At 47.1% G+C, this 71,645-nt stretch overlaps 2 protein-coding genes and 1 pseudogene across 8 annotated transcripts; all 3 read right to left on the bottom strand.

Moving 5' to 3' along the window:
* Positions 1-12,596: 12,596 nt before the first annotated feature.
* Positions 12,597-29,610, bottom strand: LOC142578200 (uncharacterized). Of its 5 annotated transcripts, none has more exons than XM_075687605.1 (6): positions 29,085-29,610; positions 24,711-24,756; positions 17,506-20,847; positions 16,083-16,259; positions 14,654-14,694; positions 12,597-12,861 (listed from the first exon to the last, which is right to left on the bottom strand). In XM_075687605.1, the coding sequence occupies exon 3, from the start codon at positions 20,803-20,805 to the stop codon at positions 19,813-19,815; it is 993 nt and encodes a 330-aa protein (XP_075543720.1). In that variant the 5' UTR covers positions 20,806-20,847; positions 24,711-24,756; positions 29,085-29,610; the 3' UTR covers positions 12,597-12,861; positions 14,654-14,694; positions 16,083-16,259; positions 17,506-19,812. The 5 variants fall into 5 exon arrangements, 4 of the variants coding, with proteins under 4 accessions (XP_075543720.1, XP_075543733.1, XP_075543727.1 ...); XM_075687618.1 differs by having other exon boundaries at positions 29,085-29,219; XR_012827205.1 differs by lacking the exon at positions 17,506-20,847 and having other exon boundaries at positions 29,085-29,219.
* A 16,817-nt stretch (positions 29,611-46,427) lies between these two features.
* Positions 46,428-48,670, bottom strand: LOC142571299 (uncharacterized; annotated as a pseudogene).
* A 111-nt stretch (positions 48,671-48,781) lies between these two features.
* On the bottom strand, positions 48,782-65,403 carry LOC142578182 (uncharacterized). Of its 3 annotated transcripts, XR_012827204.1 has the most exons (5): positions 65,269-65,403; positions 60,895-60,940; positions 52,268-52,444; positions 50,839-50,879; positions 48,782-49,046 (listed from the first exon to the last, which is right to left on the bottom strand). XR_012827204.1 is itself a non-coding variant. In XM_075687586.1 (4 exons), exons 1-2 carry the CDS (start codon positions 54,065-54,067, stop codon positions 52,348-52,350), a joined length of 474 nt encoding a protein of 157 aa, XP_075543701.1. In that variant the 5' UTR covers positions 54,068-55,985; the 3' UTR covers positions 48,782-49,046; positions 50,839-50,879; positions 52,268-52,347. The 3 variants fall into 3 exon arrangements, 2 of the variants coding, with proteins under 2 accessions (XP_075543701.1, XP_075543706.1); XM_075687586.1 differs by lacking the exons at positions 60,895-60,940; positions 65,269-65,403 and adding an exon at positions 53,691-55,985; XM_075687591.1 differs by lacking the exons at positions 50,839-50,879; positions 60,895-60,940; positions 65,269-65,403 and adding an exon at positions 53,691-55,985.
* Positions 65,404-71,645: the final 6,242 nt, after the last annotated feature.

Here is a 71,645-nt window from a genome sequence, read left to right as displayed (position 1 = left end):
TGTCTTGCCATTGATCGTGGCCGATGCGAGGGTTTTGTTTAGGTTCGTCCTCGCCATCGCCGGCCGCAATATCTGAGTCGCTAAGTGATTGGCCACGTCTAAAGCGCAAGACACATGGTGCGATTTTCCGTGCGATCTGGCGTACGGCGCATCGTGTGCGATTTGCCGCATGCGGCGAGTAGCTCCGCTCAGAACCGGCGCCCCTACGTGGAAGTTCGGAATGTTGCGTAACTTCGAACAGAAAGTGAAAGGAACCGTATTTGCACAGCTATCTTGTTTGAAACAAACGATAACCATATAAACACGTATATGCGAGCACTGTAGACGTGTTTCCGCAAGGCCGCGTTAGCAGTATCGGATCCGTTGACAGCCGCCGATGGCCAGGAGCCGGCAGGCATAGCTCGCAGGGCCATCGAATCCGACACCGGTTGCGCTTGTGACACGATCGCTTGCAGCTCGTATAACGAAGCGCCTATGTTAATCGGTACAACGTGTACACAGTTATGTCACGCTTAAATTGCAGCACATTTGATTTCATTGGCGCCGACAGAAGCGAACGAGCATGCCAGGCGAGCTTGTGATCGCTGGGAGACGATGTAGGCCTAGCGTAAGCCTAACTCGCCGGCCGTCTATCCGGGGCCGAGGGTCCTTGCGATGCGTCCGCAGCTCGTAAAAAATCGCCTAAATTCATCAGCACAATCAATGCCTGAGCATTTATGTTTCTCTTAAGTGAAAATACGGTTAGTTTTCCTGGTGCCGTTAGTAGCGATGAGTAAACACGCCAGTCAGGCGAGCCGCTTCGTGTACAGACGATTGCTGGCACGTCTGCGCTTACCGCGCCCGAGTAGAAATCACGCCAACGATTTACAATTTCGCACGACGTTTTATAACTCGCACTCTTTCGAGGTCACTTTATTCTAGAAGTTATTTCGTTTCAGAAACAAATTGTAGCCGATTTATGTGCAGCCGTCAGCGGCGAAAGAGGCCCGCGTTTCGACCAGGGAGAGAAAAAACAAGACATGATCAGAGCGGCGAGGCGCCCGCTCGCCGGCCCGCCCCGCCGGGTGTACCACGTGGCGATGACGTTCACGCTACCGGCGTTGTCATTGGCTGCGGTCGTCCGACCGATGCGGCAGTCGCAGGACAATATTCAGCAAGTTGGTCGCGCACGCTGGCTGCGCGTCAGAGCATACGTCATGGCTTTTTGCTAACACGTAACCACATTGTTTACATTCCCGTTTCTCCCGTCTCGTTGCTCTCTGGAACCGAAACTTCGACTCGTCACTACAAAAAAGACTGCAAATAATTACCTGTCGCGCTCTGAAGTAAATGAGGTTTCGTGCCGTGATTACTCGGTCATTAGCAACTTATTAAAGCAGAAAAAAAACACGTGAATTTTTTTTTTTTTTGTGTCCGTACTCCTTTAATCATAGCTCAGCGTACGTTTCCAGGCACATCTATTCTAGGGACAGGCAATCAGCCTTTAAAATGTGCACCCGAAGGATTGTGCCGACCGCGGTTTCACCGCGGTACCGACCACGTAAACACCCTGCGTTGAGTCACGAGCCGTTGGCACCACATGTCACCCATGATTATAGTGTCGGTGGCGAACGCCACCACTCGATGCTTGTTCACAATTGAGGGCAGGACCATATTGCTCTGAGAGCTCGAGCCATGCCGCAGGAATCTAGTAAAGGAGGCAATATGGTAGATCTCATTCAAGCCAATGCCAAGTGTTGATGAATTTATGCTTCTGTTTTTAGTGCTTTCTCAATCTGTCAAATATTGTAAACTTAATTTTATGTGACTAATTCTTTTCCACTTTCCTAGTTTTGACACGAGTCAGTTTAGTGTGATTACTGGTATTAAAGATTTGTACAGTCATTTCTGCGGTCCTCTGTTGCTTGCGAGAGCTTGCCCGTTCCATGACTTGGTGCCTTACCCCTAACTTCAACAGATGCCTCTGAAATTATTTTCGTTAGGGTCTTATATTCTTTATCTCTACGTTAACATCCTCCTGTTCTGAAGACTCATATTTGGTTAGCACTGGCCTGAATTTTCTTGTTTTATTAGCTCCTACCTGGTCGGCCTGTTTTCATATTGTTCCCTTCTTTCTACCAATCGAGGACAACCCTACACCTAACTACGATCACTGCCCTTTACGCAATCCAACACCTTTACATCCTGCGCAATGTTTCAGTTCAGTAATAAAGATACAGTGTATTTCTTGTTTCCTCATTCTATCCGTTTTATCATGTGAATGCACATCCCTCCTGAATGTTTGTTCTGAATTCAATTCACTGCAAATTATTACACAGCCAAACTGATGTACTTTGTGAAAAGCTACCGTGCTTGACCTTGTATTGACCGCCTGCGCTGGATTCACTAATATTCCTAAACTTGCTCCCACATATAAACCTGCTTACAAATAATTAGTCCGCCTGATACTGGAATACACTTCAACTGTTTGGTTCCGGCCCTCACTGCGCATGTGACATTAACCTTTTGGAATCAGTTCAGAAAAAAGAAATCAGATTCACCTACGGTCGCTTTGATCGCAGATTTTCACCTTCATCACATGCTCAAATCTTATCATTGCAGACTTTGAAACAAAGGCGCACACGGGAACAAATCATCATTCTTTACAGATCATTCACACGTCATCGGCATTCAGGTACCCTTTCTTTTATATCTCCTAGAGCATGTGCAACACCACAAAGCCATGCACTAAACATTGTTCCTTTCAGGAAACGTATAGATTGTTTTAAATTTTCTTTTTTTTTTTTAGAGCTCAGCTTTTTTGGCGCCCGTTCCTGCGTTTCGTGTGGCCTTCGCCATTGTGCCTCACTGTTGTCCCTCGCCGTAACCAGCTCTGTAGCTGGGACCAGCGCACTGCTCCAGCTGCGCGCGCTCCTGACGCCATCTCTCGCGCACGGCGCGAGCCTTGCTCTCTTCGCTCCTCCTCCAATGTCAGCCCTGTGACGAGACGTTCATTTGAGGGATCGCCAGTCGTTTGTGCGCAGGCGCGAGTAAGAGCGGGCGCGAGAGAGAAAATCTGGGGGCTTCTGCACCTTGAATACATGACTCTGCCTAGGTACTACGGAGGAGGTTTCTTAGCGCGTATTGCAGGCGTTCGTCCCTAGGAGTTCCGGCATTGCGGAGTGGGGTTGAGTTTGTTTACGCAACGACGCTGGCTGCCGGCGCGGTAAAATGGTGAAGCAGTAGGCACTGACGCCCGATATGGCGACCGCTTTGTCGGGAACACTGTCTCGCCCCTGCTGCACTCGTGCTAGGTCAACCGTGGCGGATCATTGCTTTCTCGCGCCTTACGGCGATGTACCTTGCAAATAACATCACAGATGTTTCTGTGGGAGCAGTAGCGACCGTAGTAGAGCCGGGCCGCATAGATTGAAAATCTAGAAGGCCTTAGCAATCACGGTTGAACGCAAGTAGCTTAACGGTCGCCGGTAACGATCAGTGACTCAGCACCAGCGCCGCAGGCGCGAGAAAGTCTGTCTGACGTACCTTCTGACTGGTGTTGCAGAAGTCGCGTGGCGCGATACTGCTGAACTTAGCGTCACAAGTTGGCGGCTGCAGACGTAATTATATTTATTCAATCGTATTTTTTAAATTGTGACAACGTGTCATTATTTCGCATTATTGGTGGCGCCTCCAGGACACCAAAGCGGTAACGGGGACACCAAAGCTGGAAATTAGGCAGGGCGGCCCTTGGGTTGGGGCCGCGGAGGCCGAACCGTGCCAGGGGGTGTTCGCATAAAAAATTGGCTGTCCGCGATAGCGGGCAGCCGATCTTATACATCCCTGGCATGCGCAGGCCTCGGCGAGCGCCAACCCCGGACCAGTTCGGGTTGGCCTCCCGCTACCCCTTGGGTGCCCTGGAGATCCTGCGCCGCCTGCCTTACTATAATAGGTGCCCTCCTGAGGCCTCCGTTTCCCGGTTACGTGCCCTCCTGGAGCAGTGATTGTAAAAAATCAAAAAAAAAAAACTAAAAAAAAAAACTAAACTAAAATAGTCGCAATGACCTTTCGTAACAAAAAGCCACCGCCACATTTTTACAGTGCTAATGGTAGTTACCTGTCCCACGTTAATGACTTCAAATACCTGGGTGTTATTTTTTTTCACATAACTTAAAACGACATGCATGTAATAGGCAAGATACAATGGCACTTGTATTGACATTAAACCAATCTCTTTCTTTTTCTTAGGTTTAGGCAGCCAGCACACTTTGAACAGCCACCTTGACTGCAGATGTGTCACACAAGTCGCCAAGGAAGCATTTGAGGGAAAGCCACAGGGAATGAAAACAGTCACTTCTCCATGTAAATGATGCTCTCTCTCAGATGACTCCTACACCTCACCACGCCAGCGCACCTGCACAAACTCCACCAACAAAGATGCCACAGAGGAATGTGCAGGTCAGAGGCAAGAAGCAATGGCACTGGTGTTGACATTCACGCAACTTCTTTTCCTTAGGCTTAGGCAGCCAGCACACCTCGAACATCCACCTTGACTGCGGGTGTGTCGGCAGATTCCTGGTTGTACATATGCTGATAATAAACTTCAATAAACTTGAACTTGATAATAAACGTGAAGGCAAATAGGACATTAATGCATTGCTTTCTTTGAATATTTAGTGTACACATACAATGTTACTTTGCACCACTACAGAGCGTATTTTGAAGCTTCCCTCTATGTTTTTCACCTTTATGTACGTGTTCTGTGGCCCTCAATGCCACAGTTCATGTCATAGCAGCTGCCTTGTCTGTGTAGTGCACACTGGATTAAGCTTGCGATATCCACATGTGCAAGAGGCCTATGCTTCTCTGACAAATACAAAATGAGGTTTTACGCACAGTTCTCAGTCTTACTATAACAAATAACACTAAACAATCTCATTGTGGCATTGTTTATTACAGTAATGCATATGACTTATTTTTTATTGACAAGTTGACAACTTCAACTGGTTAATCCGTCATGGGAAGGGATTATATGTACACATATAGAAAAGAAAAAAGAAGGGTGGGTGCGCGCGTGGGGGAGGGGGGATAGGAGTAGATGCGGCAGGAACAAACGTACCAAATGCATGCAATATTAACTTCCTCTAGACCCATTCCTTTAGGGTACCGTAACAAAGCATATTAGGCATACGGTTCATACAACAAACTCTGGTATTATTACATACCTCTGGCAACGCGAGCTATATATGCCATCAATCGCATTCACGACTGCCCCGGATGCCCTCCATATTCTTCTGGTTAATCATGCTCACTGCACCGAGACAAAAGAAAGATCAGGGGCACAGGTACCTTTAATGTATCTCCACCTTGCGAGACACTGCTGTGCATGCCTAGGGAGCTGCCCGTGCAAACATTCCCTGGCACGCACCGGCCTTGGCGACCCCAACCTACGGACTACCATGCTTGGACTTTGATCCACCCACTGTCCCTTTGGTGCCCTGGAGATCCTGCGCAGCCTGCTTTATTATAATCTCAGTTGCCCTCCTGATACTTCCGTTTGTCGGTTACACGTGGTCTCCAGCTAGATCAGTACTTGTAAAGAAACCAACCTACAGTCATGAGAACAAAAGCACCCTGCAACAAAACAACCACCCCGCGGGTTCTGCAACATACCGCACCCGTGCGAGGAGAATTATGGAATGCCCAACGAGGGATCTGCCGACCACAACTTCCAACTCCAACGAAGAATCAGCCGAGCAGAGCTCCGGGCTCCTCACACATAACCTCGTTGAGCGACACTTGCAACAGCTGACAGTGCGTGACCGTTGAAAACCACACCGCCGGAAACTTTAACAGGATCATCCTCTGAATGCATAACTGCCACCCGCACAGCCAACACCCGCACCATAGAATAAAGCCCACACACCCCACACACACAGCTGCACGCACACCACATTGCACCATTACAAGCAAGATGCTATCAGTTGCCAGATTAAATCTGACTACTGTGTTTATCGTCACTCTCAGCCCTTGTCCTTCATGCTGTACGTCGTTTTTACCTTGAATTAGCAAGCAACCACCCTTGTTGATTACTGTCAAGTCTAGCAATTGTCTCGGGAGCTGGCAACGACAACGTAGCAACATGGCGGCGCTCTTGCGCTTCCAGATTTCTATGCATGAACCCACGGAGGAATGAAACAAAATAGGAGAGGCCCTGAAGTAGAGTTTTTGAAGTCGGAAATGCAGCCATGTTAGTGTGCCATCTCGCTTTGTGCCTCCAATCAGCTCGCCGGGAGCAGATAGGCACGAGTTTTGAATTTGCATTGCTACGAGCCGCCGGAAGGGTGTGCTGCCGACGCACGTCAGAAAGCCTACGAAACTTCTGTAAGAGCTTTAGTGAAGCAGACTCGTTCCTGTGTTTTTCCGTGGCATGTTGAAGACTGCGTACACTCGTGCCGTGATTGCTTGAGTGTCTCTGTTGCCGGTTCACATTCACACACACAGACCCAAAACAAAACTGTCTATGTCCAAATGTCCAATGCTCCAAAGTCAGCTTGTATTGCGAACATGATGTGCTGAGAGAAAGGCATGGGAAGAAAGAACTTAGCTCCCTTTTCAGAGGCCTAGAGCAGCAGCAAGAGCTTCAGGAGCATGGTGGCTATGGCAACACTGACATTTGGAGTAAGCAGTCTGTGGTATTTTCGAAGGTTGAAGTCAGGCTGCAGCCGTCCCGATGTAAAAAGCCGTTTTTTCAACATATACAATCATATATATAACGAGGAACAGAAGCCCCTCGTGGCAAATAAAGAAATGAAATGAATAACGAAACTGAATACAACATACTCCCCCCCCTTATCTTTAGTGATTAGTTTTTAGTAAGTATTAGTAAGGAAACCCCAAGGCATGCACACTGTACTTATTTACACATACCGTATTTACTCGATTCTAAGCAACCCCTTTTTTTTACGATCGCGATGCCCAAAGTGAGTGCTTAGATTCGAAAAATCTATAATGACCCCCCCTCCCTCTTTTCGCTGCGATATCACGAGGAGATGGGTGCGAGAAACAACATTTTAATTTGCAAACATTAAAAAAAAAAAATCGGTGCAGACAGTAAACCCACCACATGTGTAGGATGCTCAGTCACTATCACTGCCACTCGAGTTCGTAGCACCGCTTGAACCGCTGCTCTCAGTATCCCACAGTAGGTCGTCTTCCGATCCATCGAAGTTGTTTGTGATCGAGCACTTCTTAAATGATTTGACCACAACGTCCACTTGGACCCTCTTCCACGCGTCCGAGATCCACTTTGCGATGGTTGATAGGGACGCTTTCTGCAGCTTTCCCGTCGGCGTCTTCTTCCAGTCAGGGTTTCGCACCCACTCTTCGTACTCCTGTCGGAGATTGGCTTTGAAGGCCTTGTTGACTGAAACGTCGAGGGGTTGCAGCACTGGCGTCATGCCACACGGAATCCCAACCACGTCGCTATTGATGTTCCGAAGCTTTGTCTTTACCTCCGGGGTCAGATGGCCGCGAAACGCGTCCAACAGAAGCATCGACCACGTGCCTGCAGGTCCGCCCAGCACTGATTCCAGAGTGAGCAAGCGCGTTTGGCGGCCTTGGCTACGCGCTCTTCCTAACAAATAGGGGGGTGCTTAGATTCGCATGCAAACTTTTTTCCTAACTTTTTCGCGAAAATAGAGGGGGGGTGCTTAGAATCGGGAAAATACGGTATTTACAGAGTATGTATACAACTTCAGACGGCCAACTAGTTGGTCTGGTAGTCTTGGAGCCAGGCCAGTGGCCGGCGCTCTTGGGTCGGCCGCTTTCGACGTCGCCCTGGCGACGATGGCGACGGGCTCGTAGAATGCTGCTGCAGTATGCCAGGAGGCCGTACCTGCATCCTGGGGGAACGCGGCTGTAGCACAGCAGGCTGCAGCACATCAGGGGACCGAGGCTGTGGCGTGGCGAGCTGCAGCGCATCAGGAGATCGCGGCTGTAGATTGGCAGGCTGGCCTGGTTCCCAGGTGCCCCTCTCCGGAACCCTGGAAAGCTTGGACGCATTACATGTACGGCCATCTCCAAGTCGGAAAGAGGCTGCTCCCCTCCTCTTGATCACCTTAGTAGGTCAAGAAAAGGTGCAGTCTCCCTTGAAACGAACAGAAGGTTTTTTGATACGGACAAAGTCACCTACGGCTATCTTCGTCTTCTTGGCGGCTCTCCTTGTGTCCGTGTAGTGCTTGCTGCTCTGCTGTTGACGCCGAACCCTTTGACGAAGTCGCGCCAACTCCTTGGCTGGGTCTTCCGCAAATGCTGGAGCTGAGAAACCCACGGCATCCAGCCTGGTTCGGGGCATTCTACCATGCAGCAGAACTGCTGAGGCGACCCCGGTGGTGGCGTGCAGAGTACAGCGGTAAATGGCAAGGTATTCTGTGGCAGCTTGCTGGAGTAGTCGTCTTTCGAGGAGTGCGACTTGAATGAAGTTTTTCAATGTGCGATTGAAACATTCTATTTGCCCATTGACTTGGGTGTAGTAGACCGAAGAATGTGAAAGACTGATGCTTCCGTTTTGCAGGAAAGTGATGAAATCACGCGAAGTGAACTGAGGTCCATTGTCACAAACGTCTCTTATGGGTAGCCTTCACGGGCAAAAACACTTGTTGAAACGTCTTTCACGGTGCTTGTGGACACTTCGCTGCAAAAATATACCTTCGGCCATTTAGAACGGTAGTCAACAAGTGTTACAGCAAATCTGCTGTTGTAAGCTGCATGCTCCAAAGGCCCAACAATGTCTAGGCCAAGCTTATGCCACGGTCGCTCAGGGCATTCAACAGGTTGCAACGGTGCTGGTGATGTGTTGGCTGACTTATCTGCCTCCAGGCAAATGTGGCAGTTTTTTACTGCCGTTTCCACTTGCTTATCCATTCGTGGCCACCAGAACCGCTCACGCAGTCGCGCCTTCGTGCACGTGATACCCGGATATGCCTCGTGCGTGATGCCAATGATCTGAGCCGTGAGGGAGGACGGAAGGACGAGGCGCTCTGCATGCAGCAGCACGTTATGGACAACAGAAAGTTCTTCCCGAATGGGGTAGAATAGTTTCACCTCTTCTGGTATGGACTTCTTTGGCGGCCAGGACCTCAGCACGAATGACTTGATGGTTTCCAGGCAACTGACGTCTAGGGCAGCCTGCCTGAACTTCTCCTTTGTCACGTAGGCTGGCTGAATGAACGAGAATTTCTTCCTCCTCAACAATCTCTGCCTCCGAGGTAGGTGCTGGCAGCCGAGAAAGTGCATCTACTACAGTGTTTGTGGATCCCCTTGCGGTATTCAACGGTGAAATTGTAGCAAAGCAGTCGTGCACTGCAGCGTGCGATTTGCAGTGGGCGTCTTTCATGTCCTTGTGACGACAGCAAGGACACCAGTGCCTGGTGGTCTGTTCGAATTGTGAAATGGCGACCCCAAAGGTCGTGTGCCATCGCTCACATGCCCAAATACATGCAAGAGCTTCTTGTACACCGACTGAGTATTTTCTCTCCGCAGGCGACAGTGTACGATATGCGAAAGTGACTGTGCAGAGCTCGTGGCCACTTTGTTGCTGCAGGACTGCTCCCAGCCCACAGTCGGACGCGTCGGTCGACACAATAACTGGAAGTGACGGATCAAACATATGGAGGACTGTACTCGACGAACGCATTTCCTTGACCTTCCTGAAACTGCTGTGTGCTTCGACTGACCAGATGAACGGCTCATTTTTGCAAAGTAAGACTATCATAGGCTCGACCACTTGTGTCAAGTGTGGAACAAACTTGGAGTAATATTCTACGAGACCCAGGAATGAACGAAGTGTGCCAGCATCAGTTGGCACTGGTGTGTTAACTATAGAGTCTACCTTCTATGGATGTGGCGAAATACCATGTGCGGTGACCTTGTGCCCTAGAAACGCAAGTTCTGGAACATTGAAGAGGCATTTGTGGTTCAGTTTCAGAACTGCGTTCTTGATATTTTGCAGCACGGTCTTCCAAGTTTGAAAGGTGTTCTTCTGCAGTCTTGCCAAAAATGATGACATCATCAATGTAGAACCCGCCAGGGCAGCGGTCAAGGATCGTCACCATCTTCTGAAATGCCCCTGGGGCGGAAACCAACCCAAAGCAAACTTTTCCGTTTTAAAAAACGGAAAAGGCCGTCACAAGTGATGAAAGCTGTCAGATTCCTGCTGTCAGGGTGCAAGAGAACCTGATTTTAAGAGGAAGCCAAGTCAAGTTTTGAGAAGTGTGTAGCGCCTACCAAAGCGTGAAGCAGTTCCTCTGTGTGGGGCCACGGGGAACTGTCTGGAACAATAGCTTAGTTCGGCTCTCGAATATCTACACATATCCTGATGCTACCATCTTTCTTGTCAACAACAACAATGGGGGACACCCATTCAGAAGCATCGATGCATTCAATGATGTCAAGGCTCAGCAACCTCTGAATCTCATTTGATACTGGTGACCGGAAAGAATATGGCAGACGGCGAAGCTTCAAAGTTACAGGCTACCCACCTTGCTGCGTCTTGATGCGATGCGTGAACCCCTTAGCAAGACTCAACTTGGGACTGAAAAGTGAACTGAATTCATGTGCCAAGGCAGGTGGAAGATCTTTGCCACGGGGCTGCGCGCTTGACGGTGTGGAAATGGAACAGGATAGCGGGTCAACGATAGTCGGCAGCGGAGCAACGTACGTGTACAAGCACTTGAGAGCAGAACCCTCAATGCGAAGATTCAAGCCTTTAATGCCGTCAACACCGATCAGACAAGTTCCTCGGTGAACATAAAAACGTAGTGACGCTGTGCAGCCTTTGAACCCAATGTCTGCCTGGAAACAACCTAGCATGGAAATCGGCCGTTGAGATTAGTCAAACAGAGTAACATGCGGAGCATGCAGGAGCGGAACGCTCTGAAAATATTGACTCAACTCTTGCTCCGACATGATTGAAACAGACGACCCTGAATCGACAAGGAATGTCACAGTGAAATTCGCTACTTGCATTTGAATATGAATTCCATTAAGCGCGGAACGTTGCACAGTCAAACCTTGCTCAGCACTGCTAGATGACGAAACATCTTCATGAAATTAAACCTCACGAACCCGGCCTTGCATTTGAGTTCGTTTGCGCTTCCATACCCTTTGAAAGTGGCCCTTGCGACCACAAAACGAACAAGTCTTGCCATGCGCTGGGCACTGCGGCGCTGACGCGATGTGGTTTCGCAAGCTGCATCGGAAACAATGTGGTGAACTGCAGCAGCTACTCTGTTCTCGGTTCCATTCAGGAGGTGGTTCCGATGCGGCGCATGTGAGCCGCCCGCACTCCTCGTTAACTTCTGCTGAAAGGTGACTGCCGGCTGTGAATTTCTTTTTTGCGAAGAATGCGAAGATGATTTATGACGCTGCCGCAATGAAATTGCCTCGACCGAAGCGGGAAGTTCCTTTAGCTCTTCAACCGCCTGCTCAAACTGAAGTGCAATTCGAACGGAATTCCGGAATGAAAGTGGAACCCTCGAGCAGTAACCGCTCACGTACGCGAGTGGAAGCTACGCCGGCAACGAATTGATCCCGCAGAGTATCATCTTGCGAGGCAAACGAACAATGTGACGCTAGCTCTCGCAGAGCAGCAAGAAAGTCATGAACGGACTCGCCTGTGTTTTGGCTGCGGCGGTGAAAGCGATGACGCTCGATGATAACGTTGCACGACGTCGAAAATTGGTGCCGCAATGCAGCGAGTGCAGAGTCGTATTGCTCAGGAGGGGCCAGGACAGACTTGTCATCGGCGAGTGCTGCGGCACTTGGCGTTGCCGGTGCTGCGGCGCTGGTCCCTGCATGCAGCGTCTGATAAATATGCTGGCCCTCCGCCCCCAAACAATGCAAAAAAATAGCCTTGCGTTGCCCCCACTTGAGTGTGGCGGCTCCGGATAGCAGCAAGTACACGTTGAACATCTGCTCCCACTGCTCCCATGTCAATGACGAGCGTCCGGGTGTCGGAAGGAAAAACGGTGGCGGAGCAAGCCCGGTGAAACTCAAAGTGGGCGGATCCGGATGGCGCAGTGGGGCTGGGGGTATGTTCACGACATCCTCGTCGCCAATGTGGTACTTTCGAAGGTCAAAGTCAGGCTCCAGCCGTCCCGATGTAAAAAGCCGTTTATTCAACATATACAACCATATATATAAAATGAAGAACAGAAGCGCTCCCTGGGGAATAAAGAACTCAAACGAATAACAAAATTGAATACAAAACAGTCCCAGTGTTCCTTTGCGAGAAACAGAAGGTCACTTGGGATGTAGAGGTTGCAGTGGAAGTAGCGGCCAAACGAAGACGCTGCCGAGGTTGATCCCGCAAGCGTTCATTTTGCCGCGCTCCCAACTTTACTGAGGCTGTAGAAGCTTAATTTGGCCCTTCTGCGCCGCTACTACGGCACAATAGAAGGCATCGGCCTATTGCTTGTGAATCATTTAGACTATGTTGACGACATCACGGTTAAGCATGTGGCTGCCAATAAGCAGCAGGCTACACTGCTGCAGTACTTACAGCCAAAGAAATAGATACTTGTACGAAGTTCATTGATTTGTACAAGCCCTTTACGTGTTTTTTACATGATTTTATTTATCGAATTTGACTACATCGAACTATTTCGCAGGATTCCGGGTTGAGTTCGCTCAAGACCGTCCTGCCATCCCTGTAGAAGCTGTCCAAAGTGACCGTCACCTCCCAGATAGTCTGCCCCTCCCTGGCTTCCACCATGGTGGAAGAGTCAAGGACTTGCATTACTCCTTTCTGCCCGAGAAGATGCAGACTGTAGGCTCCAGAGGGGGGTGGCCAGCTGCAGTGGATTTCCAGTTTATGGTAGCCTGCAAAACATGCGTTTCTATTTTGGCACACATGGAACAGGAACCATGAAATAAGACTAACCGTGAAGAAAAACAATCAGTTTTAAATGGCAGCTTTATATGCCTCTTTCTTCCACACTGCAGATGCTTTTTTGCCAAGTAGAACTCTTCGGTTACTGGATATGTGCCATGGGGTGTGTTGCCCATTCTTCGCGAATCCCCCAGAATGGACATGTGCCACAGTGACGCAAGGGGCGTAGAAGCCTTAAATGCATTTACACATCTGTCACATTCCTCCGTGCGTCCAACCCTCATCAATGTATGCTTTGACGCAAAGAGCCAACAGCTACAGGCATTGAGGCTGTGCATGTGTCATTCACTACCACTGCTACTTTGCCAACTTGAACAAGCTTTGCGACATTTAGGTTCACACACGCGATTGGATGTGCAAATTTTCTTTGAAGACAGATGTGTATGTTCACCTTTTCTCTACGACGCTCCTTTCCGTGGTGCCACCAGTCCAGCTCACCTCTGCTATGCTGGCATGCTGTACTACTGAGGTTCACTGTTCTGCCGAACCACTTGCATAGCTGGATGTGACATTTGTAACAACGTACTACGGTTTTGTACCTACGTACTGCATATCGATCTGGACTAGGTACCAGTCGTGACTTAAGGTACTGACCAATGAGAGTCTAAACACGCTTTAATAACCCTTCCTCCCCTCCCAAAAATAGTCGTAGCACGATCCAAACATGGTTCTCACTGTTACGATATGAAATATGCGAAACAGTATGAAAATATCACAGATCAGGCAATATTGCTCTTATCAATATTGCTCATGTCAATATTGTCTCATTGTTTAGCATCTATTACACCATAGCAAAGTATGAGCATAGTGGCAAGTGGTCATACATGGCTCTCAGCCTCCCCCTTCAGAAAGCAGATACAAAGGGAACATGTGTCTTTCATGCATGGCTTACACCATAGCTTCCCAACACAATTTGAACATGCAAATCTTGCTGTGCAGTTGAAATCACCGTACCTAAGACTTGGGAAGAATGAGATTCGATCAAAATAGGAGCAATGTTCCGAAACAAGGTTCAAAAGTCTATTAGTACCAATGACTTTTCTCGTGTTTTAAAGTGCACATACATGCTTAAAAATCAGCTACAGCTCTATGCAGTGATGCATAACACACATAGTGATCGGGGTTTTCCCATTTCAATTTGTGCTGATAGCAAGAAAATTAAATTCTACTTTCTTTTTCATTAATAATAACCAATTGTGAAATAACAGCTCCATCATAAAAGCCTTGCAGTAAATCAATCGGTAGTAATCACTCTTAACCATTAGACTCTTTTTAGTGCCAAAACAAACATTTTTAAACATTCATTATTGACTCACGCCATGTAAACTTTCTGTGATACTTGAAACTAGGCTAGTTGGTGAGGTTCCATGAATCTCACGCAAGCGTAAGAACAGCAACACAAACACAAAGAAACAAGACTGAACACTTATTTTTGTTCCTCCTTATTCCAAATAATTTTTTTTCATCAGTATGCACTACAACATAAATTCATGTTTTTTCGTGTCCATGTCCTTGTTATCACATGTTACTTCACGAATCATGCACGCTGCCAATGTGTCTTTCTAGCATCGCAATCTCTGACATATAAAAATTCCAGTGTACACTCTTATTCCATTTTGGTGTACTGACTGTCCTCCCCTGCCTGTTTTACAAACCATCTGTATGTTGTAAAATAACATAGTGTGACCAGAAGTCACAAGTGACCTGTCTTATATCACTTACATTGCTGGTGGCAGGACCCAAGGGTAGTGACGGGACGGTTACTAAAACGTAAAAAAATATTAGTGACTGCATGAGGACAGGCAAAGAGGTACGTTCCTTTGCCATGGACACCATAACTTCCTCAGATCAAAAGACAACTAAGCTGTTTAATTGCTTTACAAGTTCAGTTCTCATTACTGACTTGCTATGTTACCAACATGAAAAACCCATTTTTTTGTTTAGTTGAATTACCACACTTAGACGCTGAGCGCATCAGTTCATTTCATTTTTATTCCTTAAAGACCCTGTGACGGAGTACTACATAGGGGGTTCCATCTCCATGCACATGGTGAAAGAAACTGTCAATTCATGTTCTTGTCGTAAAAGCTGCTTTTCTCTGCTTAAACACAGATTTAACATCATGGCTTCTCTCGTCAACTTGCGGTAACCGAAACTTTCTTCACGGGCGCTTTTTATCATCTGTACCCACGCAATGGTCTAGGTAAAGTTAGTCCCAATTCTCAGGAAAACTGATGGCACAAATGACTTAAACCACTTTCACACAGCTCCAGAAGCATCAGACTTTATATCCTGGATGAATATTCCACATAACCTCTTCCGAGCTAATTTTGATTCGAGGTAATGTGCATTAGAAACTACAAGGGGGCTCATGAGGATATCCAAAATCAAGCCGTTCATATTATTCACAATCAATCCTACACTGTCTGTTTCTATACACATCACTGTCTATATGTTACCGTAGTACCTTGTAATTTTATAACGAATTCAACAATAATTCCAATTCTGCAAAAAATGTGGAACAGTGCATGCACTCTCGAAGTTAGCGCTCTTTGGGGCTTATCTTCTCCCAAACCAATAAACACCACCTACCTTGCTTGGCTATTCTTGATGTGTGCCCTTTACTTTCAGATCACAAACGTCAAGCGCCTATTAACAAGCGATAGCATTCTTGAAAGGATAGTAAGCACAGTGTTTAAAGAGCGGAAATCCATGTAAGATGGGTGAGGATTATTGCTTGGGGACAAGATAAGTGCCAGAGAATAGTGAATGGAATAATTGGTATCGATTTATAGTTACTAAAGTGTAAAATACGAACGTAAAGGGAAGACACGAAGCAACATGACTATGCACTGATTATCAACTGATGTTTCTTTATTGGAAAGCGCATTTTATATTGATCGAGGCATGTTTGTTTGACAGTGGCATGATAGCGTGTTATTATGGTGAGCATGTGTGAGAAGAAGCTTGGCATCTCTATAAAATGCTTCTTCCACTAAAGAATCAGCCGAGAGTCAGCGCAAAGTCCTGTCGCTTCTTTTCTTCCCTTCATCTTCGTATTTTGCGCTGTAATAATTATGAAGCCCCAGATGGCATAAATATTTTTGATGTACCACCACGGCATCCAAGTCAGAACATATGCCAAGCTCACCATCTTGCTTGACAGCCAGTATCTTTCAAAGCGAATCTGCTGACGGCCATTTGGAGCAACCGGGTTCTGGAGGCAGACTGCTAGTTCTCGATTTCTGGACGTCGGGAAAGTTGCAGCTTGGAGCACTGCTTGGCCCTCCTTGTCAACTGCCGTGAGACTGTTGTTGACCGTGCAGAGCTATGGCCCAAATAAAAAAATATGCGTTGGAGATAGCTGCTTGTGGTTGTGCAGACAGATATGTATGTAAAGGTGCAACTTTATTGATTTCATTTGATTAATTCTACACCTGTGGGCCTGCTGTGCTGATCGATTGCAGATGTTAATAAAAGGAGGGAAAGGGGGATCTGCAAAAAGGTGACACCACACAAGCAAAGCCTCTATCCATGTTTCAAAAATCAATGTGACGATACCTCGAGGCTGATTCGGCTTTAGAGAAAGAAGCCGAATTGTCATCACAACATTAGGACTCTCATTTTCAAACTTGGATTGAGATATTTCTGTCTTGCCAAGTGTCTCACTCAAATGGGTCCTGTCTCTCAGATTCACAGCTCATTTAAGAAACAGCAAACATATTCACCGACAGATTCAGATTTCCCAGACAGATTTCGGTCAAGGATGTTTACATATATTAAACAAGGACACCAAAACGTTAGGCCTGTATTAAGGTGCCCACACCAGAGGACCTGCCTCACAGGCCATATTATCCAACACAGCTAAAGCTCTCTGATGACTGCAGTTCATCCAGTCATGTAACCTGTCTATACATGGTGTGAAGGGCCAAGGTACAACATGTGGAGACTACTCTAGGCATTTTCATGTCAGATGCTAATGATAGAAAGGAAATGTTAATGTTCACTATGCTGTGTTCACAGTGAGCAGGCAACGCCGAGGTTGCCATGCAAGTAGTCCAGCTATGGGAATTTCACTCAGCTTTAAAAGTTACCTTTTACTTTGCAATGCTTTCTATGGAACAACCTACTCCACATCACAACTGCAACATGTGGCCATAAGGTTATCAGTGCACCCTTGTGCTTCCAGCATGCATCATACGTCTTGTTGCAAGCTTAAGCAAAAACTCTGGGCTGCGGCCACTGGTCTCAGAAACGTGCCACTTCATTAGTACGGTGCTAAAGAGGTTCCGATCTACGATGCCTCCCATGTTGCATGAGGCCTAATGTTACATTCAATTAATAGATACCGTACCTTTTCTTCTATATGTGACACACTATTTTTTAGTCGCAAATAGAGCAGTGAGACAACTCGCTCTAGCCTTCATAGCATTCACCTGCTATGTGTGAAATGTGCTGTGTTGTGCAAAGAATTCAGTCGTGGTGTGTGCAAGTAGACTAGGTTCACTCTGTAAAACTTAAAATGGCAACAGAAACGTAGTTTGAACCAAACATTAAACCTTTCCAAAACTTACGCTAGTGTGCCGAGCTTGCCAGGCACTGCAGGGATGTCTTGCTGTGCTGCCCTGGCCTTCAGCAGCAGGCAGAACTCTGAGGGACTCATTTGGTGCGCATTTGAAGGCCTTTCCTCGTGCCGCACAAGGCGGCTGCACACCTCTATCCTCCCTCCAACCATTCCGACCATGTAGTCAATCCGAATGATGTCATTTTCTCTGAGAATGGGAAGTGCAGGGACGTGCTCGGGACATTCACCATTCCACATGAGCGTCGCTAACCATATGTCGTGTTCTGCTTCGATGCCGTCTATAAAGGCATCTAAATCTTCTAGGACAGCACTGTCTTTCAACAGTTTGCTGAATGTCCTGATATTCCTTCTGTTGCAATACGTCATAGGACCATGACGTTGGGTTCAACAGTGGATACATGACCCCTAATCTTGGAGTTGGGGAAGAATGAGCCTTTGATGCCGGACAGTTTCCTTCGTGCAGAGAACTCCTTTGGGTCAAGCAGAAGCTCAGCGATGTCGTTGTCAGACAGAAAGAGCGAGAGAGAGAATGAACATTTTTAATGGGTGAATGCAGCTTTGGAGAGGCGTCCTCATTGCAGAATGCCTTGAGCTCGGGCCGCGTCATAGGCCCTCGCAATCAGCCGTTGCTCATCCTCGAGGTTGGAGCTGGCCAAGGCTCTCTCTTAAAGCTTGTCAGTGGGGTAAGGGTTCGGAGGATTTAATGGTGCCGGTCTGAAACCCCCTACTATGTGCCTGAGGGACCTGGGTTCTGTGCAGAAGCGGCATTGCGGAGAGAATTGTGTAGGGGCTATGAGGCGATTTCTGGTTGGGTGGGCGATAGAAAAGCTTCGTCTCCGCTGGAAGTGCTCGGGACGTTCACCATTCCACATGAGCGTCGCTAACCATATGTTGTGTTTTGCTTCGATGGCATCTATAAAGGCATCTAAATCTTCTAGGACAGCACTGCCTTTCAACAGCTCGCTGAATGTCCTGATCTTCCTTCTGTTGCAATATGTCACTGTGTCTGGAACTGGGACCATGGCGTTGGGTTACACAGTGGATACAAGACCCCTAATCTTGGAGTTTGGGAAGAATGAGCCTTTGATGCCGGACAGTTTCCTTCGTGCAGAGAACTCCTTTGGGTCAAGCAGAAGCTCAGCGATATCGTTGTCGGATAGAAAAGCTTCGTCTCCGCTGTCGTTGGCCTGGGAAAGTTAGGCACGTTGCGTTTTGTTGACATTGGTGGCTCACCACTTGGCGTAGCTAGTCGGCTTTGGATTTGGTTGGGCATCAAAGAGAACCTTGTCCCGGACGCTAAATGTCATTCAAACTCTTTTCCGGCTGAAGCAGGGACTTTCAATAGAAAAGTAGGAACACTCTATTGTCTTCACCGAATAATATAAATGCGTGGCTTGGATTGACAGTTTCCTTCGTGCAGAGAACTCCTTTGGGTCATGCAAAATCTCAGCGATATCGTTGTCGGATAGAAAAGCTTAGTCTCCGCTGTCGTTGGCCTGCGAAAGTTAAGCACGTTGCGTTTTGTTGACATTGGTGGCTCACCACTTGGTGTAGCTAGTCGGCTTTGGATTTGGTTGGGCATCAAAGAGAACCTTGTCCCGGACGCTAAATGTCATTCAAACTCTTTTCCGGCTGAAGCAGGGACTTTCAATAGAAAAGTAGGAACACTCTATTGTCTTCACCGAATAATATAAATGCGTGGCTTGGATTGACAGTTTCCTTCGTGCAGAGAACTCCTTTGGGTCATGCAAAATCTCAGCGATATTGTTGTCGGATAGAAAAGCTTCGTCTCCGCTGTCGTTGGCCTGGGAAAGTTAAGCACGTTGCGTTTTGTTGACATTGGTGGCCCACCACTTGGCGTAGCTAGTCGGCTTTGGATTTGGTTGGGCATCAAAGAGAACCTTGTCCCGGACGCTAAATGTCATTCAAACTCTTTTCCGGCTGAAGCAGGGACTTTCAATAGAAAAGTAGGAACACTCTATTGTCTTCACCGAATAATATAAATGCGTGGCTTGGATTGACAGTTTCCTTCGTGCAGAGAACTCCTTTGAGTCATGCAGAAGCTCAGCAATATCGTTGTCGGATAGAAAAGCTTCGTCTGCGCTGTCGTTGGCCTGGGAAAGTTGAGCACTTTGCGATTTGATGACATTGGTGGCCCACCACTTGGCGTAGCTAGTCGGCTTTGGATTTGGTTGGGCATCAAAGAGAACCTTGTCCCGGACGCTAAATGTCATTCAAACTCTTTTCCGGCTGAAGCAGGGACTTTCAACAGAAAAGTAGGAACACTCTATTGTCTTCACCGAATAATATAAATGCGTGGCTTGGATTGACAGTTTCCTTCGTGCAGAGAACTCCTTTGAGTCATGCAGAAGCTCAGCAATATCGTTGTCGGATAGAAAAGCTTGTCTCTGCTGTCGTTGGCCTGGGAAAGTTGAGCACTTTGCGATTTGATGACATTGGTGGCCCACCACTTGGCGTAGCTAGTCGACTTTGGATTCGGTTGGGCATCAAAGAGAACCTTGTCCCCGAGGCTAAATATGTTATTCAAACTCTTTTCTGGCTGAAGCAGGGACTTGCCAATGTTATCAATAGAAAAGTAGGCACACACTATATTGTCTTCACCGAATAATATAAATGCGTGGCTTGGATTGACGGCTTGGATTGAGCCAGGAAGTCCACTTCCGATGCCATCACTACCTGGTTGGTACGCTGCCTGCTTTGTTGCGGGGCTGCTCGTATGTGCAATTTTTCTTAGAAGTTCTATATGAGTGGCCTGATACGTAGCTCTGTGGCTTGGTGGACCTTTTACTGCATCTAATATGACTACATTGCCTAGCTTGAACCACAACTTTGTTAGGTCATGGTGCCTACTTTTCTTGAAGAATCTCTTGTCAAAAGAAACACTAGCCCGAAGTGGATGTACCAAATTGACAAAACCATAAAGCATTAACAACTTTGAGATGGTGCCTGTGACATTACAGAGCTGAATGGGTCCGTAAGTCACGTCGAGATGTTTCTTGTCAGCCGGACTGTGGCTCTTTGCTTCACTGTTTCTGGTAGATGCGAGAGGTAGTGTGGATGTGTAAACTCTGTTGTCCGAACCGACAACAATCTTGCTGGGAAAATGTCTCGCCACCAACCGTATGGTTTCAGTTTTTGCACCGAACCGGCCTCGGATTGATGGTGGAAGTTGTGATAGGATGCCTTGGAGCCTGGAGAGAGGCACGCCTTTGTCGGCTGTCATGGCATCGTTAAGGTGCTCCAACGTATTGCCCAGCAGTGTCATCATCCTGCGTGGACTTAGCAGCTGGCAGGAGGTTTCAGGTGTGCACTGCAGCAGGAAGAATTGTTTACAATCATGCAACCAATGCCAACAAAAAAGAACATGCATCGAGAAGATCAACTAGGCAGTATATTCCTTAAAAGTTTCATTACCTTCAGCTGTAGCTATCACAGTCAGAATAATTTATTCGTGGTCGCTGAGCCTTAAAGGGAAGCTGAAAGGTTTTCCAGAAAAAATGAGTGAACATCTGTACATAATGGTTTTCAACCCTCCGTATACGAATATCGTATCGAAATTGAGCGAAAGAAAGCGCAAATATATTTTATTTCGACGAAAAGTGCAGCAGCGGACACGCCCAGCTCGCGCATCTCGTTTCCGCCCGTGATTGGTCGGGCGCCTCGTGACGTCAACACTAGTGTTCGTCCGAACCGACCGCTGCCGCTACACATGAAGCGCGACGCCAGGTAGTTTGGTGCTGTTTTTCTGAGACGGTAACGGAAAATTTAGAGAGACTGCGTTTTTCTGAGGAGTTCGGCGTTACTCCCTACACGTACGAGCCGATTGCGAAGAGCCGGCCTCTCGAAGAAGCAAACGATGCTGGTGCGAGCAGTGCTTTCGACGCGAACGAAAGCAAAGTCTTGGGATCTCCTCGTGTTGGAAATGCTCTTTGGTGAGTATGTTTTTTGCAAAGCGATCTAGTGATCTCGCCGATCTTTCGCCGATCTAGTGAGCTCGTTTCCGGTCAAACAACTGTAGTGTCGTGTTCCTGCATGCCTCATTGTGGAACGTAATCGGGGATGCGATCGTCGGCATTTGTGCGCTGTCCAAAGCTGTCAGCAATCTACAAAGACTGTTTAAACGCGTGAAAAGCTTCCCGGTTCATGCAGTACGTGTAGTGACCATCTGTGCGCCATCCGCACAATACTCGTAACCGAAGTCGTAAAGGCAGCAAATTCCGTCGGCTACGTGAGACGGTCGGTTTCTCGCTGTGCGCCGGCTTTCCAGCACATGCAAACTCTACATTTGCACTGCGTTATGGTAGCTGCATGCAGGCTGTTTTACAACACACGTGCAAATAGCAAATTCGCGGCGCTTTGCGACGAAACCTGCGTCAAGGGCGGAAGATAAACATGCACCTTCCGTTCAGCATGCTGACACGAAGGAGCTCGCAGTACATCAAAATCCAGGTTTGGGCGAGTTCGTGTATTCATAAGGCCTTCCAACACCAGTTATCATCAGTCAGTCCACACTCGTGCCGTCTTTGTTTTCGTTGCTCCGATCTTTTCGCGCTGCGTTTAGAAAGCCTGCTAGTGGCAAGTAGTCCTCTCTCATTCTGTGGCCATATACAGCAACTGCGCAGGCCGAATTGCAGGGCTGGCCGTATACTACCACTCTACATACACGCAGACGCACCAACAAAGGAATGCGGGGTCGATCGAAGCAGATTACGATGGCACGCACGCAGAAACAAGCACGGTCAGGCACGGACGTGGAGGCTGCGAAGGAATGGAACACTAGTGTTGACGTCACAACAGCGCGGTTTCCGGTCTCCGCTCGCATCGTCAGCATCAGCAGCAGCGCGCGGCATTCGACGGGGGGCGGAGCTACAGCACAATTTTAACCGACGATTATGTCGCTCCTAATTAAAAAAAAGAACTCCCAAATTTTACCTACATGGTTTATAAGGTTCCCGCATCCGTATCTGAGCGTCTTATTGAATTCGACAGACTCTTCAGCTTCCCTTTATAGAGGTACTGTAAGAGCTTATCTCATAGTTCTTGTTTATTTATTTTTTTTTTTTTTGCCTTATTGGTACTAGTTAGTGGCCACAATTGTAGCCCCATATGAGGCATAAATTTCTCAGATTTAAAAGAAAGCATAAATTACACAAACTTTTAATGCAATTAACTTAAAGTGCAACCTAAGTGGAACACTGCTTCTCGCCACAGACTGTGTTTACGACGGTTCCTTCCCATACGAAAATGAGGGAATGTGGTCATGTGATCTCACTCATTTACAGGCGGGTGTGGAGATCAAAGCAGCAATTGATCACCTCATCAAAAGCGCTATATGATAATAGAGGAGCTAAAAGAGGAGCTAATAGAGGAGAGAAGATCGCGGTGCGTTCCGGGACAAGCAACAGCAGATGACTGGCCCATGCTCACCGCGTCGTATTTCGAGAAGCGCAAAGTAAAAGCAGAAACAATGACAGATGCGCTGCTCATCCAGCTTTCGGTGACACAGTCACTGTGTGACTCGCAACAATTGTATACCAGGCTGACCAATAAGTGTGTCAGCAGTATGTGACCCTCTTCCTCCCCTTATTTTTGTGACCATGCAAAGGAACCCTTGTAACTGCCCCCTACGCCTAGAAGCCAAGCTGCATTTGGCGACAGCTAGGATGGCTAGTTAGATAGGATGGATGATGACAATCTTGTGTCAAATAAACTTGGATGACTGACTGATTGATCTTTGTGTCTCATCATTCCTATGCTCTAGTTCTTTTTCTTTTCTCCTGCATTAGGCGCATGTATTGAACTGGTTGCATCAGAAAAGTACATAGTTAACTAATGATTTGTCATATGTTGAAGAAAATCTAGCACCATCCTGTTGCTACGTGGCCAGAAATTATCGTATAAAGCAATAAAATACTAATGTTATAAACTCTCAGAAGGCCAATTATAGCGCTTCAAACAGATTTTTCATTCATTACTTCCTGTCGTTACAAGTTTGAAAACAATTGAAAGCAAAATGCAGAGCGTAGTAGTCGCAATTTGTTGTTTTATTAAAGGAGGGCCAACGAGGGAATGAAAATGCCGGAGACATAGCAACTTCCTCACTTTTCTCCGAATACTTCAGGTATCTGGTGACTACGAAAAAAATGCAGTGCAAAGAAATGGAAAGGCAAGTTAAGATAGTAGCAATATTGTAAAAAAAGGGAAATAACTACAGAGACAGTACAAAAACGTAATAAACAATGAAAATGCCAAAAATGTTTGAGATTATTGCCGGCTTGAAAAGAAGCAGAAAAAATCTATGTGTATGGTACTTTTTGCAATGGGTGAGCATACAGGATGCCACTTCTTTAAATTAGACAAAATTTTTAGAAACCACCTGTGGCAACAGCATACTTCTAGTTATTGAGCTGCGTTGCTTGCGGTGAACATTACGTGTACGAAACACTGAGATGCATAAATGACCAATTAAAAACCGTCACCACTTTTGAACGAATTACATTACGGCAAATTGCAATTTACGAATGGTAGCGCGATTGCAAGGCATATCCGCTAGGAAATAATTCTGAGGATATGGCACTGGTTTAGATACATGTGCCATCGCACTTGCAGTAAAAATGCACTGCTGTCCCACTTACCTCAAAGAAAATGCCACCTATGCATTGAAGCACAAAAATAAATGGGACGCTCATGTATTTCGTTGCATTCTTTAGGGAATTTATATCTCGACACTGGCCGAAAATTTGTTCCTAGTGGATACGCTTTGGAAACTCACTTGCTACAATTCGTAAATTGAAATACGTGCCCTGAAGTAATTAGATAAAAACCTAATTAGTGAAATTTGCTTAACTGATCACTCATTTTGACTTCTCGTGCAAGTAATTTTTCAGAGAAAGTAATTTCTCTAAGTAGTCTATCTCAAGGAATAGAATTACGTTATCTGCCACAGTTGATTAGAAAAAATTCTGTACATCATAAAAAACATGTACCCGGTAGTCTGTACCAGGAATTCAACGTACAGCATAAAAAGTTCACCAGCATTCGATCTGTCCAAAGTACCCTATATTTACTTCATTTTAAAGCACACTTTTCTCAGAAAAATTAGCAAGAAGGTGTGCGTTCAAATCTAGCACAAACAAAAACTGCAATGCGTAATGTCCAAATCTCAAAGCTTACCTCAAACAGTGTTAAGCCCACCTCAAACAGCCTTGACCAAGGGTGCCTGTGATAAAGATGAAATAAAAGTTATTTTCTTGAGTGCAAACAAATCAAAATAATTCTCTCTTACCATGAAAATATATTGTGAGGGAACAATATAAGGGTATTACAGTTTGTGCTTTTTTTAGTATATGAAAATCTGTGTGCCCATTACGATCAAGAGCACAATGCATATTCTGTGTCAGTCTGAAAACTTAAGGTGCACATCATAATCGAAGGCTCGTTATAATCAAGTAAACATGCAAATTTTTCTCTCAACTATAGGTACTTAGGGCACTGCAATGATCAAAGCAAATTCACAATAAATAAATCCATTTAACACACAGACATATACACACATACGGGAGCCACAGAGAGGAGAAATACAAAACGACCACGCAGGAAGGACCTGATGGCAAATTAGACGAGACGACACTTCTGCTACAAATTGGGGTATGTCCGAAGAAAGTGAACCAAAGGTCGACTGCAGGAAGTTGGAAGCTTTCACACGGCGAAACTATATCTACATAACTTCACAAAGAAATACATCTCAACCAGGTACTTCTGCTATGATCCTAACTGAATCCAATGGGAATTAGGCAAGATAATTTCATAAAAGCCATTCAAGTTCCAATTATAGTTGCCCTACTATATAATGCATGCATACATGCGTTTTTTCTTTTTGATTCGAAAGCACTGAATGACCCATTGAGTGAAAACAGCCGGCGTCTGTCATCTGGACAAGCGAAAACATTTGGGGTGCGCTTCAGTTCGAAGAGTGGAATGCAATAACATTCAAAGATCCCCGGCTGCTTGTCGCGCTTCCCAGCAACCACAGCTTTCTTGCAGATGCGTGAACGGAAGTACCATCTGGATGTTATTATTGCAAGAAACCAGGCGGGCCGCACCGTTCTACGAGTAATAGAAACGCTGGAAATGGGGTTTGTGTTTGAGGTTACGCATAATAGAATTATTTTGGTTGTGGTATGTAATGATTTTTCTCGAAATGACGACCGACGCCAACGCCGAATTTTTTCCGACACAGGGCCTTTAACGCGATATTGCGTAAGAACGGCACCTAAATTTCTATTGGCAAAGACACCACATCACGAGCGCACCTCGACGGAGCAGAGCGGGCAGGGGAACACCTGCTGCCGCATTAGCGCGCCGGGTGTTGCGTGAGGGGAAAGGGCACCGCCGGGACCACAAGTCACCCTTGCTCTCGGAAGCCTTTGTTATCTGCGTGTTCATTCTCCACGCAGGCTATTCGCAACTTTCACGGCCTATAGGGGGGCACCACCTTAAATCCAACGTGGCTGTCCGAAAGATTAAGAACTAGAGCAGGCAGTGCAGTCCTGCGGTCATCTTGCTCAGTGACATGTTTCGCGTAGTCGAGTTCAAATGTCTCCTCAGTTTACGTGCCCGCAGTCGTCAGCCTGCGTAATAGCTCACATTGGGCGAGCAGAACGCAGCATTCGAAGCCTACTTGAAGGCGAGAAGTCCTAAACGCTGGTCATCTTGTGTGCACGTCAACGTCCGTGACTGTTGAAGGCCTTTGCATGCAAACTTCGCGGCTTCGAAGCAAACCACACGAGCTGTGGTTTCAGTTTTACCGCGACGGTGCTATAAAGACAAGTGACCGTGCTTTTTCTTTGCTATTCTATTAATTCGACCTCTTTGAACTGGTACCATGACCTGAACTTGGATCGCGCTGTTGCGCGATCCAAGTTCTTTACGTCGACGGCATGAAAAGCAGCCTCAGAGCAGCGGTCCGTGAGCGAAAATTTCTTGTCTAGTTATCCCTGCCTGTGTTCACAAAGCTGGATGTTGAACACAAGAAGCAAACAAAAACCCATATATGACCGGTTTTGCGAGCTAATATGATAACCGTTCACCCTTGTACTTTATTTATTGCCCTTTATGCGTGCTGTGCAATCTACAGTCTTGTGGTAGTTTTACAGCCTGCGTATGTTTTACCGCGTCTTGCCTACAGACAGATCAAGCGATACATAGCCTATATTTATCGGTCCGCGGCAATGCTCGCTTCATTCTTCCAGTTAACTTTATCTAAACATATACATGCAAATCAGTTGAGGGTTCGCTACTCGAACACTGCACAGTAGTTTAACGTTTGTTGGACTAGGATTTGTTACCTTACGAGTGCAGTCATGTGCACCTGTGCACACGTTGCAGCCGCGCATCGAAGTGGAAGACGACGACAAGTACCAGTTCTAGGTCCCTCTACGCCTGCATCACTTTGCTTCGATGCACAAATGAGAAACTCATCTCACTGTTCGAAAATGGTGGAAAGTCAAGCCGGCGTTGCAGAGCACGAACGCATGAGCGAGAACAAGAAATTTTGAAGCAGGTACAAGGCTTCACAGAAAATGTTTGCGCTCCAACATAGCCGCAAAGGCATGAGTGGCAAGAACACAAGCATCAATCATCGTACAACACATTTAAGTTAGGATTGCGCATGATTTCTTTCTCTGCACCTAATATAGTGCTATGCCTGCGTCTTTATAGCGGTACGTCTATTCGAGATTTCAACTGCTCGGAATCGTCACTCATCTGTCATATTCCAAAAAAAGTCCTCCGGCATGAAGTGTGCACTGCAAACCTTGCTTCTGTGATAGCTTTGCCGATCCGCAGCTTAATAATCAATTTCTTCCTCATGGACGCAGCCAGTGGGAATGAGTGAGGGCTCACATCACCTACCGCATAACTTTTGCATTGCAGCACGCAGAAAATACGGTTACTTCTATGTTTGCTCATTCTATGTTAAGCGTCCTTCAGGATCCCACGGGAGCTTCGAACGCGTTAAAACCAACCAAAAATGAAGGAAAAGCGTAGAGAACACCAATATGTTACGCGAACAGGCGGCAGAAAGCAGTGAGTATAATCTTTCGATTGTTTCAGGCCGCTGCCGCACGACGGTGCCACCGTCTGTGAAAGTTGCGAATCGCCTGCGTTGTAACCGTGCCTCGGCATGGCCTCAGTCTATGAGGCCAAATCAAAACTCACCAAGCGTCCCTATTACATTCTACGGCAGTCGGGCAAGTTAGCATTACGTCACGGATCAAAGTGCACCGGCCTTGTGCAAGCTAGGAGGAGTTGGCCAAGCGACTCAACGCGCTCGCTTGACCGCAAGGAGTTCATAAGTTGAAAGACTGCTCAGCGGTGTTCAATTGGACATGAATGCTTTCGCATTCACATCTCCGTCAGAAGTGCTTAGGTGGCCCCGATGGGATTTGTTTTTGTTTTTTTTCCCCAGAAGATATGCATGTAAATTTTAAGTGACCAGTAACGCCAGAAGACGACAACGATGAAGTGCGCACTTGCTTTTGAAAGGCGAACGACTATCGCAATAAAAAAAATAAAGAAAAGAAAAAAAGTGCGTGCGCGAATTAATAGGCACTGGCACTTTTGGCACTCCTCAACTACTTACTATATGTTAATATTTTCCTGCTTCCTTGAGTTTGATATACCGTCGGCAGTTAACCACGGCTGTAGAGACGCGCGACAGACACATACGTTCGATAGGTGTTGCGTCTGTTTAAATTCCACCCCAGTCACATATGCGGCACTTTCGAGCGCTTTCAAATTTCTCGATAGCAATGGCTCGAGTTTGCGAGGAGGACATATCGAGACAGATATGGAATACCGATCGTGCTCGATCGCAATGGCGCACAATCCAGCATCAAGAAAGAAAATACACTGTCTGAGGCTCCATTTTTTTTTTTTTTTGTCGCATACGCAAAAGGGTCGGGAGAATAGAGAAAGAAGCTCTTGAGATCGTGCTCGAAAGCGCGTACGCTACCTTTAGAAACGCGTTCCAGTGCAAAGCTATCCAGGTAATGTTGGGATTTTTTTTTTTTTTTTTTCAGAACGCGGTGACGATTTAGTGCCAGCTAGGCGTCTTGGAATGCCTAATAAAACACTTCCGAGCATTGATGCGACGTCCAATAGCGACTAAAACTTCTCGCAGACAGTTTACACCTTAACAAAGAGCGCGTGCATGGACAGCGCACGCACACTAAGACCACGGCGTCAGAGACGCCACGAAACCACGCATTCCCCAGGAGATTACATTTACGTGCGTTCGCGAACAGTTATACTCACTGAATGACGCCATCTAGATATGTAAATATACGGCAAAAGCGATCACCTGGACGATACTTCAGCGTGGCACCGGTGATGGAACACGGAAGGAACACATTATCAAAACTGTCACTGCTTCCATAAAATCAAGTTTCGCGGTAATACCAGAACTTCCTAGATGAATTTTATGGAGCGGGGGAGAGCTGCACCATTGTAAGTACGACAGTCGTGTGAAATAAAAGAACAGCTTACCAAGATATGAATGTTCCTCGATGGTGGACACAGCTCCGAAATGGCGTTCGAACACCAGCAGGGTTACTGCGGCACGGAATGCGTGGGCCCAGGTTCGGTCGAAGCGCGTGCGTCCGTGCGCGTGCATGTTGCGAAGCGACGATGCCGATTGGTTCTTTGCGGCGCGTACAGGTTTCGGTTTTAAAACCTAAGGTTTTTCTTTTTAACAAGTGGCATCTGTTTTCCAAGAAAAATGAAAGCGGTCTTCTGGCGGAGACTAGAGACAAATACGAAGACACTAACACTTTACTAGACTCTTTAAAAAGTTTGCATTCTCTGGGGCTGATCTTGTCTCACAACGATAACCGTCATCTGTCTTTCTTGCGTTGACTTCCTTGAAAACGCTGCGCTCGCTACTTTTCTGTCGAGAATGCTACGTCACGATGATAACGATGCGCTAAACTTGAACAAACACGAACAAAGTCAGCGATGAGCCCTTGAGCTCTGGCGGCTTCCTCGGCCCGCTTGGCGGCCCAGAGTTGGTCTTTGGGGGCATAGCTTAGCATCTCCCAGCGCGTGTGGTTTGAGGCTGCGCCACCGACGCCCCCCCCCCCCCCCTCTATCTCTCCAAAGCTATTCATAGCTTGTTTACAGGAGGTATTCAGAGACCTGGATGAGGAAGAGTTGGGGATAAGAGTTAATGGAGAATACTTTAGTAACTTGCGATTCGCTGATGATATTGCTTTGCTTAGTAACTCAGGGTACCAATGGGCCTCTTGCATTGCCCAGGGATGCTGCGAATGGATGTATGGAAGGTAGGAGCGTCCCCTTTGAAACGGTGTGATGGCAGTTGCCACCATTCTCAGATTTTATTGCGAAAGCAATACTGCTCGAGGTTTCCGCTCTTGGCCGTCGTCCCGGAGAATCCACCATTGACCTTTAGCGTGACCTATGTGTGACGTCATACCAGCTGTGGAAAAGCAGGGCCCCAACTCGGCTCGTCGCGATCGTCCCAGCGATCCTATCCTCCATGTTGCAGCTGCGCGCCGCTGCCGCGAGGGGCGCTCGCTGTACGTGACGTCATGCCAGCTGTGAAAAAGCGCCCCCCCCCCCCCCTACTCGGCTCGTCGCGATCGTCCCAGCGAATCCTCCACGCGCCGCTGCCGTGGGGGAGGCGCTCGCTCTACGTGACGCAGTTCGTTAGCAGATAGCCGGGAAGATTTGCAAACTCTGGTTAATTACTGTGGAGACGAAGGAGACAGTTTAGGTTTCAGTTTTAATGCAGCTAAGTCCGGTGGGATGTTTTTCAACGATACCACTGATCAGGAGCTTACAATACAAGGCCAAGAAATACCCCGAGTGGCCGAATACAAATATCTCGGGATATGGATAAACAAAGGGCAGATGTACACGGAAAAGCACGAACAGTCTCTAATAGCAAAAGGGCGAAGAGATGCCGGGATAATGAAACATAGGGCATTGTGGGGGTACAACAGGTATGAGGTACTGAGAGGTATTTGGAATGGAGTAATGGTGCCGGGGCTTACTTTCGGGAATGCGGTCCTGTGTTTAAGGGCAGAGGTTCAGTCGAGACTAGAAGTAAATCAGAGAGCTGTGGGAAGGTTAGCACTAGGTGCTCACGGGAAAACCACAGACGAAGGAGTACAGGGGGACATGGGCTGGGCATCGTTCGAAGCACGGGAAGGTCAGAGTAAAATCCTATACGAAAAACATCTGAAGAAATTGGACGATAACAGGTGGGCAGCTAAGGTGTTTAAATACCTATACAGAAAGAGCGTTGACTCACAATGGCGGAAAAGATCTAGGAAGCTAACCAGTAAGCATGCGAGACACGACGACGAAGAAAGACAGAGCATTAAACGACAGGTTAATAACGCGGAAGGTAAAAATTGGATAAATTCAATGGAAAAGAAACGTAGTGTGGAACTATATCGATACTGGAAACAGCCGATCAGGAAGGAAGCGTTTTATGATAACTCAAGAGGCAGTGCCCTACTCTTTGAAGCTAGATCAGGATGTCTTAGAACGCGGAGCTATAAAAAGAAATATAACGAAGAAGAAGACACATGTACTGTGTGAGGTAAATATGTAGAAACAATGGAACACCTCATACTAAAATGTGATGGTATCAAGCCCGATGTCGATGCGGCCACAGTCACCCTTCCTGAGGCACTAGGGTTCAGAGATAATAATAGTCATGTAAATAAATATGCGGTGGAAATTAGCAAAAGGCGATTGGAGGATTGGTGGCACAAAAGCAGAGAGGTGACATAAGGTTAAAAGGGTAGGAAGACGTATTTAAAGAAAATCGAGAAATTCAATAACACACAACACAGATAAAAATAAAAGGCAAAATAAAACTCTGAGCATGGTGGCAACTGCCATCGCCCCGTTTCAAAGGGGACACTCCTACCTTCCACCAACCCATCGTCATGCCAGCTGTGGAAAAGCGGCCCCCCAACTCGGCTCGTCGCAGTCATGTCGCAGTCGTCCCAGCGAATCCTCCACGGTATGTCGGATGATGTGTATACAGTGAATCTCCAACGATGTGCTCCAGCTAAGAAGCGGCGGCGTGCGGAAGAACCGGATGAAGAGCGGGAACAACGTTTAGCTAAACGGCGTGCATATTATGCAGCCAGGCGAATGCGTTCAACATCTCTTGATCTGGGTGCATCTACAAGTATCATGCATGCTGACGCGACTGTGGCGACACCTGATCGTTCGACAGCAAGCCTTATGGATGCTTTAAATGGCGACGAGACTGCATCTACACGTTCGATGAGCAGTATGAAACTCTACAACTTGAACAGAAGATTGTTTTCGCAATCCACTAGGCTTAGCTAAGCTAATTTAATTAGCATCTGCCAATTTTTTTATTTTGCCTTTTATGTTTATTTTTATCTGTGTTGTGTGTTATTGAATTTTTCAAATTTCTTTAAATACGTCTTCCTACCCTTTTAACCTTATGTCACCTCTCTGCTTTTGAGCCACCAATCCTCCAATCGCCTTTTGCTAATTTCCACCGCATATTTATTTACATAACTATAATTATCTCTGAACCCTAGGGCCTCAGGAAGGGTGACTGTGGCCGCATCGACATCGGGCTTGATACCATCACATTTTAGTATGAGGTGTTCCATTGTTTCTACATATTTACCTCACACAGTACATGTGTCTTCTTCTTCGTTAAATTTCTTTTTATAGCTCCGCGTGCTAAGACATCCTGATCTAGCTTAAAAGAGTAGGGCACTGCCTCTTGAGTTATCATAAAACGCTTCCTTCCTGATCTGCTGTTTCCAGTATCGATATAGTTCCACAGTATGCTTCTTTTCCATTGAATTTATCCAACTTTTAGCTTCCGCGTTTTTAACCTGTCGTTTAATGCTCTGTACGTCTTTCTTCGTCCTCGTGTCTGGCATACTTACTGGTTAGCTTCCTAGTTCTTTTCCGCCATTGTGAGTCAACGCTCTTTCTGTATAGGTATTTAAATACCTTAGCTGCCCACCTGTTATCGTCCAATTTCCTCAGACGTTTTTCGTATAGGATTTTACTCTGCGCTTCCCGTGCTTCGAACGATGCCCAGCCCATATCTCCCTGTACTGCTTCGTTTGTGGCTTTCCCGTGGGCACCTAGTGCTAACCTTCCCACAGCTCTCTGATTTACTTCTAGTCTCGACAGAACCTCTGCCCTTAAACACAGAACCGCATTCCCGAAAGCAAGCGAAAATGGTGCTAAAAAGCGCCCTCTGTCTTGAACTGGGTAGTACCAAGCTCGGTCGTCTGCTTCGGAAAGCACGTTTACAATATGTAGCCGCCACTTTCGGTTTTGTTGTACCACGGCTTCCATCTAATATCGGGCGCCAAATATTTTTTTCGGGGGTGGCACTCTGCGTAAAGGCAATAAATAATGCAACGCCGCATACGTGTACGCCGTTCAAGAAATAAGCGGCGAAGTTTTAGCGCGGTGTCAATCGCAAGTGAAGCGAGTCGCCTACGAAGTTGAACTTGAGGTGAGGTTTGCACGCTCCTAGATTCAGGCGCACAAACGCGAGGAAATGCCTGCTATAAATGAATTCACCGCAGCGATTCGCAGACATCATGGGTACGGAACTGCTCGAGCGAACGACGGTACGTCCCGCGACGGCAACAGTCTTTCAGCACGCCGCGATGTACGAATTGCTCGAGCGCACAATCCTACGCGCCGCGACGGCAGCGGTCTTTCGACATGCCGCGAAACGGCGGGCCTCCTGCAATCTTTGTTGACTGCATGCCGCTAGACAAGTGGTTATGCCTGCACTGTAGTAGCGGTCATCTGTCCCTTTAGCAAGTGATAAATAACTGATGCAATGCATACAAGCTCGCAGTAAAGTACGTGCGAATCGCGCTGCAGCGCGAGCTGGTGCGCTGGTCGCTTGATGTAGCTTTTAATGACAGCGATCGAACATCGATGTGCTGCAATCTATACTACCTTGCTGCGCTGCCTCAGCGTGCTGGCTTGAGGTCAAGGATGAGCACATTTAACTCTCTAACCTGTGCTGCTCGTAGTGGGGCAGAAAATTGTCACCGAATCAGCCCGACCATTTGTGTTCATTTGCACGCACCTGGTTACTTCACCACTTCGCACCGATCGAATTGTTAATTGTCGCTGTGGCCGGGTCTCGAATCGTGAATCACCAGCCATGCCTGCTGCTATGTCGGTCTGCTGTCGGGACTGTAGGTGCAAAAGACCGAATTTTAGAACGCAGATAATCAAGCAAGCTTCAAGACAGGCGAAACAGTCAGCATGGCGCGAAGTTTCGCTTACCCAACGCGACGAACTGCAGCTATCCAGCGCGCCCTACGCCCCGCTTCGTGAGGCCTTGAAGGAAAACGGCAGAATCTGATGTTGGGATTCGGTTAGGCTTTCTTGTTCATGGCTGCCTACGACGCAGAAGTAACGACGGTGACGCTTTTTCCAGACTGAGCTAGGTCGCCGATTCCTTCTGCTTCCAGCTTTAAATACGTCCCACGGCACACGAAGAGTCCGTTTTCGTTAAACTATAGGCTGCGGCGAGCTCCCAGCGTGGTCGGCGTGGTCAGTGAGAAGCGACGAGCCTTTTCGCACTCGCAACAGGGCAGTAAAAAGCGCGAATCGACGCAAAGCTCGGGCTAGAAACGTGCTTCTCCACAGCCAGGGCTCAGTACTACCCAAGCTGGTGCTACCCAGATAACGTTTAGCGCACCGCCACCAGGCGCCGCTACTATACCTCAAACTCCAGCGCAAGACGCCCACATTGCAACGCATGCTCACTGACTTGGAGAGGCAAGGTCGGTCTAAAAATTAATCCGCAGAAAACTAATGTTTAACGGTCTCGGAAGAGAACAGCAGTTTACGATAGGTAGCGAGGCACTGGAAGTGGTAAAGGAATACATCTACTTAGGGCAGGTAGTGACCGCGGATCCGGATCATGAGACTGAAATAATCAGAAGAATAAGAATGGGATGAGGTGCGTTTGGCAGGCATTCTCAGATCATGAACAGCCCCCCCCCCCCCCCCCATGTTGCCCTTATCCCTCAAAAGAAAAGTGTATAACAGCTGTGTCTTACCAGTACCCACCTACGGGACAGAAACCTGGAGGCTTACGAAAAGGGTTCTACTTAAATTGAGGATGACGCAGCAAGCTATGGAAAAAAGAATGATGGCTGTAACGTTAATGGATAAGAAAAGACCCGCCGTGGTTGCTCAGTGGCTATGGTGTTGGGCTGCTGAGCACGAGGTCGCGGGATCGAATCCCGGCCACGGCGGTCGCATTTCGATGGGGGCGAAATGCGAAAACACCCGTGTGCTTAGATTTAGGTGCACGTTAAAGAACCCCAGGTGGTCAAAATTTCCGGAGTCCTCCACTACGGCGTGCCTCATAATCAGAAAGTGGTTTTGGCACGTAAAACCTCAAATATTATTATTATTATTATTATGGATAAGAAAAGAGCAGATTGGGTGAGGGAACAAATGCGAGTTAATGATATCTTAGCTGAAATCAAGAAAAAGAAATGGCATGGGCAGGACATGTAATGGGAAGGGAAGATAACCGATGCTCATTAAGGGTTACGGACTGGATTCCAAGAGAAGGGAAGCGTAGCAGGGGGCGGCAGAAAGTTAGGTGGGCGGATGAGATTAAGAAGTTTGCAGGGACAACATGGCCACAATTAGCACATGACCGGGGCAGTTGGAGAAGTATGGGAGAGACCTTTGCCCTGCAGTGGGCGTAGCCAGGCTGATGATGATGACGCCGTGGATGGATGGATGGATATTATGAGCGTCCCCTTTGGAACGGGGCGGTGGGTTGCGCCATCAAGCTCTTGCTACTATACTGCCTAATATCCTACCTAGGTTAAATAATAAAAAAAGAAAAAAAAAACACTATGAACTACCACGCCCAAATTTTCTGATCCCCTATTGCGAACTGTGTTTTTGTACGTCTCCGTCTTTTGTCGTTTCCCTACTTTTCTTCCACCAATCCTCCAGTCGCCTCTTACTAATTTATATTGCGAACATGTTTGTTTTAGCACTGCTCCCTCTGAACCCAAGGACAGTGTTGGTCGATCGCGAGCGCCACATGTGACAGGCGGAACCACTGGGCATTACCTCGTGTGGCTTCCGAAATCTTCATCAGGCGTGCGCGCGAATCTCAAAGGCCATTAACCTTAAAGGAGTACTGACACAAACATTTGAAGTCGAGATAACTTGCGAGATCGATTTAGTTGGTCACACACACATCGTCTATAAAATGTCAGCGGCGAATATCGCTTAGAAAATATTTAAAATCAATTTTAAAGTACGTGCGCGCAGCCAACCTCAAGATAGAGCACCTCGCGAGATTGACATCACGCGGGATTGTAAATAGCCAAGAAAACGCTACGTCATGTGGCTACGTCACGAATTTTCGTTGGCTGCCATGCGGCTTACATGTGCTCTTCTTTGTTGTTGCTTGTTCTAGCTGTTGTACTTGCAGTGGGACGCTCTCCGTGTCGTTGCAACTGCAGTTTTTGTCGTGTCCATCGGGATATTTCCCACACTATCAGCTTGACTGCGCAGCCACAACGTTCAACGCCGATTTGTTGTGTCTTGCCATTGATCGTGGCCGATGCGAGGGTTTTGTTTAGGTTCGTCCTCACCATCGCCGGCCGCAATATCTGAGTCGCTAAGTGATTGGCCACGTCTAAAGCGCAAGACACATGGTGCGATTTTCCGTGCGATCTGGCGTACGGCGCATCGTGTGCGATTTGCCGCATGCGGCGAGTAGCTCCGCTCAGAACCGGCGCCCCTACGTGGAAGTTCGGAATGTTGCGTAACTTCGAACAGAAAGTGAAAGGAACCGTATTTGCACAGCTATCTTGTTTGAAACAAACGATAACCATATAAACACGTATATGCGAGCACTGTAGACGTGTTTCCGCAAGGCCGCGTTAGCAGTATCGGATCCGTTGACAGCCGCCGATGGCCAGGAGCCGGCAGGCATAGCTCGCAGGGCCATCGAATCCGACACCGGTTGCGCTTGTGACACGATCGCTTGCAGCTCGTATAACGAAGCGCCTATGTTAATCGGTACAACGTGTACACAGTTATGTCACGCTTAAATTGCAGCACATTTGATTTCATTGGCGCCGACAGAAGCGAACGAGCATGCCAGGCGAGCTTGTGATCGCTGGGAGACGATGTAGGCCTAGCGTAAGCCTAACTCGCCGGCCGTCTATCCGGGGCCGAGGGTCCTTGCGATGCGTCCGCAGCTCGTAAAAAATCGCCTAAATTCATCAGCACAATCAATGCCTGAGCATTTATGTTTCTCTTAAGTGAAAATACGGTTAGTTTTCCTGGTGCCGTTAGTAGCGATGAGTAAACACGCCAGTCAGGCGAGCCGCTTCGTGTACAGACGATTGCTGGCACGTCTGCGCTTACCGCGCCCGAGTAGAAATCACGCCAACGATTTACAATTTCGCACGACGTTTTATAACTCGCACTCTTTCGAGGTCACTTTATTCTAGAAGTTATTTCGTTTCAGAAACAAATTGTAGCCGATTTATGTGCAGCCGTCAGCGGCGAAAGAGGCCCGCGTTTCGACCAGGGAGAGAAAAAACAAGACATGATCAGAGCGGCGAGGCGCCCGCTCGCCGGCCCGCCCCGCCGGGTGTACCACGTGGCGATGACGTTCACGCTACCGGCGTTGTCATTGGCTGCGGTCGTCCGACCGATGCGGCAGTCGCAGGACAATATTCAGCAAGTTGGTCGCGCACGCTGGCTGCGCGTCAGAGCATACGTCATGGCTTTTTGCTAACACGTAACCACATTGTTTACATTCCCGTTTCTCCCGTCTCGTTGCTCTCTGGAACCGAAACTTCGACTCGTCACTACAAAAAAGACTGCAAATAATTACCTGTCGCGCTCTGAAGTAAATGAGGTTTCGTGCCGTGATTACTCGGTCATTAGCAACTTATTAAAGCAGAAAAAAAACACGTGAATTTTTTTTTTTTGTGTCCGTACTCCTTTAATCATAGCTCAGCGTACGTTTCCAGGCACATCTATTCTAGGGACAGGCAATCAGCCTTTAAAATGTGCACCCGAAGGATTGTGCCGACCGCGGTTTCACCGCGGTACCGACCACGTAAACACCCTGCGTTGAGTCACGAGCCGTTGGCACCACATGTCACCCATGATTATAGTGTCGGTGGCGAACGCCACCACTCGATGCTTGTTCACAATTGAGGGCAGGACCATATTGCTCTGAGAGCTCGAGCCATGCCGCAGGAATCTAGTAAAGGAGGCAATATGGTAGATCTCATTCAAGCCAATGCCAAGTGTTGATGAATTTATGCTTCTGTTTTTAGTGCTTTCTCAATCTGTCAAATATTGTAAACTTAATTTTATGTGACTAATTCTTTTCCACTTTCCTAGTTTTGACACGAGTCAGTTTAGTGTGATTACTGGTATTAAAGATTTGTACAGTCATTTCTGCGGTCCTCTGTTGCTTGCGAGAGCTTGCCCGTTCCATGACTTGGTGCCTTACCCCTAACTTCAACAGATGCCTCTGAAATTATTTTCGTTAGGGTCTTATATTCTTTATCTCTACGTTAACATCCTCCTGTTCTGAAGACTCATATTTGGTTAGCACTGGCCTGAATTTTCTTGTTTTATTAGCTCCTACCTGGTCGGCCTGTTTTCATATTGTTCCCTTCTTTCTACCAATCGAGGACAACCCTACACCTAACTACGATCACTGCCCTTTACGCAATCCAACACCTTTACATCCTGCGCAATGTTTCAGTTCAGTAATAAAGATACAGTGTATTTCTTGTTTCCTCATTCTATCCGTTTTATCATGTGAATGCACATCCCTCCTGAATGTTTGTTCTGAATTCAATTCACTGCAAATTATTACACAGCCAAACTGATGTACTTTGTGAAAAGCTACCGTGCTTGACCTTGTATTGACCGCCTGCGCTGGATTCACTAATATTCCTAAACTTGCTCCCACATATAAACCTGCTTACAAATAACTAGTCCGCCTGATACTGGAATACACTTCAACTGTTTGGTTCCGGCCCTCACTGCGCATGTGACATTAACCTTTTGGAATCAGTTCAGAAAAAAGAAATCAGATTCACCTACGGTCGCTTTGATCGCAGATTTTCACCTTCATCACATGCTCAAATCTTATCATTGCAGACTTTGAAACAAAGGCGCACACGGGAACAAATCATCATTCTTTACAGATCATTCACACGTCATCGGCATTCAGGTACCCTTTCTTTTATATCTCCTAGAGCATGTGCAACACCACAAAGCCATGCACTAAACATTGTTCCTTTCAGGAAACGTATAGATTGTTTTAAATTTTTTTTTTTTTTTTAGAGCTCAGCTTTTTTGGCGCCCGTTCCTGCGTTTCGTGTGGCCTTCGCCATTGTGCCTCACTGTTGTCCCTCGCCGTAACCAGCTCTGTAGCTGGGACCAGCGCACTGCTCCAGCTGCGCGCGCTCCTGACGCCATCTCTCGCGCACGGCGCGAGCCTTGCTCTCTTCGCTCCTCCTCCAATGTCAGCCCTGTGACGAGACGTTCATTTGAGGGATCGCCAGTCGTTTGTGCGCAGGCGCGAGTAAGAGCGGGCGCGAGAGAGAAAATCTGGGGGCTTCTGCACCTTGAATACATGACTCTGCCTAGGTACTACGGAGGAGGTTTCTTAGCGCGTATTGCAGGCGTTCGTCCCTAGGAGTTCCGGCATTGCGGAGTGGGGTTGAGTTTGTTTACGCAACGACGCTGGCTGCCGGCGCGGTAAAATGGTGAAGCAGTAGGCACTGACGCCCGATATGGCGACCGCTTTGTCGGGAACACTGTCTCGCCCCTGCTGCACTCGTGCTAGGTCAACCGTGGCGGATCATTGCTTTCTCGCGCCTTACGGCGATGTACCTTGCAAATAACATCACAGATGTTTCTGTGGGAGCAGTAGCGACCGTAGTAGAGCCGGGCCGCATAGATTGAAAATCTAGAAGGCCTTAGCAATCACGGTTGAACGCAAGTAGCTTAACGGTCGCCGGTAACGATCAGTGACTCAGCACCAGCGCCGCAGGCGCGAGAAAGTCTGTCTGACGTACCTTCTGACTGGTGTTGCAGAAGTCGCGTGGCGCGATACTGCTGAACTTAGCGTCACAAGTTGGCGGCTGCAGACGTAATTATATTTATTCAATCGTATTTTTTAAATTGTGACAACGTGTCATTATTTCGCATTATTGGTGGCGCCTCCAGGACACCAAAGCGGTAACGGGGACACCAAAGCTGGAAATTAGGCAGGGCGGCCCTTGGGTTGGGGCCGCGGAGGCCGAACCGTGCCAGGGGGTGTTCGCATAAAAAATTGGCTGTCCGCGATAGCGGGCAGCCGATCTTATACATCCCTGGCATGCGCAGGCCTCGGCGAGCGCCAACCCCGGACCAGTTCGGGTTGGCCTCCCGCTACCCCTTGGGTGCCCTGGAGATCCTGCGCCGCCTGCCTTACTATAATAGGTGCCCTCCTGAGGCCTCCGTTTCCCGGTTACGTGCCCTCCTGGAGCAGTGATTGTAAAAAATCAAAAAAAAAAACTAAAAAAAAAACTAAACTAAAATAGTCGCAATGACCTTTCGTAACAAAAAGCCACCGCCACATTTTTACAGTGCTAATGGTAGTTACCTGTCCCACGTTAATGACTTCAAATACCTGGGTGTTATTTTTTTTCACATAACTTAAAACGACATGCATGTAATAGGCAAGATACAATGGCACTTGTATTGACATTAAACCAATCTCTTTCTTTTTCTTAGGTTTAGGCAGCCAGCACACTTTGAACAGCCACCTTGACTGCAGATGTGTCACACAAGTCGCCAAGGAAGCATTTGAGGGAAAGCCACAGGGAATGAAAACAGTCACTTCTCCATGTAAATGATGCTCTCTCTCAGATGACTCCTACACCTCACCACGCCAGCGCACCTGCACAAACTCCACCAACAAAGATGCCACAGAGGAATGTGCAGGTCAGAGGCAAGAAGCAATGGCACTGGTGTTGACATTCACGCAACTTCTTTTCCTTAGGCTTAGGCAGCCAGCACACCTCGAACATCCACCTTGACTGCGGGTGTGTCGGCAGATTCCTGGTTGTACATATGCTGATAATAAACTTCAATAAACTTGAACTTGATAATAAACGTGAAGGCAAATAGGACATTAATGCATTGCTTTCTTTGAATATTTAGTGTACACATACAATGTTACTTTGCACCACTACAGAGCGTATTTTGAAGCTTCCCTCTATGTTTTTCACCTTTATGTACGTGTTCTGTGGCCCTCAATGCCACAGTTCATGTCATAGCAGCTGCCTTGTCTGTGTAGTGCACACTGGATTAAGCTTGCGATATCCACATGTGCAAGAGGCCTATGCTTCTCTGACAAATACAAAATGAGGTTTTACGCACAGTTCTCAGTCTTACTATAACAAATAACACTAAACAATCTCATTGTGGCATTGTTTATTACAGTAATGCATATGACTTATTTTTTATTGACAAGTTGACAACTTCAACTGGTTAATCCGTCATGGGAAGGGATTATATGTACACATATAGAAAAGAAAAAAGAAGGGTGGGTGCGCGCGTGGGGGAGGGGGGATAGGAGTAGATGCGGCAGGAACAAACGTACCAAATGCATGCAATATTAACTTCCTCTAGACCCATTCCTTTAGGGTACCGTAACAAAGCATATTAGGCATACGGTTCATACAACTAACTCTGGTATTATTACATACCTCTGGCAACGCGAGCTATATATGCCATCAATCGCATTCACGACTGCCCCGGATGCCCTCCATATTCTTCTGGTTAATCATGCTCACTGCACCGAGACAAAAGAAAGATCATGGGCACAGCTACCTTTAAAGTATCTCCACCTTGCGAGACACTGCTGTGCATGCCTAGGGAGCTGCCCGTGCAAACATTCCCTGGCACGCACCGGCCTTGGCGACCCCAACCTACGGACTACCATGCTTGGACTTTGATCCACCCACTGTCGCTTTGGTGCCCTGGAGATCCTGCGCAGCCTGCTTTATTATAATCTCAGTTGCCCTCCTGATACTTCCGTTTGTCGGTTACACGTGGTCTCCAGCTAGATCAGTACTTGTAAAGAAACCAACCTACAGTCATGAGAACAAAAGCACCCTGCAACAAAACAACCACCCCGCGGGTTCTGCAACATACCGCACCCGTGCGAGGAGAATTATGGAATGCCCAACGAGGGATCTGCCGACCACAACTTCCAACTCCAACGAAGAATCAGCCGAGCAGAGCTCCGGGCTCCTCACACATAACCTCGTTGAGCGACACTTGCAACAGCTGACAGTGCGTGACCGTTGAAAACCACACCGCCGGAAACTTTAACAGGATCATCCTCTGAATGCATAACTGCCACCCGCACAGCCAACACCCGCACCATAGAATAAAGCCCACACACCCCACACACACAGCTGCACGCACACCACATTGCACCATTACAAGCAAGATGCTATCAGTTGCCAGATTAAATCTGACTACTGTGTTTATCGTCACTCTCAGCCCTTGTCCTTCATGCTGTACGTCGTTTTTACCTTGAATTAGCAAGCAACCACCCTTGTTGATTACTGTCAAGTCTAGCAATTGTCTCGGGAGCTGGCAACGACAACGTAGCAACATGGCGGCGCTCTTGCGCTTCCAGATTTCTATGCATGAACCCACGGAGGAATGAAACAAAATAGGAGAGGCCCTGAAGTAGAGTTTTTGAAGTCGGAAATGCAGCCATGTTAGTGTGCCATCTCGCTTTGTGCCTCCAATCAGCTCGCCGGGAGCAGATAGGCACGAGTTTTGAATTTGCATTGCTACGAGCCGCCGGAAGGGTGTGCTGCCGACGCACGTCAGAAAGCCTACGAAACTTCTGTAAGAGCTTTAGTGAAGCAGACTCGTTCCTGTGTTTTTCCGTGGCATGTTGAAGACTGCGTACACTCGTGCCGTGATTGCTTGAGTGTCTCTGTTGCCGGTTCACATTCACACACACAGACCCAAAACAAAACTGTCTATGTCCAAATGTCCAATGTCCAATGCTCCAAAGTCAGCTTGTATTGCGAACATGATGTGCTGAGAGAAAGGCATGGGAAGAAAGAACTTAGCTCCCTTTTCAGAGGCCTAGAGCAGCAGCAAGAGCTTCAGGAGCATGGTGGCTATGGCAACACTGACATTTGGAGTAAGCAGTCTGTGGTATTTTCGAAGGTTGAAGTCAGGCTGCAGCCGTCCCGATGTAAAAAGCCGTTTTTTCAACATATACAATCATATATATAACGAGGAACAGAAGCCCCTCGTGGCAAATAAAGAAATGAAATGAATAACGAAACTGAATACAACATACTCCCCCCCCTTATCTTTAGTGATTAGTTTTTAGTAAGTATTAGTAAGGAAACCCCAAGGCATGCACACTGTACTTATTTACACATACCGTATTTACTCGATTCTAAGCAACCCCTTTTTTTTACGATCGCGATGCCCAAAGTGAGTGCTTAGATTCGAAAAATCTATAATGACCCCCCCTCCCTCTTTTCGCTGCGATATCACGAGGAGATGGGTGCGAGAAACAACATTTTAATTTGCAAACATTAAAAAAAAAAAATCGGTGCAGACAGTAAACCCACCACATGTGTAGGATGCTCAGTCACTATCACTGCCACTCGAGTTCGTAGCACCGCTTGAACCGCTGCTCTCAGTATCCCACAGTAGGTCGTCTTCCGATCCATCGAAGTTGTTTGTGATCGAGCACTTCTTAAATGATTTGACCACAACGTCCACTTGGACCCTCTTCCACGCGTCAGAGATCCACTTTGCGATGGTTGATAGGGACGCTTTCTGCAGCTTTCCCGTCGGCGTCTTCTTCCAGTCAGGGTTTCGCACCCACTCTTCGTACTCCTGTCGGAGATTGGCTTTGAAGGCCTTGTTGACTGAAACGTCGAGGGGTTGCAGCACTGGCGTCATGCCACACGGAATCCCAACCACGTCGCTATTGATGTTCCGAAGCTTTGTCTTTACCTCCGGGGTCAGATGGCCGCGAAACGCGTCCAACAGAAGCATCGACCACGTGCCTGCAGGTCCGCCCAGCACTGATTCCAGAGTGAGCAAGCGCGTTTGGCGGCCTTGGCTACGCGCTCTTCCTAACAAATAGGGGGGTGCTTAGATTCGCATGCAAACTTTTTTCCTAACTTTTTCGCGAAAATAAGGGGGGGTGCTTAGAATCGGGAAAATACGGTATTTACAGAGTATGTATACAACTTCAGACGGCCAACTAGTTGGTCTGGTAGTCTTGGAGCCAGGCCAGTGGCCGGCGCTCTTGGATCGGCCGCTTTCGACGTCGCCCTGGCGACGATGGCGACGGGCTCGTAGAATGCTGCTGCAGTATGCCAGGAGGCCGTACCTGCATCCTGGGGGAACGCGGCTGTAGCACAGCAGGCTGCAGCACATCAGGGGACCGAGGCTGTGGCGTGGCGAGCTGCAGCGCATCAGGAGATCGCGGCTGTAGATTGGCAGGCTGGCCTGGTTCCCAGGTGCCCCTCTCCGGAACCCTGGAAAGCTTGGACGCATTACATGTACGGCCATCTCCAAGTCGGAAAGAGGCTGCTCCCCTCCTCTTGATCACCTTAGTAGGTCAAGAAAAGGTGCAGTCTCCCTTGAAACGAACAGAAGGTTTTTTGATACGGACAAAGTCACCTACGGCTATCTTCGTCTTCTTGGCGGCTCTCCTTGTGTCCGTGTAGTGCTTGCTGCTCTGCTGTTGACGCCGAACCCTTTGACGAAGTCGCGCCAACTCCTTGGCTGGGTCTTCCGCAAATGCTGGAGCTGAGAAACCCACGGCATCCAGCCTGGTTCGGGGCATTCTACCATGCAGCAGAACTGCTGAGGCGACCCCGGTGGTGGCGTGCAGAGTACAGCGGTAAATGGCAAGGTATTCTGTGGCAGCTTGCTGGAGTAGTCGTCTTTCGAGGAGTGCGACTTGAATGAAGTTTTTCAATGTGCGATTGAAACATTCTATTTGCCCATTGACTTGGGTGTAGTAGACCGAAGAATGTGAAAGACTGATGCTTCCGTTTTGCAGGAAAGTGATGAAATCACGCGAAGTGAACTGAGGTCCATTGTCACAAACGTCTCTTATGGGTAGCCTTCACGGGCAAAAACACTTGTTGAAACGTCTTTCACGGTGCTTGTGGACACTTCGCTGCAAAAATATACCTTCGGCCATTTAGAACGGTAGTCAACAAGTGTTACAGCAAATCTGCTGTTGTAAGCTGCATGCTCCAAAGGCCCAACAATGTCTAGGCCAAGCTTATGCCACGGTCGCTCAGGGCATTCAACAGGTTGCAACGGTGCTGGTGATGTGTTGGCTGACTTATCTGCCTCCAGGCAAATGTGGCAGTTTTTTACTGCCGTTTCCACTTGCTTATCCATTCGTGGCCACCAGAACCGCTCACGCAGTCGCGCCTTCGTGCACGTGATACCCGGATATGCCTCGTGCGTGATGCCAATGATCTGAGCCGTGAGGGAGGACGGAAGGACGAGGCGCTCTGCATGCAGCAGCACGTTATGGACAACAGAAAGTTCTTCCCGAATGGGGTAGAATAGTTTCACCTCTTCTGGTATGGACTTCTTTGGCGGCCAGGACCTCAGCACGAATGACTTGATGGTTTCCAGGCAACTGACGTCGAGGGCAGCCTGCCTGAACTTCTCCTTTGTCACGTAGGCTGGCTGAATGAACGAGAATTTCTTCCTCCTCAACAATCTCTGCCTCCGAGGTAGGTGCTGGCAGCCGAGAAAGTGCATCTACTACAGTGTTTGTGGATCCCCTTGCGGTATTCAACGGTGAAATTGTAGCAAAGCAGTCGTGCACTGCAGCGTGCGATTTGCAGTGGGCGTCTTTCATGTCCTTGTGACGACAGCAAGGACACCAGTGCCTGGTGGTCTGTTCGAATTGTGAAATGGCGACCCCAAAGGTCGTGTGCCATCGCTCACATGCCCAAATACATGCAAGAGCTTCTTGTACACCGACTGAGTATTTTCTCTCCGCAGGCGACAGTGTACGATATGCGAAAGTGACTGTGCAGAGCTCGTGGCCACTTTGTTGCTGCAGGACTGCTCCCAGCCCACAGTCGGACGCGTCGGTCGACACAATAACTGGAAGTGACGGATCAAACATATGGAGGACTGTACTCGACGAACGCATTTCCTTGACCTTCCTGAAACTGCTGTGTGCTTCGACTGACCAGATGAACGGCTCATTTTTGCAAAGTAAGACTATCATAGGCTCGACCACTTGTGTCAAGTGTGGAACAAACTTGGAGTAATATTCTACGAGACCCAGGAATGAACGAAGTGTGCCAGCATCAGTTGGCACTGGTGTGTTAACTATAGAGTCTACCTTCTATGGATGTGGCGAAATACCATGTGCGGTGACCTTGTGCCCTAGAAACGCAAGTTCTGGAACATTGAAGAGGCATTTGTGGTTCAGTTTCAGAACTGCGTTCTTGATATTTTGCAGCACAGTCTTCCAAGTTTGAAAGGTGTTCTTCTGCAGTCTTGCCAAAAATGATGACATCATCAATGTAGAACCCGCCAGGGCAGCGGTCAAGGATCGTCACCATCTTCTGAAATGCCCCTGGGGCGGAAACCAACCCAAAGCAAACTTTTCCGTTTTAAAAAACGGAAAAGGCCGTCACAAGTGATGAAAGCTGTCAGATTCCTGCTGTCAGGGTGCAAGAGAACCTGATTTTAAGAGGAACCCAAGTCAAGTTTTGAGAAGTGTGTAGCGCCTACCAAAGCGTGAAGCAGTTCCTCTGTGTGGGGCCACGGGAAACTGTCTGGAACAATAGCTTAGTTCGGCTCTCGAATATCTACACATATCCTGATGCTACCATCTTTCTTGTCAACAACAACAATGGGGGACACCCATTCAGAAGCATCGATGCATTCAATGATGTCAAGGCTCAGCAACCTCTGAATCTCATTTGATACTGGTGACCGGAAAGAATATGGCAGACGGCGAAGCTTCAAAGTTACAGGCTACCCACCTTGCTGCGTCTTGATGCGATGCGTGAACCCCTTAGCAAGACTCAACTTGGGACTGAAAAGTGAACTGAATTCATGTGCCAAGGCAGGTGGAAGATCTTTGCCACGGGGCTGCGCGCTTGACGGTGTGGAAATGGAACAGGATAGCGGGTCAACGATAGTCGGCAGCGGAGCAACGTACGTGTACAAGCACTTGAGAGCAGAACCCTCAATGCGAAGATTCAAGCCTTTAATGCCGTCAACACCGATCAGACAAGTTCCTCGGTGAACATAAAAACGTAGTGACGCTGTGCAGCCTTTGAACCCAATGTCTGCCTGGAAACAACCTAGCATGGAAATCGGCCGTTGAGATTAGTCAAACAGAGTAACATGCGGAGCATGCAGGAGCGGAACGCTCTGAAAATATTGACTCAACTCTTGCTCCGACATGATTGAAACAGACGACCCTGAATCGACAAGGAATGTCACAGTGAAATTCGCTACTTGCATTTGAATATGAATTCCATTAAGCGCGGAACGTTGCACAGTCAAACCTTGCTCAGCACTGCTAGATGACGAAACATCTTCATGAAATTAAACCTCACGAACCCGGCCTTGCATTTGAGTTCGTTTGCGCTTGCATACCCTTTGAAAGTGGCCCTTGCGACCACAAAACGAACAAGTCTTGCCATGCGCTGGGCACTGCGGCGCTGACGCGATGTGGTTTCGCAAGCTGCATCGGAAACAATGTGGTGAACTGCAGCGGCTACTCTGTTCTCGGTTCCATTCAGGAGGTGGTTCCGATGCGGCGCATGTGAGCCGCCCGCACTCCTCGTTAACTTCTGCTGAAAGGTGACTGCCGGCTGTGAATTTCTTTTTTGCGAAGAATGCGAAGATGATTTATGACGCTGCCGCAATGAAATTGCCTCGACCGAAGCGGGAAGTTCCTTTAGCTCTTCAACCGCCTGCTCAAACTGAAGTGCAATTCGAACGGAATTCCGGAATGAAAGTGGAACCCTCGAGCAGTAACCGCTCACGTACGCGAGTGGAAGCTACGCCGGCAACGAATTGATCCCGCAGAGTATCATCTTGCGAGGCAAACGAACAATGTGACGCTAGCTCTCGCAGAGCAGCAAGAAAGTCATGAACGGACTCGCCTGTGTTTTGGCTGCGGCGGTGAAAGCGATGACGCTCGATGATAACGTTGCACGACGTCGAAAATTGGTGCCGCAATGCAGCGAGTGCAGAGTCGTATTGCTCAGGAGGGGCCAGGACAGACTTGTCATCGGCGAGTGCTGCGGCACTTGGCGTTGCCGGTGCTGCGGCGCTGGTCCCTGCATGCAGCGTCTGATAAATATGCTGGCCCTCCGCCCCCAAACAATGCAAAAAAATAGCCTTGCGTTGCCCCCACTTGAGTGTGGCGGCTCCGGATAGCAGCAAGTACACGTTGAACATCTGCTCCCACTGCTCCCATGTCAATGACGAGCGTCCGGGTGTCGGAAGGAAAAACGGTGGCGGAGCAAGCCCGGTGAAACTCAAAGTGGGCGGATCCGGATGGTGCAGTGGGGCTGGGGGTATGTTCACGACATCCTCGTCGCCAATGTGGTACTTTCGAAGGTCAAAGTCAGGCTCCAGCCGTCCCGATGTAAAAAGCCGTTTATTCAACATATACAACCATATATATAAAATGAAGAACAGAAGCGCTCCCTGGGGAATAAAGAACTCAAACGAATAACAAAATTGAATACAAAACAGTCCCAGTGTTCCTTTGCGAGAAACAGAAGGTCACTTGGGATGTAGAGGTTGCAGTGGAAGTAGCGGCCAAACGAAGACGCTGCCGAGGTTGATCCCGCAAGCGTTCATTTTGCCGCGCTCCCAACTTTACTGAGGCTGTAGAAGCTTAATTTGGCCCTTCTGCGCCGCTACTACGGCACAATAGAAGGCATCGGCCTATTGCTTGTGAATCATTTAGACTATGTTGACGACATCACGGTTAAGCATGTGGCTGCCAATAAGCAGCAGGCTACACTGCTGCAGTACTTACAGCCAAAGAAATAGATACTTGTACGAAGTTCATTGATTTGTACAAGCCCTTTACGTGTTTTTTACATGATTTTATTTATCGAATTTGACTACATCGAACTATTTCGCAGGATTCCGGGTTGAGTTCGCTCAAGACCGTCCTGCCATCCCTGTAGAAGCTGTCCAAAGTGACCGTCACCTCCCAGATAGTCTGCCCCTCCCTGGCTTCCACCATGGTGGAAGAGTCAAGGACTTGCATTACTCCTTTCTGCCCGAGAAGATGCAGACTGTAGGCTCCAGAGGGGGGTGGCCAGCTGCAGTGGATTTCCAGTTTATGGTAGCCTGCAAAACATGCGTTTCTATTTTGGCACACATGGAACAGGAACCATGAAATAAGACTAACCGTGAAGAAAAACAATCAGTTTTAAATGGCAGCTTTATATGCCTCTTTCTTCCACACTGCAGATGCTTTTTTGCCAAGTAGAACTCTTCGGTTACTGGATATGTGCCATGGGGTGTGTTGCCCATTCTTCGCGAATCCCCCAGAATGGACATGTGCCACAGTGACGCAAGGGGCGTAGAAGCCTTAAATGCATTTACACATCTGTCACATTCCTCCGTGCGTCCAACCCTCATCAATGTATGCTTTGACGCAAAGAGCCAACAGCTACAGGCATTGAGGCTGTGCATGTGTCATTCACTACCACTGCTACTTTGCCAACTTGAACAAGCTTTGCGACATTTAGGTTCACACACGCGATTGGATGTGCAAATTTTCTTTGAAGACAGATGTGTATGTTCACCTTTTCTCTACGACGCTCCTTTCCGTGGTGCCACCAGTCCAGCTCACCTCTGCTATGCTGGCATGCTGTACTACTGAGGTTCACTGTTCTGCCGAACCACTTGCATAGCTGGATGTGACATTTGTAACAACGTACTACGGTTTTGTACCTACGTACTGCATATCGATCTGGACTAGGTACCAGTCGTGACTTAAGGTACTGACCAATGAGAGTCTAAACACGCTTTAATAACCCTTCCTCCCCTCCCAAAAATAGTCGTAGCACGATCCAAACATGGTTCTCACTGTTACGATATGAAATATGCGAAACAGTATGAAAATATCACAGATCAGGCAATATTGCTCTTATCAATATTGCTCATGTCAATATTGTCTCATTGTTTAGCATCTATTACACCATAGCAAAGTATGAGCATAGTGGCAAGTGGTCATACATGGCTCTCAGCCTCCCCCTTCAGAAAGCAGATACAAAGGGAACATGTGTCTTTCATGCATGGCTTACACCATAGCTTCCCAACACAATTTGAACATGCAAATCTTGCTGTGCAGTTGAAATCACCGTACCTAAGACTTGGGAAGAATGAGATTCGATCAAAATAGGAGCAATGTTCCGAAACAAGGTTCAAAAGTCTATTAGTACCAATGACTTTTCTCGTGTTTTAAAGTGCACATACATGCTTAAAAATCAGCTACAGCTCTATGCAGTGATGCATAACACACATAGTGATCGGGGTTTTCCCATTTCAATTTGTGCTGATAGCAAGAAAATTAAATTCTACTTTCTTTTTCATTAATAATAACCAATTGTGAAATAACAGCTCCATCATAAAAGCCTTGCAGTAAATCAATCGGTAGTAATCACTCTTAACCATTAGACTCTTTTTAGTGCCAAAACAAACATTTTTAAACATTCATTATTGACTCACGCCATGTAAACTTTCTGTGATACTTGAAACTAGGCTAGTTGGTGAGGTTCCATGAATCTCACGCAAGCGTAAGAACAGCAACACAAACACAAAGAAACAAGACTGAACACTTATTTTTGTTCCTCCTTATTCCAAATAATTTTTTTTCATCAGTATGCACTACAACATAAATTCATGTTTTTTCGTGTCCATGTCCTTGTTATCACATGTTACTTCACGAATCATGCACGCTGCCAATGTGTCTTTCTAGCATCGCAATCTCTGACATATAAAAATTCCAGTGTACACTCTTATTCCATTTTGGTGTACTGACTGTCCTCCCCTGCCTGTTTTACAAACCATCTGTATGTTGTAAAATAACATAGTGTGACCAGAAGTCACAAGTGACCTGTCTTATATCACTTACATTGCTGGTGGCAGGACCCAAGGGTAGTGACGGGACGGTTACTAAAACGTAAAAAAATATTAGTGACTGCATGAGGACAGGCAAAGAGGTACGTTCCTTTGCCATGGACACCATAACTTCCTCAGATCAAAAGACAACTAAGCTGTTTAATTGCTTTACAAGTTCAGTTCTCATTACTGACTTGCTATGTTACCAACATGAAAAACCCATTTTTTTGTTTAGTTGAATTACCACACTTAGACGCTGAGCGCATCAGTTCATTTCATTTTTATTCCTTAAAGACCCTGTGACGGAGTACTACATAGGGGGTTCCATCTCCATGCACATGGTGAAAGAAACTGTCAATTCATGTTCTTGTCGTAAAAGCTGCTTTTCTCTGCTTAAACACAGATTTAACATCATGGCTTCTCTCGTCAACTTGCGGTAACCGAAACTTTCTTCACGGGCGCTTTTTATCATCTGTACCCACGCAATGGTCTAGGTAAAGTTAGTCCCAATTCTCAGGAAAACTGATGGCACAAATGACTTAAACCACTTTCACACAGCTCCAGAAGCATCAGACTTTATATCCTGGATGAATATTCCACATAACCTCTTCCGAGCTAATTTTGATTCGAGGTAATGTGCATTAGAAACTACAAGGGGGCTCATGAGGATATCCAAAATCAAGCCGTTCATATTATTCACAATCAATCCTACACTGTCTGTTTCTATACACATCACTGTCTATATGTTACCGTAGTACCTTGTAATTTTATAACGAATTCAACAATAATTCCAATTCTGCAAAAAATGTGGAACAGTGCATGCACTCTCGAAGTTAGCGCTCTTTGGGGCTTATCTTCTCCCAAACCAATAAACACCACCTACCTTGCTTGGCTATTCTTGATGTGTGCCCTTTACTTTCAGATCACAAACGTCAAGCGCCTATTAACAAGCGATAGCATTCTTGAAAGGATAGTAAGCACAGTGTTTAAAGAGCGGAAATCCATGTAAGATGGGTGAGGATTATTGCTTGGGGACAAGATAAGTGCCAGAGAATAGTGAATGGAATAATTGGTATCGATTTATAGTTACTAAAGTGTAAAATACGAACGTAAAGGGAAGACACGAAGCAACATGACTATGCACTGATTATCAACTGATGTTTCTTTATTGGAAAGCGCATTTTATATTGATCGAGGCATGTTTGTTTGACAGTGGCATGATAGCGTGTTATTATGGTGAGCATGTGTGAGAAGAAGCTTGGCATCTCTATAAAATGCTTCTTCCACTAAAGAATCAGCCGAGAGTCAGCGCAAAGTCCTGTCGCTTCTTTTCTTCCCTTCATCTTCGTATTTTGCGCTGTAATAATTATGAAGCCCCAGATGGCATAAATATTTTTGATGTACCACCACGGCATCTAAGTCAGAACATATGCCAAGCTCACCATCTTGCTTGACAGCCAGTATCTTTCAAAGCGAATCTGCTGACGGCCATTTGGAGCAACCGGGTTCTGGAGGCAGACTGCTAGTTCTCGATTTCTGGACGTCGGGAAAGTTGCAGCTTGGAGCACTGCTTGGCCCTCCTTGTCAACTGCCGTGAGACTGTTGTTGACCGTGCAGAGCTATGGCCCAAATAAAAAAATATGCGTTGGAGATAGCTGCTTGTGGTTGTGCAGACAGATATGTATGTAAAGGTGCAACTTTATTGATTTCATTTGATTAATTCTACACCTGTGGGCCTGCTGTGCTGATCGATTGCAGATGTTAATAAAAGGAGGGAAAGGGGGATCTGCAAAAAGGTGACACCACACAAGCAAAGCCTCTATCCATGTTTCAAAAATCAATGTGACAATACCTCGAGGCTGATTCGGCTTTAGAGAAAGAAGCCGAATTGTCATCACAACATTAGGACTCTCATTTTCAAACTTGGATTGAGATATTTCTGTCTTGCCAAGTGTCTCACTCAAATGGGTCCTGTCTCTCAGATTCACAGCTCATTTAAGAAACAGCAAACATATTCACCGACAGATTCAGATTTCCCAGACAGATTTCGGTCAAGGATGTTTACATATATTAAACAAGGACACCAAAACGTTAGGCCTGTATTAAGGTGCCCACACCAGAGGACCTGCCTCACAGGCCATATTATCCAACACAGCTAAAGCTCTCTGATGACTGCAGTTCATCCAGTCATGTAACCTGTCTATACATGGTGTGAAGGGCCAAGGTACAACATGTGGAGACTACTCTAGGCATTTTCATGTCAGATGCTAATGATAGAAAGGAAATGTTAATGTTCACTATGCTGTGTTCACAGTGAGCAGGCAACGCCGAGGTTGCCATGCAAGTAGTCCAGCTATGGGAATTTCACTCAGCTGTAAAAGTTACCTTTTACTTTGCAATGCTTTCTATGGAACAACGTACTCCACATCACAACTGCAACATGTGGCCATAAGGTTATCAGTGCACCCTTGTGCTTCCAGCATGCATCATACGTCTTGTTGCAAGCTTAAGCAAAAACTCTGGGCTGCGGCCACTGGTCTCAGAAACGTGCCACTTCATTAGTACGGTGCTAAAGAGGTTCCGATCTACGATGCCTCCCATGTTGCATGAGGCCTAATGTTACATTCAATTAATAGATACCGTACCTTTTCTTCTATATGTGACACACTATTTTTTAGTCGCAAATAGAGCAGTGAGACAACTCGCTCTAGCCTTCATAGCATTCACCTGCTATGTGTGAAATGTGCTGTGTTGTGCAAAGAATTCAGTCGTGGTGTGTGCAAGTAGACTAGGTTCACTCTGTAAAACTTAAAATGGCAACAGAAACGTAGTTTGAACCAAACATTAAACCTTTCCAAAACTTACGCTAGTGTGCCGAGCTTGCCAGGCACTGCAGGGATGTCTTGCTGTGCTGCCCTGGCCTTCAGCAGCAGGCAGAACTCTGAGGGACTCATTTGGTGCGCATTTGAAGGCCTTTCCCCGTGCCGCACAAGGCGGCTGCACACCTCTATCCTCCCTCCAACCATTCCGACCATGTAGTCAATCCGAATGATGTCATTTTCTCTGAGAATGGGAAGTGCAGGGACGTGCTCGGGACATTCACCATTCCACATGAGCGTCGCTAACCATATGTCGTGTTCTGCTTCGATGCCGTCTATAAAGGCATCTAAATCTTCTAGGACAGCACTGTCTTTCAACAGTTTGCTGAATGTCCTGATATTCCTTCTGTTGCAATACGTCATAGGACCATGACGTTGGGTTCAACAGTGGATACATGACCCCTAATCTTGGAGTTGGGGAAGAATGAGCCTTTGATGCCGGACAGTTTCCTTCGTGCAGAGAACTCCTTTGGGTCAAGCAGAAGCTCAGCGATGTCGTTGTCAGACAGAAAGAGCGAGAGAGAGAATGAACATTTTTAATGGGTGAATGCAGCTTTGGAGAGGCGTCCTCATTGCAGAATGCCTTGAGCTCGGGCCGCGTCATAGGCCCTCGCAATCAGCCGTTGCTCATCCTCGAGGTTGGAGCTGGCCAAGGCTCTCTCTTAAAGCTTGTCAGTGGGGTAAGGGTTCGGAGGATTTAATGGTGCCGGTCTGAAACCCCCTACTATGTGCCTGAGGGACCTGGGTTCTGTGCAGAAGCGGCATTGCGGAGAGAATTGTGTAGGGGCTATGAGGCGATTTCTGGTTGGGTGGGCGATAGAAAAGCTTCGTCTCCGCTGGAAGTGCTCGGGACGTTCACCATTCCACATGAGCGTCGCTAACCATATGTTGTGTTTTGCTTCGATGGCATCTATAAAGGCATCTAAATCTTCTAGGACAGCACTGCCTTTCAACAGCTCGCTGAATGTCCTGATCTTCCTTCTGTTGCAATATGTCACTGTGTCTGGAACTGGGACCATGGCGTTGGGTTACACAGTGGATACAAGACCCCTAATCTTGGAGTTTGGGAAGAATGAGCCTTTGATGCCGGACAGTTTCCTTCGTGCAGAGAACTCCTTTGGGTCAAGCAGAAGCTCAGCGATATCGTTGTCGGATAGAAAAGCTTCGTCTCCGCTGTCGTTGGCCTGGGAAAGTTAGGCACGTTGCGTTTTGTTGACATTGGTGGCTCACCACTTGGCGTAGCTAGTCGGCTTTGGATTTGGTTGGGCATCAAAGAGAACCTTGTCCCGGACGCTAAATGTCATTCAAACTCTTTTCCGGCTGAAGCAGGGACTTTCAATAGAAAAGTAGGAACACTCTATTGTCTTCACCGAATAATATAAATGCGTGGCTTGGATTGACAGTTTCCTTCGTGCAGAGAACTCCTTTGGGTCATGCAAAATCTCAGCGATATTGTTGTCGGATAGAAAAGCTTCGTCTCCGCTGTCGTTGGCCAGGGGAAAGTTAAGCACGTTGCGTTTTGTTGACATTGGTGGCCCACCACTTGGCGTAGCTAGTCGGCTTTGGATTTGGTTGGGCATCAAAGCGAACCTTGTCCCGGACGCTAAATGTCATTCAAACTCTTTTCCGGCTGAAGCAGGGACTTTCAATAGAAAAGTAGGAACACTCTATTGTCTTCACCGAATAATATAAATGCGTGGCTTGGATTGACAGTTTCCTTCGTGCAGAGAACTCCTTTGGGTCATGCAAAATCTCAGCGATATTGTTGTCGGATAGAAAAGCTTCGTCTCCGCTGTCGTTGGCCTGGGAAAGTTAAGCACGTTGCGTTTTGTTGACATTGGTGGCCCACCACTTGGCGTAGCTAGTCGGCTTTGGATTTGGTTGGGCATCAAAGAGAACCTTGTCCCGGACGCTAAATGTCATTCAAACTCTTTTCCGGCTGAAGCAGGGACTTTCAATAGAAAAGTAGGAACACTCTATTGTCTTCACCGAATAATATAAATGCGTGGCTTGGATTGACAGTTTCCTTCGTGCAGAGAACTCCTTTGAGTCATGCAGAAGCTCAGCAATATCGTTGTCGGATAGAAAAGCTTCGTCTGCGCTGTCGTTGGCCTGGGAAAGTTGAGCACTTTGCGATTTGATGACATTGGTGGCCCACCACTTGGCGTAGCTAGTCGGCTTTGGATTTGGTTGGGCATCAAAGAGAACCTTGTCCCGGACGCTAAATGTCATTCAAACTCTTTTCCGGCTGAAGCAGGGACTTTCAACAGAAAAGTAGGAACACTCTATTGTCTTCACCGAATAATATAAATGCGTGGCTTGGATTGATAGTTTCCTTCGTGCAGAGAACTCCTTTGAGTCATGCAGAAGCTCAGCAATATCGTTGTCGGATAGAAAAGCTTGTCTCTGCTGTCGTTGGCCTGGGAAAGTTGAGCACTTTGCGATTTGATGACATTGGTGGCCCACCACTTGGCGTAGCTAGTCGACTTTGGATTCGGTTGGGCATCAAAGAGAACCTTGTCCCCGAGGCTAAATATGTTATTCAAACTCTTTTCTGGCTGAAGCAGGGACTTGCCAATGTTATCAATAGAAAAGTAGGCACACACTATATTGTCTTCACCGAATAATATAAATGCGTGGCTTGGATTGACGGCTTGGATTGAGCCAGGAAGTCCACTTCCGATGCCATCACTACCTGGTTGGTACGCTGCCTGCTTTGTTGCGGGGCTGCTCGTATGTGCAATTTTTCTTAGAAGTTCTATATGAGTGGCCTGATACGTAGCTCTGTGGCTTGGTGGACCTTTTACTGCATCTAATATGACTACATTGCCTAGCTTGAACCACAACTTTGTTAGGTCATGGTGCCTACTTTTCTTGAAGAATCTCTTGTCAAAAGAAACACTAGCCCGAAGTGGATGTACCAAATTGACAAAACCATAAAGCATTAACAACTTTGAGATGGTGCCTGTGACATTACAGAGCTGAATGGGTCCGTAAGTCACGTCGAGATGTTTCTTGTCAGCCGGACTGTGGCTCTTTGCTTCACTGTTTCTGGTAGATGCGAGAGGTAGTGTGGATGTGTAAACTCTGTTGTCCGAACCGACAACAATCTTGCTGGGAAAATGTCTCGCCACCAACCGTATGGTTTCAGTTTTTGCACCGAACCGGCCTCGGATTGATGGTGGAAGTTGTGATAGGATGCCTTGGAGCCTGGAGAGAGGCACGCCTTTGTCGGCTGTCATGGCATCGTTAAGGTGCTCCAACGTATTGCCCAGCAGTGTCATCATCCTGCGTGGACTTAGCAGCTGGCAGGAGGTTTCAGGTGTGCACTGCAGCAGGAAGAATTGTTTACAATCATGCAACCAATGCCAACAAAAAAGAACATGCATCGAGAAGATCAACTAGGCAGTATATTCCTTAAAAGTTTCATTACCTTCAGCTGTAGCTATCACAGTCAGAATAATTTATTCGTGGTCGCTGAGCCTTAAAGGGAAGCTGAAAGGTTTTCCAGAAAAAATGAGTGAACATCTGTACATAATGGTTTTCAACCCTCCGTATACGAATATCGTATCGAAATTGAGCGAAAGAAAGCGCAAATATATTTTATTTCGACGAAAAGTGCAGCAGCGGACACGCCCAGCTCGCGCATCTCGTTTCCGCCCGTGATTGGTCGGGCGCCTCGTGACGTCAACACTAGTGTTCGTCCGAACCGACCGCTGCCGCTACACATGAAGCGCGACGCCAGGTAGTTTGGTGCTGTTTTTCTGAGACGGTAACGGAAAATTTAGAGAGACTGCGTTTTTCTGAGGAGTTCGGCGTTACTCCCTACACGTACGAGCCGATTGCGAAGAGCCGGCCTCTCGAAGAAGCAAACGATGCTGGTGCGAGCAGTGCTTTCGACGCGAACGAAAGCAAAGTCTTGGGATCTCCTCGTGTTGGAAATGCTCTTTGGTGAGTATGTTTTTTGCAAAGCGATCTAGTGATCTCGCCGATCTTTCGCCGATCTAGTGAGCTCGTTTCCGGTCAAACAACTGTAGTGTCGTGTTCCTGCATGCCTCATTGTGGAACGTAATCGGGGATGCGATCGTCGGCATTTGTGCGCTGTCCAAAGCTGTCAGCAATCTACAAAGACTGTTTAAACGCGTGAAAAGCTTCCCGGTTCATGCAGTACGTGTAGTGACCATCTGTGCGCCATCCGCACAATACTCGTAACCGAAGTCGTAAAGGCGGCAAATTCCGTCGGCTACGTGAGACGGTCGGTTTCTCGCTGTGCGCCGGCTTTCCAGCACATGCAAACTCTACATTTGCACTGCGTTATGGTAGCTGCATGCAGGCTGTTTTACAACACACGTGCAAATAGCAAATTCGCGGCGCTTTGCGACGAAACCTGCGTCAAGGGCGGAAGATAAACATGCACCTTCCGTTCAGCATGCTGACACGAAGGAGCTCGCAGTACATCAAAATCCAGGTTTGGGCGAGTTCGTGTATTCATAAGGCCTTCCAACACCAGTTATCATCAGTCAGTCCACACTCGTGCCGTCTTTGTTTTCGTTGCTCCGATCTTTTCGCGCTGCGTTTAGAAAGCCTGCTAGTGGCAAGTAGTCCTCTCTCATTCTGTGGCCATATACAGCAACTGCGCAGGCCGAATTGCAGGGCTGGCCGTATACTACCACTCTACATACACGCAGACGCACCAACAAAGGAATGCGGGGTCGATCGAAGCAGATTACGATGGCACGCACGCAGAAACAAGCACGGTCAGGCACGGACGTGGAGGCTGCGAAGGAATGGAACACTAGTGTTGACGTCACAACAGCGCGGTTTCCGGTCTCCGCTCGCATCGTCAGCATCAGCAGCAGCGCGCGGCATTCGACGGGGGGCGGAGCTACAGCACAATTTTAACCGACGATTATGTCGCTCCTAATTAAAAAAAAGAACTCCCAAATTTTACCTACATGGTTTATAAGGTTCCCGCATCCGTATCTGAGCGTCTTATTGAATTCGACAGACTCTTCAGCTTCCCTTTATAGAGGTACTGTAAGAGCTTATCTCATAGTTCTTGTTTATTTATTTTTTTTTTTTGCCTTATTGGTACTAGTTAGTGGCCACAATTGTAGCCCCATATGAGGCATAAATTTCTCAGATTTAAAAGAAAGCATAAATTACACAAACTTTTAATGCAATTAACTTAAAGTGCAACCTAAGTGGAACACTGCTTCTCGCCACAGACTGTGTTTACGACGGTTCCTTCCCATACGAAAATGAGGGAATGTGGTCATGTGATCTCACTCATTTACAGGCGGGTGTGGAGATCAAAGCAGCAATTGATCACCTCATCAAAAGCGCTATATGATAATAGAGGAGCTAAAAGAGGAGCTAATAGAGGAGAGAAGATCGCGGTGCGTTCCGGGACAAGCAACAGCAGATGACTGGCCCATGCTCACCGCGTCGTATTTCGAGAAGCGCAAAGTAAAAGCAGAAACAATGACAGATGCGCTGCTCATCCAGCTTTCGGTGACACAGTCACTGTGTGACTCGCAACAATTGTATACCAGGCTGACCAATAAGTGTGTCAGCAGTATGTGACCCTCTTCCTCCCCTTATTTTTGTGACCATGCAAAGGAACCCTTGTAACTGCCCCCTACGCCTAGAAGCCAAGCTGCATTTGGCAACAGCTAGGATGGCTAGTTAGATAGGATGGATGATGACAATCTTGTGTCAAATAAACTTGGATGACTGACTGATTGATCTTTGTGTCTCATCATTCCTATGCTCTAGTTTTTTTTCTTTTCTCCTGCATTAGGCGCATGTATTGAACTGGTTGCATCAGAAAAGTACATAGTTAACTAATGATTTGTCATATGTTGAAGAAAATCTAGCACCATCCTGTTGCTACGTGGCCAGAAATTATCGTATAAAGCAATAAAATACTAATGTTATAAACTCTCAGAAGGCCAATTATAGCGCTTCAAACAGATTTTTCATTCATTACTTCCTGTCGTTACAAGTTTGAAAACAATTGAAAGCAAAATGCAGAGCGTAGTAGTCGCAATTTGTTGTTTTATTAAAGGAGGGCCAAAGAGGGAATGAAAATGCCGGAGACATAGCAACTTCCTCACTTTTCTCCGAATACTTCAGGTATCTGGTGACTACGAAAAAAATGCAGTGCAAAGAAATGGAAAGGCAAGTTAAGATAGTAGCAATATTGTAAAAAAAGGGAAATAACTACAGAGACAGTACAAAAACGTAATAAACAATGAAAATGCCAAAAATGTTTGAGATTATTGCCGGCTTGAAAAGAAGCAGAAAAAATCTATGTGTATGGTACTTTTTGCAATGGGTGAGCATACAGGATGCCACTTCTTTAAATTAGACAAAATTTTTAGAAACCACCTGTGGCAACAGCATACTTCTAGTTATTGAGCTGCGTTGCTTGCGGTGAACATTACGTGTACGAAACACTGAGATGCATAAATGACCAATTAAAAACCGTCACCACTTTTGAACGAATTACATTACGGCAAATTGCAATTTACGAATGGTAGCGCGATTGCAAGGCATATCCGCTAGGAAATAATTCTGAGGATATGGCACTGGTTTAGATACATGTGCCATCGCACTTGCAGTAAAAATGCACTGCTGTCCCACTTACCTCAAAGAAAATGCCACCTATGCATTGAAGCACAAAAATAAATGGGACGCTCATGTATTTCGTTGCATTCTTTAGGGAATTTATATCTCGACACTGGCCGAAAATTTGTTCCTAGTGGATACGCTTTGGAAACTCACTTGCTACAATTCGTAAATTGAAATACGTGCCCTGAAGTAATTAGATAAAAACCTAATTAGTGAAATTTGCTTAACTGATCACTCATTTTGACTTCTCGTGCAAGTAATTTTTCAGAGAAAGTAATTTCTCTAAGTAGTCTATCTCAAGGAATAGAATTACGTTATCTGCCACAGTTGATTAGAAAAAATTCTGTACATCATAAAAAACATGTACCCGGTAGTCTGTACCAGGAATTCAACGTACAGCATAAAAAGTTCACCAGCATTCGATCTGTCCAAAGTACCCTATATTTACTTCATTTTAAAGCACACTTTTCTCAGAAAAATTAGCAAGAAGGTGTGCGTTCAAATCTAGCACAAACAAAAACTGCAATGCGTAATGTCCAAATCTCAAAGCTTACCTCAAACAGTGTTAAGCCCACCTCAAACAGCCTTGACCAAGGGTGCCTGTGATAAAGATGAAATAAAAGTTATTTTCTTGAGTGCAAACAAATCAAAATAATTCTCTCTTACCATGAAAATATATTGTGAGGGAACAATATAAGGGTATTACAGTTTGTGCTTTTTTTAGTATATGAAAATCTGTGTGCCCATTACGATCAAGAGCACAATGCATATTCTGTGTCAGTCTGAAAACTTAAGGTGCACATCATAATCGAAGGCTCGTTATAATCAAGTAAACATGCAAATTTTTCTCTCAACTATAGGTACTTAGGGCACTGCAATGATCAAAGCAAATTCACAATAAATAAATCCATTTAACACACAGACATATACACACATACGGGAGCCACAGAGAGGAGAAATACAAAACGACCACGCAGGAAGGACCTGATGGCAAATTAGACGAGACGACACTTCTGCTACAAATTGGGGTATGTCCGAAGAAAGTGAACCAAAGGTCGACTGCAGGAAGTTGGAAGCTTTCACACGGCGAAACTATATCTACATAACTTCACAAAGAAATACATCTCAACCAGGTACTTCTGCTATGATCCTAACTGAATCCAATGGGAATTAGGCAAGATAATTTCATAAAAGCCATTCAAGTTCCAATTATAGTTGCCCTACTATATAATGCATGCATACATGCGTTTTTTCTTTTTGATTCGAAAGCACTGAATGACCCATTGAGTGAAAACAGCCGGCGTCTGTCATCTGGACAAGCGAAAACATTTGGGGTGCGCTTCAGTTCGAAGAGTGGAATGCAATAACATTCAAAGATCCCCGGCTGCTTGTCGCGCTTCCCAGCAACCACAGCTTTCTTGCAGATGCGTGAACGGAAGTACCATCTGGATGTTATTATTGCAAGAAACCAGGCGGGCCGCACCGTTCTATGAGTAATAGAAACGCTGGAAATGGGGTTTGTGTTTGAGGTTACGCATAATAGAATTATTTTGGTTGTGGTATGTAATGATTTTTCTCGAAATGACGACCGACGCCAACGCCGAATTTTTTCCGACACAGGGCCTTTAAAGCGATATTGCGTAAGAACGGCACCTAAATTTCTATTGGCAAAGACACCACATCACGAGCGCACCTCGACGGAGCAGAGCGGGCAGGGGAACACCTGCTGCCGCATTAGCGCGCCGGGTGTTGCGTGAGGGGAAAGGGCACCGCCGGGACCACAAGTCACCCTTGCTCTCGGAAGCCTTTGTTATCTGCGTGTTCATTCTCCACGCAGGCTATTCGCAACTTTCACGGCCTATAGGGGGGCACCACCTTAAATCCAACGTGGCTGTCCGAAAGATTAAGAACTAGAGCAGGCAGTGCAGTCCTGCGGTCATCTTGCTCAGTGACATGTTTCGCGTAGTCGAGTTCAAATGTCTCCTCAGTTTACGTGCCCGCAGTCGTCAGCCTGCGTAATAGCTCACATTGGGCGAGCAGAACGCAGCATTCGAAGCCTACTTGAAGGCGAGAAGTCCTAAACGCTGGTCATCTTGTGTGCACGTCAACGTCCGTGACTGTTGAAGGCCTTTGCATGCAAACTTCGCGGCTTCGAAGCAAACCACACGAGCTGTGGTTTCAGTTTTACCGCGACGGTGCTATAAAGACAAGTGACCGTGCTTTTTCTTTGCTATTCTATTAATTCGACCTCTTTGAACTGGTACCATGACCTGAACTTGGATCGCGCTGTTGCGCGATCCAAGTTCTTTACGTCGACGGCATGAAAAGCAGCCTCAGAGCAGCGGTCCGTGAGCGAAAATTTCTTGTCTAGTTATCCCTGCCTGTGTTCACAAAGCTGGATGTTGAACACAAGAAGCAAACAAAAACCCATATATGACCGGTTTTGCGAGCTAATATGATAACCGTTCACCCTTGTACTTTATTTATTGCCCTTTATGCGTGCTGTGCAATCTACAGTCTTGTGGTAGTTTTACAGCCTGCGTATGTTTTACCGCGTCTTGCCTACAGACAGATCAAGCGATACATAGCCTATATTTATCGGTCCGCGGCAATGCTCGCTTCATTCTTCCAGTTAACTTTATCTAAACATATACATGCAAATCAGTTGAGGGTTCGCTACTCGAACACTGCACAGTAGTTTAACGTTTGTTGGACTAGGATTTGTTACCTTACGAGTGCAGTCATGTGCACCTGTGCACACGTTGCAGCCGCGCATCGAAGTGGAAGACGACGACAAGTACGAGTTCTAGGTCCCTCTACGCCTGCATCACTTTGCTTCGATGCACAAATGAGAAACTCATCTCACTGTTCGAAAATGGTGGAAAGTCAAGCCGGCGTTGCAGAGCACGAACGCATGAGCGAGAACAAGAAATTTTGAAGCAGGTACAAGGCTTCACAGAAAATGTTTGCGCTCCAACATAGCCGCAAAGGCATGAGTGGCAAGAACACAAGCATCAATCATCGTACAACACATTTAAGTTAGGATTGCGCATGATTTCTTTCTCTGCACCTAATATAGTGCTATGCCTGCGTCTTTATAGCGGTACGTCTATTCGAGATTTCAACTGCTCGGAATCGTCACTCATCTGTCATATTCCAAAAAAAGTCCTCCGGCATGAAGTGTGCACTGCAAACCTTGCTTCTGTGATAGCTTTGCCGATCCGCAGCTTAATAATCAATTTCTTCCTCATGGACGCAGCCAGTGGGAATGAGTGAGGGCTCACATCACCTACCGCATAACTTTTGCATTGCAGCACGCAGAAAATACGGTTACTTCTATGTTTGCTCATTCTATGTTAAGCGTCCTTCAGGATCCCACGGGAGCTTCGAACGCGTTAAAACCAACCAAAAATGAAGGAAAAGCGTAGAGAACACCAATATGTTACGCGAACAGGCGGCAGAAAGCAGTGAGTATAATCTTTCGATTGTTTCAGGCCGCTGCCGCACGACGGTGCCACCGTCTGTGAAAGTTGCGAATCGCCTGCGTTGTAACCGTGCCTCGGCATGGCCTCAGTCTATGAGGCCAAATCAAAACTCACCAAGCGTCCCTATTACATTCTACGGCAGTCGGGCAAGTTAGCATTACGTCACGGATCAAAGTGCACCGGCCTTGTGCAAGCTAGGAGGCGTTGGCCAAGCGACTCAACGCGCTCGCTTGACCGCAAGGAGTTCATAAGTTGAAAGACTGCTCAGCGGCGTTCAATTGGACATGAATGCTTTCGCATTCACATCTCCGTCAGAAGTGCTTAGGTGGCCCCGATGGGATTTGTTTTTGTTTTTTTTCCCCAGAAGATATGCATGTAAATTTTAAGTGACCAGTAACGCCAGAAGACGACAACGATGAAGTGCGCACTTGCTTTTGAAAGGCGAACGACTATCGCAATAAAAAAAATAAAGAAAAGAAAAAAAGTGCGTGCGCGAATTAATAGGCACTGGCACTTTTGGCACTCCTCAACTACTTACTATATGTTAATATTTTCCTGCTTCCTTGAGTTTGATATATCGTCGGCAGTTAACCACGGCTGTAGAGACGCGCGACAGACACATACGTTCGATAGGTGTTGCGTCTGTTTAAATTCCACCCCAGTCACATATGCGGCACTTTCGAGCGCGTTCAAATTTCTCGATAGCAATGGCTCGAGTTTGCGAGGAGGACATATCGAGACAGATATGGAATACCGATCGTGCTCGATCGCAATGGCGCACAATCCAGCATCAAGAAAGAAAATACACTGTCTGAGGCTCCATTTTTTTTTTTTTTGTCGCATACGCAAAAGGGTCGGGAGAATAGAGAAAGAAGCTCTTGAGATCGTGCTCGAAAGCGCGTACGCTACCTTTAGAAACGCGTTCCAGTGCAAAGCTATCCAGGTAATGTTGGGATTTTTTTTTTTTTTTTTTTCAGAACGCGGTGACGATTTAGTGCCAGCTAGGCGTCTTGGAATGCCTAATAAAACACTTCCGAGCATTGATGCGACGTCCAATAGCGACTAAAACTTCTCGCAGACAGTTTACACCTTAACAAAGAGCGCGTGCATGGACAGCGCACGCACACTAAGACCACGGCGTCAGAGACGCCACGAAACCACGCATTCCCCAGGAGATTACATTTACGTGCGTTCGCGAACAGTTATACTCACTGAATGACGCCATCTAGATATGTAAATATACGGCAAAAGCGATCACCTGGACGATACTTCAGCGTGGCACCGGTGATGGAACACGGAAGGAACACATTATCAAAACTGTCACGGCTTCCATAAAATCAAGTTTCGCGGTAATACCAGAACTTCCTAGATGAATTTTATGGAGCGGGGGAGAGCTGCACCATTGTAAGTACGACAGTCGTGTGAAATAAAAGAACAGCTTACCAAGATATGAATGTTCCTCGATGGTGGACACAGCTCCGAAATGGCGTTCGAACACCAGCAGGGTTACTGCGGCACGGAATGCGTGGGCCCAGGTTCGGTCGAAGCGCGTGCGTCCGTGCGCGTGCATGTTGCGAAGCGACGATGCCGATTGGTTCTTTGCGGCGCGTACAGGTTTCGGTTTTAAAACCTAAGGTTTTTCTTTTTAACAAGTGGCATCTGTTTTCCAAGAAAAATGAAAGCGGTCTTCTGGCGGAGACTAGAGACAAATACGAAGACACTAACACTTTACTAGACTCTTTAAAAAGTTTGCATTCTCTGGGGCTGATCTTGTCTCACAACGATAACCGTCATCTGTCTTTCTTGCGTTGACTTCCTTGAAAACGCTGCGCTCGCTACTTTTCTGTCGAGAATGCTACGTCACGATGATAACGATGCGCTAAACTTGAACAAACACGAACAAAGTCAGCGATGAGCCCTTGAGCTCTGGCGGCTTCCTCGGCCCGCTTGGCGGCCCAGAGTTGGTCTTTGGGGGCATAGCTTAGCATCTCCCAGCGCGTGTGGTTTGAGGCTGCGCCACCGACGCCCCCCCCCCCCCCCCCCCCCTCTATCTCTCCAAAGCTATTCATAGCTTGTTTACAGGAGGTATTCAGAGACCTGGATGGGGAAGAGTTGGGGATAAGAGTTAATGGAGAATACTTTAGTAACTTGCGATTCGCTGATGATATTGCTTTGCTTAGTAACTCAGGGTACCAATGGGCCTCTTGCATTGCCCAGGGATGCTGCGAATGGATGTATGGAAGGTAGGAGCGTCCCCTTTGAGACGGTGTGATGGCAGTTGCCACCATTCTCAGATTTTATTGCGAAAGCAATACTGCTCGAGGTTTCCGCTCTTGGCCGTCGTCCCGGAGAATCCACCATTGACCTTTAGCGTGACCTATGTGTGACGTCATACCAGCTGTGGAAAAGCAGGGCCCCAACTCGGCTCGTCGCGATCGTCCCAGCGATCCTATCCTCCATGTTGCAGCTGCGCGCCGCTGCCGCGAGGGGCGCTCGCTGTACGTGACGTCATGCCAGCTGTGAAAAAGCGCCCCCCCCCCCCCCCCACTCGGCTCGTCGCGATCGTCCCAGCGAATCCTCCACGCGCCGCTGCCGTGGGGGAGGCGCTCGCTCTACGTGACGCAGTTCGTTAGCAGATAGCCGGGAAGATTTGCAAACTCTGGTTAATTACTGTGGAGACGAAGGAGACAGTTTAGGTTTCAGTTTTAATGCAGCTAAGTCCGGTGGGATGTTTTTCAACGATACCACTGATCAGGAGCTTACAATACAAGGCCAAGAAATACCCCGAGTGGCCGAATACAAATATCTCGGGATATGGATAAACAAAGGGCAGATGTACACGGAAAAGCACGAACAGTCTCTAATAGCAAAAGGGCGAAGAGATGCCGGGATAATGAAACATAGGGCATTGTGGGGGTACAACAGGTATGAGGTACTGAGAGGTATTTGGAATGGAGTAATGGTGCCGGGGCTTACTTTCGGGAATGCGGTCCTGTGTTTAAGGGCAGAGGTTCAGTCGAGACTAGAAGTAAATCAGAGAGCTGTGGGAAGGTTAGCACTAGGTGCTCACGGGAAAACCACAAACGAAGGAGTACAGGGGGACATGGGCTGGGCATCGTTCGAAGCACGGGAAGGTCAGAGTAAAATCCTATACGAAAAACATCTGAAGAAATTGGACGATAACAGGTGGGCAGCTAAGGTGTTTAAATACCTATACAGAAAGAGCGTTGACTCACAATGGCGGAAAAGAACTAGGAAGCTAACCAGTAAGCATGCGAGACACGAGGACGAAGAAAGACAGAGCATTAAACGACAGGTTAATAACGCGGAAGGTAAAAATTGGATAAATTCAATGGAAAAGAAACGTAGTGTGGAACTATATCGATACTGGAAACAGCCGATCAGGAAGGAAGCGTTTTATGATAACTCAAGAGGCAGTGCCCTACTCTTTGAAGCTAGATCAGGATGTCTTAGAACGCGGAGCTATAAAAAGAAATATAACGAAGAAGAAGACACATGTACTGTGTGAGGTAAATATGTAGAAACAATGGAACACCTCATACTAAAATGTGATGGTATCAAGCCCGATGTCGATGCGGCCACAGTCACCCTTCCTGAGGCACTAGGGTTCAGAGATAATAATAGTCATGTAAATAAATATGCGGTGGAAATTAGCAAAAGGCGATTGGAGGATTGGTGGCACAAAAGCAGAGAGGTGACATAAGGTTAAAAGGGTAGGAAGACGTATTTAAAGAAAATCGAGAAATTCAATAACACACAACACAGATAAAAATAAAAGGCAAAATAAAACTCTGAGCATGGTGGCAACTGCCATCGCCCCGTTTCAAAGGGGACACTCCTACCTTCCACCCACCCATCGTCATGCCAGCTGTGGAAAAGCGGCCCCCCAACTCGGCTCGTCGCAGTCATGTCGCAGTCGTCCCAGCGAATCCTCCACGGTATGTCGGATGATGTGTATACAGTGAATCTCCAACGATGTGCTCCAGCTAAGAAGCGGCGGCGTGCGGAAGAACCGGATGAAGAGCGGGAACAACGTTTAGCTAAACGGCGTGCATATTATGCAGCCAGGCGAATGCGTTCAACATCTCTTGATCTGGGTGCATCTACAAGTATCATGCATGCTGACGCGACTGTGGCGACACCTGATCGTTCGACAGCAAGCCTTATGGATGCTTTAAATGGCGACGAGACTGCATCTACACGTTCGATGAGCAGTATGAAACTCTACAACTTGAACAGAAGATTGTTTTCGCAATCCACTAGGCTTAGCTAAGCTAATTTAATTAGCATCTGCCAATTTTTTTATTTTGCCTTTTATGTTTATTTTTATCTGTGTTGTGTGTTATTGAATTTTTCAAATTTCTTTAAATACGTCTTCCTACCCTTTTAACCTTATGTCACCTCTCTGCTTTTGAGCCACCAATCCTCCAATCGCCTTTTGCTAATTTCCACCGCATATTTATTTACATAACTATAATTATCTCTGAACCCTAGGGCCTCAGGAAGGGTGACTGTGGCCGCATCGACATCGGGCTTGATACCATCACATTTTAGTATGAGGTGTTCCATTGTTTCTACATATTTACCACACACAGTACATGTGTCTTCTTCTTCGTTAAATTTCTTTTTATAGCTCCGCGTTCTAAGACATCCTGATCTAGCTTAAAAGAGTAGGGCACTGCCTCTTGAGTTATCATAAAACGCTTCCTTCCTGATCTGCTGTTTCCAGTATCGATATAGTTCCACAGTATGCTTCTTTTCCATTGAATTTATCCAACTTTTAGCTTCCGCGTTTTTAACCTGTCGTTTAATGCTCTGTCTTTCTTCGTCCTCGTGTCTGGCATACTTACTGGTTAGCTTCCTAGTTCTTTTCCGCCATTGTGAGTCAACGCTCTTTCTGTATAGGTATTTAAATACCTTAGCTGCCCACCTGTTATCGTCCAATTTCCTCAGACGTTTTTCGTATAGGATTTTACTCTGCGCTTCCCGTGCTTCGAACGATGCCCAGCCCATATCTCCCTGTACTGCTTCGTTTGTGGCTTTCCCGTGGGCACCTAGTGCTAACCTTCCCACAGCTCTCTGATTTACTTCTAGTCTCGACAGAACCTCTGCCCTTAAACACAGAACCGCATTCCCGAAAGCAAGCGAAAATGGTGCTAAAAAGCGCCCTCTGTCTTGAACTGGGTAGTACCAAGCTCGGTCGTCTGCTTCGGAAAGCACGTTTACAATATGTAGCCGCCACTTTCGGTTTTGTTGTACCACGGCTTCCATCTAATATCGGGCGCCAAATATTTTTTTCGGGGGTGGCACTCTGCGTAAAGGCAATAAATAATGCAACGCCGCATACGTGTACGCCGTTCAAGAAATAAGCGGCGAAGTTTTAGCGCGGTGTCAATCGCAAGTGAAGCGAGTCGCCTACGAAGTTGAACTTGAGGTGAGGTTTGCACGCTCCTAGATTCAGGCGCACAAACGCGAGGAAATGCCTGCTATAAATGAATTCACCGCAGCGATTCGCAGACATCATGGGTACGGAACTGCTCGAGCGAACGACGGTACGTCCCGCGACGGCAACAGTCTTTCAGCACGCCGCGATGTACGAATTGCTCGAGCGCACAATCCTACGCGCCGCGACGGCAGCGGTCTTTCGACATGCCGCGAAACGGCGGGCCTCCTGCAATCTTTGTTGACTGCATGCCGCTAGACAAGTGGTTATGCCTGCACTGTAGTAGCGGTCATCTGTCCCTTTAGCAAGTGATAAATAACTGATGCAATGCATGCAAGCTCGCAGTAAAGTACGTGCGAATCGCGCTGCAGCGCGAGCTGGTGCGCTGGTCGCTTGATGTAGCTTTTAATGACAGCGATCGAACATCGATGTGCTGCAATCTATACTACCTTGCTGCGCTGCCTCAGCGTGCTGGCTTGAGGTCAAGGATGAGCACATTTAACTCTCTAACCTGTGCTGCTCGTAGTGGGGCAGAAAATTGTCACCGAATCAGCCCGACCATTTGTGTTCATTTGCACGCACCTGGTTACTTCACCACTTCGCACCGATCGAATTGTTAATTGTCGCTGTGGCCGGGTCTCGAATCGTGAATCACCAGCCATGCCTGCTGCTATGTCGGTCTGCTGTCGGGACTGTAGGTGCAAAAGACCGAATTTTAGAACGCAGATAATCAAGCAAGCTTCAAGACAGGCGAAACAGTCAGCATGGCGCGAAGTTTCGCTTACCCAACGCGACGAACTGCAGCTATCCAGCGCGCCCTACGCCCCGCTTCGTGAGGCCTTGAAGGAAAACGGCAGAATCTGATGTTGGGATTCGGTTAGGCTTTCTTGTTCATGGCTGCCTACGACGCAGAAGTAACGACGGTGACGCTTTTTCCAGACTGAGCTAGGTCGCCGATTCCTTCTGCTTCCAGCTTTAAATACGTCCCACGGCACACGAAGAGTCCGTTTTCGTTAAACTATAGGCTGCGGCGAGCTCCCAGCGTGGTCGGCGTGGTCAGTGAGAAGCGACGAGCCTTTTCGCACTCGCAACAGGGCAGTAAAAAGCGCGAATCGACGCAAAGCTCGGGCTAGAAACGTGCTTCTCCACAGCCAGGGCTCAGTACTACCCAAGCTGGTGCTACCCAGATAACGTTTAGCGCACCGCCACCAGGCGCCGCTACTATACCTCAAACTCCAGCGCAAGACGCCCACATTGCAACGCATGCTCACTGACTTGGAGAGGCAAGGTCGGTCTAAAAATTAATCCGCAGAAAACTAATGTTTAACGGTCTCGGAAGAGAACAGCAGTTTACGATAGGTAGCGAGGCACTGGAAGTGGTAAAGGAATACATCTACTTAGGGCAGGTAGTGACCGCGGATCCGGATCATGAGACTGAAATAATCAGAAGAATAAGAATGGGATGAGGTGCGTTTGGCAGGCATTCTCAGATCATGAACAGCCCCCCCCCCCCCCCCATGTTGCCCTTATCCCTCAAAAGAAAAGTGTATAACAGCTGTGTCTTACCAGTACCCACCTACGGGACAGAAACCTGGAGGCTTACGAAAAGGGTTCTACTTAAATTGAGGATGACGCAGCAAGCTATGGAAAAAAGAATGATGGCTGTAACGTTAATGGATAAGAAAAGAGCAGATTGGGTGAGGGAACAAATGCGATTTAATGATATCTTAGTTGAAATCAAGAAAAAGAAATGGCATGGGCAGGACATGTAATGGGAAGGGAAGATAACCGATGCTCATTAAGGGTTACGGACTGGATTCCAAGAGAAGGGAAGCGTAGCAGGGGGCGGCAGAAAGTTAGGTGGGCGGATGAGATTAAGAAGTTTGCAGGGACAACATGGCCACAATTAGCACATGACCGGGGTAGTTGGAGAAGTATGGGAGAGACCTTTGCCCTGCAGTGGGCGTAGCCAGGCTGATGATGATGACGCCGTGGATGGATGGATGGATATTATGAGCGTCCCCTTTGGAACGGGGCGGTGGGTTGCGCCATCAAGCTCTTGCTACTATACTGCCTAATATCCTACCTAGGTTAAATAATGAAAAAAGAAAAAAAAAACACTATGAACTACCACGCCCAAATTTTCTGATCCCCTATTGCGAACTGTGTTTTTGTACGTCTCCGTCTTTTGTCGTTTCCCTACTTTTCTTCCACCAATCCTCCAGTCGCCTCTTACTAATTTATATTGCGAACATGTTTGTTTTAGCACTGCTCCCTCTGAACCCAAGGACAGTGTTGGTCGATCGCGAGCGCCACATGTGACAGGCGGAACCACTGGGCATTACCTCGTGTGGCT

The sequence above is a fragment of the Dermacentor variabilis genome, chromosome 1 (genome assembly GCF_050947875.1).
Source record: "Dermacentor variabilis isolate Ectoservices chromosome 1, ASM5094787v1, whole genome shotgun sequence".
NCBI lineage: Eukaryota > Metazoa > Arthropoda > Arachnida > Ixodida > Ixodidae > Dermacentor > Dermacentor variabilis.
Note: the sequence above shows the minus strand (reverse complement) of the source record. Positions and strands in the feature narration are given on the sequence as shown.

Coding starts and splice junctions, on each gene's coding strand:
- LOC142578200 (XM_075687605.1), bottom strand. CDS start 20,805: ATGATGACACTGCTGGGCAATACGTTGGAGCACCTTAACGATGCCATG.
- LOC142578182 (XM_075687586.1), bottom strand. CDS start 54,067: ATGACGTATTGCAACAGAAGGAATATCAGGACATTCAGCAAACTGTTG. Junction 52,445..53,690: donor GGCAAGCTCGGCACACTAGC/GTAAGTTTTGGA, acceptor TTTGGGCCATAG/CTCTGCACGGTCAACAACAG.